The sequence below is a fragment of the Sus scrofa genome, unplaced genomic scaffold (assembly GCF_000003025.6).
Source record: "Sus scrofa isolate TJ Tabasco breed Duroc unplaced genomic scaffold, Sscrofa11.1 Contig1041, whole genome shotgun sequence".
NCBI lineage: Eukaryota > Metazoa > Chordata > Mammalia > Artiodactyla > Suidae > Sus > Sus scrofa.
Window position 1 is genome coordinate 28,788 of NW_018084798.1, and position 60,962 is coordinate 89,749.

The 60,962-nt window shown below is 35.7% G+C and overlaps 4 protein-coding genes and 1 pseudogene across 4 annotated transcripts; all 5 read right to left on the reverse strand.

The window, feature by feature from the left end:
* Positions 1-15,225: 15,225 nt before the first annotated feature.
* Positions 15,226-16,211, reverse strand: LOC100155088 (olfactory receptor 6C2-like). The gene has a single exon (XM_001928539.3). The coding sequence runs from the start codon at positions 16,207-16,209 to the stop codon at positions 15,226-15,228; it is 984 nt and encodes a 327-aa protein (XP_001928574.3). The 5' UTR covers positions 16,210-16,211.
* Positions 16,212-22,232: 6,021 nt separating this feature from the next.
* LOC100524494 (olfactory receptor 6C2-like) lies at positions 22,233-23,394 on the reverse strand. Its single transcript, XM_003126234.5, has one exon. The coding sequence runs from the start codon at positions 23,166-23,168 to the stop codon at positions 22,233-22,235; it is 936 nt and encodes a 311-aa protein (XP_003126282.3). The 5' UTR covers positions 23,169-23,394.
* A 12,440-nt stretch (positions 23,395-35,834) lies between these two features.
* Positions 35,835-38,625, reverse strand: LOC110257984 (olfactory receptor 6C2-like). Its single transcript, XM_021081003.1, has one exon. The coding sequence runs from the start codon at positions 38,515-38,517 to the stop codon at positions 37,534-37,536; it is 984 nt and encodes a 327-aa protein (XP_020936662.1). The 5' UTR covers positions 38,518-38,625; the 3' UTR covers positions 35,835-37,533.
* Positions 38,626-47,790: 9,165 nt separating this feature from the next.
* On the reverse strand, positions 47,791-49,153 carry LOC110257986 (annotated as a pseudogene).
* A 7,386-nt stretch (positions 49,154-56,539) lies between these two features.
* On the reverse strand, positions 56,540-57,473 carry LOC110257985 (olfactory receptor 6C2-like). Its single transcript, XM_021081004.1, has 2 exons — positions 57,029-57,473; positions 56,540-56,727 (listed from the first exon to the last, which is right to left on the reverse strand). Exons 1-2 carry the CDS (start codon positions 57,471-57,473, stop codon positions 56,540-56,542), a joined length of 633 nt encoding a protein of 210 aa, XP_020936663.1.
* Between the last annotated feature and the right edge of the window lie 3,489 nt (positions 57,474-60,962).

Consider the following 60,962-nt stretch of genomic DNA (forward strand, 5'->3'; position numbering starts at 1 on the left):
TGCAAACATACCCATGTATATCACATGTAGTAACTACAAATGCATGAACGTTAATTTAAAAACAGTTCGGTAATAGCATCCACAGATTGACATACTTATTCTATTTAGATATGTGTGAACCTACTTTTATCCCAATAATTATTTGTCTGCATCCCTTTAAATCTATTTAACTTCAGTCCACTGGATTAATGTAACTTCAGCATTTAACCCCAAATTTATCCCTGTTGTAAATATATGCTTTTTCCAAAGTTTCCCTATTGTAAAATATAACCCTATAGATGATTATGCGGATTCTAATTACCTTCAATCATTTTAGCTTCTTTTCTGTTTTTTAGAATTATAAACATTTTACAGGAAAAATCCTTTTGAAAATCGTTTTTTTGTATGTTGTCAGAAAAGTTGAAGTGAAATTTCTTGAAGATATTGATATTCATATTTAGAACTATAATCTACCAGTACAAATATTCATGTTTTCTTTGTCAATTTATCCATCACTGGACACTTATGTTGTTTCCATGTTTTGAGTATTATAAATAATGCAGCAATGAATGTATGGGTACTTATGAGTTTTCAAGTTATTGTTTTTGATTCCTTTCAATAAATAGGCCGAGGTAGAAGTGGTAGATCTCGTGTAGTTCTATCTTTAATGTTTTGAGGGGCCTCCCTACTGGTTTCCATGGTGGCTGTGCCATTTTACATTTCCACCCTAGGGCACAAGGGTTGCCCTTTCTCCACAGCATTTTCACCAACAGTTATCTCTTGTCTTTTTTAAAACAGCCACTCTGACAAGTGAGGTGATATCTCAATGTCTCAATGTGGTTTTTCTTTTCTTTTTTTTTTTAAGGGCGTATTCTCGGCATGTGGAGGTTCCTGGGCTAGGGGTGGAAACAGACCTACAGCTTTTGGCCCACACCACAGCCACAGCAACGCAGGATCCGAGCCACTTCTGCAACCTACACCACAGCTCACAGTAAAACCGGATCCTTAACCCACTGAGCGAGGCCAGGGATGGAACCCACAACCCCATGGAAAGTAGTTGGATTTATTTCCACTGTGCCACAATGGGAGCTCCTCAGTGTGGTTTTGATTTGCATTTCCCTGATGAATAGTGATGTTGAGCACATTTTCATGCACCTGTTGTCCAGCTATATGTCTTCTTTGGTAAAATGTCAATTTAGGTCCTTTCCCCTTTTTAATACAGATTACATTTTTTGTTTGTTTGTTTGTTTTTTGCTGTTGAGTTGTGTGAGTTCTTTATGTATTTTTGATATTCACCCCTATCAGATACATGGTTGATAAGTATTTCCTTCCATTTGGTAGGATGTCTTTTAATTTTGTTGGTGATTTTCTTTGCTGTAGAGAAGCTTTTCAGTTTGATGTAGTGCCACTTGTTTCTTTTTGCTTTTGGTGTCAAATCTAAAAAAGTCATTGCCAAGACCAATGCCTTAGAGCTTACCCACTATGCTTTCAAGTCTTTGATCCTTTTAGTTTTTGTTTGTTGTTTTGGCTGTGCCTGCTTCACGCAGAAGTTCCTGGGCCAGGGATAGAACCCCAACCACAGCAGTAACAATTCTGAAACTTTACTGCTAGGCCACTAAGGAACTTCTCAAGTCTTTAGTCCATTTTGAATTGATTTTTGTCCATAGTATAAGAAAGGGGTCCATTTTAATTCTTTTGCAATTGGAAATCTAGTTTTACTGAAGCAAATTCTTTGCCCAATGTATATTTTTGGATTTTTTGTGAAATTTAATTAACCATATCTGGGTGGGTTTATTTTTGGACTGTCCTAATCCATTGACCTATGGGTCTGTTTTCATACTAATGCCATATCATTTTGATTACTATATCTTTGTAATATAGATGAAAAAACAGAAAATGTGATGTCTCCTGTTTTGTTCTTTCTCAAGAGTGCTTTGGCTACTCATAATTTTTGTGGTGCTTACAAATTTTAGGATTGTTTGTTCTATTTCAGTGAAACATTCCTCTGGAACTTTTTTAGGGATTGTGCTGACAAGGTCAATTGCTTGTGGTAATATGGACTTTTCAAAAATATGAATTCTTGTCTGTGAGCATGACATATCTTTCCATTTCTTTGTACCTTCTTGAGTTTCTTTCAACAATGTCTAATAGCTTTCAGTGTCTATATCTTCATCTCCTTGGTTAAATTTATTGCTAAGTATTTAAAGTTTTTGGTACCATTGTAAATAGGGTGGTTTTCTCAATTTCTTTTTCAGATATTTCATTATATTGGATAGTAATACAACCGATCTTTGTATATTGGTTTTGTATCCTGCAAATTTACTGAGTTTGTTTATCATTTCTAAAAAACTTTACTGGAGTTTAGAGGGTTTTCTGTATGTAATAGCATGTCATGTACACATAGAGACCGTTTTCCTCCTCTGCTGCTGATTTGAAGCCTTTTATTTTTCTTGCCTAAGGTTTCTGTCTAGGACCTCCAGAAGTATGTTGAATGGGAAAGGTGAGAGTGCATGTCCTTGTTTTATTTCTGATCTTAGAGGAGACGTTTCAGGCTTTCAACATTGAGGATGATGTTAGCTGTGGACTTGTCATACATGGCCTTTACTTTATTGAGGTATGGTTCCTCTGTATGTAGTTTGTGGAGCGTTTTCATCATGAGAAAGTGTTGAATTATGTCGAATGGCCAAAGAAAGTGCTCAGTATGCATTTGTTAAGTGGATCAATGAATAAATCATTTGAAAGCTTTTGATTGTGAGAAACAAGGGTATTCATTATTTCTTCTTTCTCTGGAAAATGTGAAAAATTATCAACTTACTCCTCTCTCTTGTTATTTCTAATTTGGATATTTACTTCTGATTTATTTGTTGTGTTTCAATTTTTTGATATTCCTAGCTTGAAGGTGAAGCCAGGATTGAAATTTTAAAAAGCTATGAACATGCATGTTTACAGAAGAATCTTGAAAGAGGTTTGTGAGGAAGATGTCACTAGATCAGGATGAATGAGAGTGTTTGAATAAATGAATCTGATGGCAAAATTTGGTAAGTTCATTAGGTGTTTATTTAACTTCACATTCTTTTATTTCTTGGAAAATATCACGATTCTTTGGATTGAATTATGGAAGGCTTTTTTGACTTGCTTGTTCCTCAGTGTGTAAATGAAGGGGTTCAGCACTGCAGCAATGGAAGTAGTGAGCCCTGACACCCCCTTGTTAATGGCCACTGATTCCTTGGCTGAAGGTTTGATGTAGAGGAAGATGCAGCTCCGTAGGTGATGGAAACCACATCCTATGGGAAGAGTGGGTGGAAAAGGCTTTTTTCTTTTGCTGGGCAGAGGGGAATCTTAGAATGGTCTTGATGATAGAAATGCACTGCACACATAAGTGTCATAAGGAGGGTCCTCACAGCACAGATTACAACATCTGTTCCATGTACCAAGTATTTGAACAAGAGATTTTCAGGAGGGGATGCATCCAGATAAAATGATCAAAGGTATTAGAATCACAAAATTCCAGATTGAGGCCTAGGCTAAGCGGGGAGGATTATAATCGATAGACCAGCTACCCAACAACAAAAGACCAGTCTTCTGCAGAATGTACCACTCATGATGGTCCCATAATGCAGGGGTTTGCAGATGGCCATGTAGCGGTCATAGGACATGATGGCCAGGAGGAAAAAATTAGTTACACCGAAGAGGTGAGTCAAAAATACTTGGCTGGCACAGTCATTATAGGTAATGACTTGTCACCTGTTGCTATGTTATACAAGTATCTGGGAATACAAGCAGATGTGAATGAGATGTCCAAGAAGGAGAAATTTTGTAGGAAATAGTGCATGGCTGTTTGAAGGTGGGAATCCAGCAAGATGAGGGAGATGATAGTCAGGTTCCCAGTTATGCTTAGCAGGTAGGTGAGAAAGAGAAAGAGAAAAACGAGTGCCTGCAGTTGAGGGTCATCTGTCAGTCCCAGCAGAACGAATGCTGTTACTGTGCTGTTTCTCATTGCAGACTGCTGAGTTCTGTTAAGTCTGCATATGACGTTGAGACACTTCATTATGGATTCTTTTAACAGTCTGAAATCTATCATAGTCATCTTTTGCTTATTTACTGTTATTTCAAAAATATTTGTAACTCAAATACACTCTCTGTAAAGGACTACTTTTGACTCCAGTGGGTCTGTTATATCCTAGAAGCAAGGACATCTTTTGGCTTTTCAAGAATTCTGTTTGATGTACTTGCTTGACACTTTGCTCCTTATGAAAGCATTAAGATCTGTCAGACCATTTGGATTCACTGTGCACACTCTGCAGACGTTTGAAGTCTCTGTTCCAGCTCAATGATGAAAGAGATTTTTTTTTCTGTTGTGCATACACATCCCTCGAATATCTCTAAACTCTATCATATGTGCATGTAGACATACACACACACACGCACACGCACACGCGCACACACACGCACGCGCACACACACAACTTCTACAGCTCTGCATCTGGCACTACCTTCTACTAAGGTTTCTCTCTCTGTAACTAATCACTTCTAATTCACCATGATGTAGACTATTGAATGTTTTCATGCACAATATACTTGTACTTATGCACAGCATACATTGATATTTTCATGAAGTGCTCTGGTAAATAAACTTCAAAGATATTACAGCTGGTGTATTTCCCTGACCCTTTTATCATTCTGTTGGTATTCTTTCACCTTTTTCCACTTCTTTCCATACTAATATTCCCTCCATATATTCATTAATGCCTATGTTCTAAAATGTCAGCTTTCAGGTGGTCGTTTCTAAATCTGTACCTTTATTTTGTAATACTCTTTATTCTCAGATGCAACCTGACATGTCTCTTGGAACATTTCACATGGACTATGTCACAGATAAAACTCATGATCCTCTTATCTCTTCCTTCTGCTCTTCACATGTTCCTTTCAACAAAGTTAATCGATTACATTTGTTGATTACAATTCCATGGGACAGATATTTTCGTAAATACTTTGCACAGAACATCTGTTTTCTGTCTTTAACTCTCCTGAACAACTTCTATCCTTCCATCGGTTTTCAGTTTGATCTTTAAGGCCCCTGGAATATTTCCTGCAAGTCTGATGTCTGTGCTATCTCTAATTCTGGTTGCTGTGTTTCTGTAGAAAATAATGTTGCTACCATTTTAACATTTAAGAAGGAATACTTATTTGTGAGGATCATTAAATACATACCTTTTTTCATCGCACCACTAACGCAGCCTCAGATAGATTGTCAGCTGTCCAGTAAATGTTTCTAAGTGAATTTATGTATCACAGGTTTTCTGGACACTCATGAAATTTTCTTCCATTCTGTTTGAACTTCTAATTCAAAGCCCCCCCCCTTTTTTTTTACTTTTGGACGGAATCATCTGTTCTTTTTTTAAATTGCTTTCACCGCTTTTTTAAAAGAAAAACTGCCTTCTCTTGCTGTCTTCCAGTAAAATTGTGTTGATGTAGTTTTTAACCACTGAGCGAGTCTCTCTGAGATATTAAATTCAGAGAGCATGGACCTTTTTGATTTGGAATGTGTGTTAATAGCTTTCCCACAGATTGTTTTAAGGCATTGACAATTAAGTACATTAGTGGGAACTCAAATTTTTTATTTTACTATCATTCCTTTGGGTTTAAAATTTCCCTAAAAAATGATTTCTGCAAAATTTCCCCTGGACACCCCAATTTTTTATTTGTATGTGGACTCACTTTATTGTGTGAACTAATGTATTATTTTGTAGCAATATAGGGCCTGTTCAGTTCTGACTGCTTTAGATGGCAAATCCAGTTAAGGGCTCAGGGTTACAGTACCCAACATAAGTAAGAAGAAATGAATGAGGTTCATGGGTGGCCTGACCGAACACTCTAAGAGAAGTGGAAAGACATCAACAGCTACATCAGAACTAATTGAGACGGAGGGGAAGTGTTTCTGCTGCTCATTTCCTACCTTCCTCCAACCCTCTTTCTAATCTCTCAGGCAGCACAGGCATCGTGTTACTGAATGAAATTAGCTGTATCACTGCCATTGGCTATTACTCAACGCTCCAAAAAGTCTGTTTTCTGTTTCTCCTAAAGTATCACAAAGTATAAAGAAAAAAGCCTTGAATAGGATATGGTGAAATGCGAGTAACTGACTTTGGTCTGTTCTACTTTCAAAAGTTATGTTTGAAATGAAGAGAACCTAATAAGGATAGTTTCAGTCAATGCATCTTTCTTGCGGATAAATGAGGAATATACATATACTTACACAATTAAATGAATATATACCTTTTTTTTTTTCTTTTTAGGGCTCACCTGTAGCATATGGAATTTCTCAGGCTTGGGGTGGAATCAGAGCTGCAGCTGCCAGCCTATATCACAGCCACAGCAATGCAGGATCTGAGCCACATCTGACTACGCTGCAGCTTGTGGCAACACTGGGTCCTTAACCTACTGATTGGCCAGGGATTGAACCCACATCCTCATGAATACTGGTTGGGTTCTTAATCTGCTGAGCCACAATGGGAATACAGTATATATTTTTTGATGTAACATTGATGATATGGTTAATGTGTTTCTGGATAGTTATCAAATTTTAATTTTTCAAATGCCAGAGTATTCTTATGCATAAAATCTGCCAAAAGTATCACATTCTAAAAAATGAAAAAAAAATCTATGTTTGGCCGAATATAGAAGTTGATCCCTCACATTTCCACTTTTTAAAAGTTAGGTAAAGCATAGTAAAACTTCTATCACACAAAAGCAAATACAATTGAAATGACAAATATCACTTACTCTTACAAATGTCATAGTTTCTATTGGTTGTTTAAACACATGAAGTCTTACAACTCCTAAATTGAAAATGGTTGGGATGAAGATGAAGGTATTTTTTTTTTTTTTTTGCTTTTTTGCTTTTTCCTAGGGCCGCTTCCCATGGCATATGGAGATTCCCAAGCTAGAGGTCTAATCAAGCTGCCAGCCTACGCCACAGCAACACCAGATCTGAGCCGCGTCTATGACCTACACAACAGCTCACGGCAATGCCAGATCCTTAACTCACGGAGCAAGGCCAGGGATCGAACCCACATCCTCATGGTTCCTAGTCAGATTTGTTAACCACTGTGCCACGACGGGAACTCCAAGGTGAAGATTTTCATATGAACTTCTGGTTACTTTCATTTATGTATCCACTGTTGCATTCACCACAAATCAAAGATGCCTCTTAGAGATTCCTCTCAGAAGTATCCATCTTCAACCAATTACATGGAATTCCTTATTAGAACCTCCCTCAAAAAAAGAAAGAAATTTAACAATCTTAGATGAGGGCTGTGGCATTTCAGAAATCTTTTTCCTCTAGTTTCAGGAAAGTGGTTATGCTGACCTCTCAGGGCTGTGAACACATTTACTCTATCTAGGTTGACAGTTGTTTTATTTGATAAAAATGCAACCAAGAGAATTAACAAAAGATTTCTACTGACCCAAGAACAAAGCCACTAATGAATCTTTTGAGTAATAAAATTGTGGTAAAAAAATAATGGTAACTGTGGCTTCTATGGCTTCTTTGGAGACAGTGTCTTTGGAGACAGGAAGGTGAAATGGATAAAAGCCAGTAGGACAACAGAAGAGTCAGCTTATAAAACCCAAATTTAGCTCCTTCTTACTGTCCCATAACATTGAAAGATACATGCCCTATAGGAGAATCATAAAGAAACTATGTTTCTCATTTACTGATTTGTTACATAAATTACTTATTGTATTTGGGAAATTTTAATTAGACAAGAAATTTTTAAGAATGTGTTCAATCATATAACCCATACAGATTTTTCTTCAAATGTATCAATATATTTACAGCTACAATAAAAAAATAAACATTAACAATGGAATATGTATAACTGGATATATAAATCAGTGTTCTAAATTGACAGAACATTGTAAATCAACTATAATGGAAAAAATAAAAACCTTTCCAAAAAACAACAAAAAATCAATGTTGTTACGCCACTAACCATAATCTAATATACATATAATTATATATGAATCACTTATTCTTATTAATTTATGCACAGTATCTTAATGTTCCATCAGGTTTTAAAATCAATTTACTGTAAATTTTTGTCCTTTTAAATTTTCCATGCATTTATGGTCCACCAATTTATGACAAAGGAGCCAAGTATATACAATGTGGAAAGGACAGTCTCTTCAATAAATGGAGTTGGGAAAACTGGATAATCACACACAATAGAATAAAAATGGACCAGCGCTACTTTACACATTGTACAAATATTATCTCAAATGGATTAAAGACTTGAACATAAGACCTGAAACTGTAAAGCTCTCAGAAGAAAACACTGGCGATAAGCTCCTTGATATAACCCTTAGTGGTGATTTTTTTTGGATTTGAAACCAAAACCAAAGGCAACAAAAGCAAACATAAATAAGTGGGACCTCATCAAACCAAAAGGCTTTTGGACAGGAAACCATCAACAAAAGGGAAAAGGCAGCCTACTGAATGGGAGAAAATGTTTGCCAGTCATTTCACTGATAAGGAGCGAATAGCCAAAATATATAAAGAATCCAGAAAACTCCATACCCCAAAATCTCTAAACAAATCCAACTGAAAATGGACAGAGGATCTGAATAGACATTTTTCAAAAGAAAACGTACAGATGGCCCAGAGGACCCTAAAAAGATGCTCAGTATCACTAATCAACAGCAAATACAGATTAAAAATCACAATGAGACATCACCTTATGCCTTTTAGAATGGCTGTCATCAAAAAGGCAAAAGGTAACACATGCTGGTGAGGATAAGGAGAAAAGGCAACACTTGTGCTTTTGGCAGGAATGTGAATTTGTGCAGCCACTATGGAACAGAGTATGGAGATTTCTCAAGAATTTAGGGAGCTCCCTGGTGGCCCAGTGCTTAAGACTTGGAGCTTTTGCTGATGTGGGCCTGGGTTTAACCTCTGGTCTAGGAATGGAGATCCCACAGCAAGCTGAGAAAACCATGTCTAAAAAAAAGAAAAGAAAAGAAAAAAAAAAGAGAAGAAAAGAAAAGGACAAGTATTTTCTTTCTCTAGTTTCCCAGTGGCCTAATGCTTAAGGAGTCGGTGTTAACACTGCTGTGACTTGGGTTTGATCCCAGGGCCGGGAACTTCTATATGCCACAGGCATGGTCAAAAAAAAAAAAAAATCACTATAATATGATCCAGGAATTTCACTTAAGGGTATTTCTTTTTTTTTCTTTTTGTCTTTTTAGGGCTATACCCACAGCATATGGAAGTTTCCGGGCCAGGGGTCCAATCGGAGCTGTAGCCACTGGCCTCTACCACAGCCACAGCAACTCAGGATCCGAGCGGCATCTTTGACCTACACCACAGCTCATGGCAACACCAAATCCTTAACCCACTGAGAGAGACCAGGATTGAACCCGCATCTCTGTGGATGCTATCCGGGTTCGTTAACCACTGAGCCACAATGGGAACTCCACTTAAGGGTATTTCTATGAAGGAAACAAAACCACCAGTCATAAAGGTATCTGCACCCTCATGGTCATTGCAGCCTTATTTATAACAGCCAAAACATGGAAGCAACTTCTTTCTTTTTTAATGATTTTTATTTTTTTTCACTATAACTGGTTTATAGTGTTCTATCAATTTTTACTGTACAGCATGGTGACCCAGTTACACATGCATGTACACATTCTATTTTCGCACTTTATCATGCTCCATCATAAATGATCAGACAGAGTTTCCAGTGCTACACAGCAGACTCTCATTGCTAATCCATTACAGAGGCGATAGTCTGCATCTATTAACCCCAAGCACCCCATCCATCCCACTCCCTCCCCCTTGGCAACTCCAAGTCTATTCTCCAAGTCCATGATTTTCTTTTCTGTGGACAGGTTCATTTGTGCCGTATATTAGATTCCAGATATAAGTGATATCATATGGCATTTGTCTTTCTCTTTTGACTTACTTCACTTAATATGAGAGTCTCTAGTTCCATCCATGTTGCTGCAAATGGCATTATCTTGTTCTTTTTTATGGCTGAGTAGTATTTCATTGTGTATCTACACCGTACCTTCCTAATCCAATCATCTGTCAATGGACATTTGGGTTATTTCCATGTCTTGGCTCTTGTGAATAGTGCTGCAATAAACATGCAGGTGCATGTGTCTTTTTCAAGGAAAGTTTTGTCCAGATAGAAGCCCAAGAGTGGGATTCCTGGGTCATATGGAAGTTCTATGTACATATTTCTAAGGTCCCTCCATACTGATGTCCATAGTGGTTGTGCCAGCTTACATTTCCACCAAGAGTGCAAGAGGGCTCCCTTTTCTCCACACCGCCTCCAGCACTTGTGATTTGTGGACTTATTCATGATGGCCATTCTGACTGGAGTGAGGTGGTATCTCATGGTAGTTTTGATTTGCATTTCTCTAATAATCAGGGATGTTGAGCATTTTTTCATGTGCTTGTTGGCCATCTGTACATCTTCCTTGGAGGAATGTCTATTCATGTCTTTTGCCCATTTTTCCACTGGGTTGTTGGCTTTTTTGCTGTTGAGTTGTATAAGTTGTTTGTATATTTTAGAGATGAAGCCCTTGTCAGCTGCATCATTTGAAACTATTTTCTCCCATTCTGTATGTTGTCTTTTTGTTTTCTTTTTGGTTTCCTTTGCTGTGCAAAGCTTGTCAGTTTGATTAGGTCCCACTGGTTTATTTTTGCTTCAGTTTCTGTTGCTTTGGGAGAATGACCTGAGAACACATTTGTAAGGTTGATGTCAGAGAATGTTTTGCCTATGTTCTCTTCCAGGAGTTTGATGGTGTCTTGTCTTATATTTGTCTTTCAGCCATTTTGAGTTTATTTTCATGCCTGGGGTGAGGGTCTGTTCTAGTTTCATTGATTTGCATGCAGCTGTCTAGGTTTCCCAGCAATACTTGCTAAAAAGACTGCCTTTTTCCCATTTTATATTCTTTCCTCCTTTGTCAAAGACTAATTGAACATAGGTGTCTGGTTATCTATCATCTATGTATATATCTATAAATACATATGTAAGAACATTTAAATTCTACTTTATTGTAAAACTTCAATTATACACTACGGCATTATCAACTATAGTCCCCTTATTGTACCTTAGATCCTCAAACATCATTCATCTTTTACCTGAAAACTTGTCCTTTTCTTTAAAACTGAACTTTCCCTATTTCTCCCACCCAGTAAATTTTGGTAGCCGCTTTTCTCCTTTGTTTCTGAGTTTCACTTTATTTTTTAGATTTCACGTGTAAGTGATGCCATACTGTATTTATCTTTCTCTGTCTGACTTATCTCAGTTAGCATAATGCCCTCAAGTTCAATCCACATTGTCATAAAGAGGCAGGATTTCCTCCTTTCTGATGGCTGAATAACATTCCATTGTATATGTGCAGGTGCATTCCTTTTGGAGACTTTAGGAGGGAAACTCTTGGCTTATTTCAGTTTCTAGAGGCAGCATGTATTCTTTGGCTCCTGGTCTGTTCACTGTGTCAATGCAACCTCTTGTTTCCACTGTCACATCTCCTACGACTAATTTGGTTCTTATTCCTGTGATTAACCTGGGCCCACTCAAATAGTATAGGATAAACTTAAGACCCACCGCTTTGTCACATCTACCGAGTCCCTTTTCCATGTAAATAATCATAGGTCCAGGAGTTAGATATCTTTGGGGGGAGCATTAGTCCGCATTTTGCACATGTGTAGAATTGTCCAAGTGCTTCATCCTGTGCTGCAGGTCAATGGGAGATCCTGAAAGAGGGATGGTGCGGCATACAAAACACACAAGATGCTTTTACCTTTTAAAAATGGGGGACCAGGAGACACTCTGTTCCGCTGAACAAAGGCCCTTAGGCTTTAGCCCATAAGACTTTTATTAGGGAAAGTGATGTGTTTAGATTAGTGAGCAAGAGTAGGCATAGCAAATGTCAAAGCTATCTCTTAGTGAGATTTAGGGAGACTACCAGCAATAAAAAGTCGCAGGTGTATACATCTAGGATATAGTGCAGCTGCCTAAAAAACAACATAGTTACATATAAGCCCCTTATTTTATTTTGACAGGAGACCTTGCACTTTAGAACTCTATCGGGCTTTTGCCATCACAGGCATTCCTTGGCTTATCGTGCTTTTGCACAAACCAAGTTTGCTTTCTGCAGAGTTCAGCCGTTCAGTGGTCTCCAACATCCAAGAAAGAAGTAGTCAAGCTCTTCAGCTACTGACGACTAGAGCTTATTCTAGCCCATGTCTTAGTTGAGCAGGTGAGGACAATTTATAGAGTTTGGGACAGTTACTATTCTATCTCTAAATATTTTCTTTCAAAGAATTTTAATTTTTCAATAGAGAGACTCAATGGAACTCTGTAATTGGCCACTATATTTTTGAAGTTATGAAAATAAATTTATTACATATATGTATTATAGCAGTTGTTTCAAACAGACATGAATTTTGAGAAATCAGGTTGTGACTTATTCATCAGGTCAATTCAGGGTGATTTTTAAATCTGGCACAAGTGAACCCTTTAAAGGCACAAATGAACCTTTCCACAGAAAAGAAAATCATGGACTTGCAGAATGGGCTTGTGCTTGTCAAGGGGGAGGGGAAGGGAGTGGGGTGGTCAGGGAGCTTGGGGTTAATAGATGCAGACTATTGCCTTTGGAATGGATTAGCAATGAGATCCTGCTGTGTAACGCTGGGGACTATGTCTAGTCACTTATGATGGAGCATGATAAAGTGCGAAAATAGAATGTGTACATGTATGTGTAACTGGGTCACCATGCTGTAGAGTAGAAAAAAAATTGTATTGGGGAAATAACAATTAAAAAATAAAAATAAAAAAATTGGAATATCATTGATTTACAATATTGTGTTAGTTTCAGGTGTGCAGAAAGTGATTCAGTTACATACATGTATATTTTTTCAGATTATTTTCCATTATAGTTTATTACAAGATATTGAATATAATTCCCTGTGCTTTACAGTAAATCCTTGTGGCTGATCTATTTTATGGATATAGTTGTTTCTGTCCAGTAGGTCAATTTAATGTGCTGCTTATGGGAGGGAGAAGGATAGGCAACGTCAGAGGCCAGACACCAAGATTAGCTTTAGGAATCCACCCTTATTTTTTTTTTTTCCATTTAGGGTGGTTGAGTTTTCTGTTCCACAGTGTTACTTTCTCCTTTGCTCATAGTCTGTTGTGTTGCTTCTTTTATTCACTGTACATTCAGGAAGGTTTCGGCTATTTCATTGCTCAACTCAAGCCAGAGTGATCAGTGTAAATTTAGTCATCTGGTAATTGAATTTTTAAATAATTAACTCTGCTGAAATAGAACAGATCCTGCACTCATGGGATAGGTATCAGTTACAAAGATTATGTAATGCAGGAATTTCTGCAGAGTTATGTGAAAATCTGGGAAAATCACTTAGAATAAAAATATTGTGTGAAAATTACAATTAATGGTCTCGAATAAATGAAAGCTCATCTTATTTGGTTAAAATATTGGAACGAGCCAGTGACCTCAGAACCTCTATACCCTGTGTATTGATCAAAGGAGCCTAATTAAGGCAGAATATTTAAATGAGACCTGATTGAAGGGATATGTGTGGCTCAAGGTGGCCCAATTTTTAATACAAATTCATGCATATATTCAAACTCATTAGTCAGGACTAGTGGCACTTTTGAGCCCATTGCCTTGGTTTCATTGGATCTTTCCTGGGAACACTAAAATTATTATACCTATGTATTCAGTTCTATATACCAGTTCATATATAATTTCACTTTTTATTATACTCGTATTCAGTTCTATATACCACGTCATATATAATCTCCCTACCTTCTTATGGAGAGTATGCATATACTCTTGACCTTCATTTTTCTTCAAACCTTTCTGCTCTTCTTTGTTCTGTGTTAAAGTGTAAGCTTTATTTTGGTAAATATTATATAAATATAAACTATTTTCTAATATAATGAGTGGTTTTCTTTATAAATTAGGAATGTTTATATTAAGAGGGCCTGCTATATTTTACATAATTTTTCTCTTAAAAATCATTTAACAGTTTTTCAGTTTTCATGGAGCAATACCTTTATTTAGTATATGTAATTTTCCTCAAGTGTCCATTGAGGACACTTTTTTTTTTTTTTTTGGCCACACCTGTGGCATATAAAAGGTGCTGGGCCAGGGATCACATCTGAGCCAGAGTTGCAAACAACACCACAACTGTGGTAATGCTAGATCCTTAACCCGTGGCATCACAGCAGGAACTCCCATTGAGGACATTCTACAATTAAAATGGACATCACTACAGCATCACATATTGTTAAATAAAAGGGGAGCTTTGGAGTAAGATATAAGTGGATTTGCATCATGAAGTTACCTCTTATTGGCAGGAACTCTGCTAAGCTTTGATTTATTTACTGACTTGTGAAGTGAAGATAAAATAACTTTAACATTTATTTTACATATAATAAAAAGTTGTATGTTTCTAGTGATTAGCTGCTGCAATCATTGTCGTCATGATATAAAGATGAATATATAAAGCCATAAACAGTATTATTACTTCAAGATTTACTTCCATCTTTAATATTAAGCCCATTTCCCCTAAACCATCCTTCTCTGAAGTTTATTGTTTAAAGACAAAAACAGAATAACTTAGAATGGGGCCTGGAATCAAAAAGCCCTCAAATGCCAGAGTTGGAAGAGACGATAAGTATGATTACTAAATCTAAAGTATTAAGATGAACTCATTGCTTCTGTTTGCAGTTTTATTAAGTCTGGTTTAAATGCAAAATGATTCTTTTGTTTCAGGGAAATGTATTATTATATTTTAGTATTAACAAATATAGTTCCAGTGAAGCTTCCTTGTTATGCAGAAAAAGTATTAAAAGCTTAAAGATATAGTTTAGGGATGTCTGATATATTTATGAACACAATTCTTTTTTTTTTTTTGGTCTTTTTACCATTTCTAGGGCCGTTCCCGCGGCATATGGAGGTTCCCAGGCTAGGGGTCGAATCGGAGCTGTAGCCACCGGCCTACGCCAGAGCCACAGCAATGCAGGATCCGAGCCGCGTCTGCGACCTACACCACAGCTCACGGCAACGCCGGATCATTAACCCACTGAGCAAGGGCAGGGATCGAACCCGCCAACCTCATGGTTCCTAGTCGGACTCTTTAACCACTGTGCCACGACGGGAACTCCCATGAACACAATTCTTATACATTAGCAAGTTCTCTTATTTCTTTAGGAACAATGCAAATCTTTTGATTGTATCATTGAAAGCTTGTTTCACTTGCTTGTTTCTCAAGGTGTAAATGAAAGGATTCAGCATGGGAGCAATGGAAGTAGTGAGCAGTGTCACACCCTTATTAACAGCCACTGATTTCTTTGCCGAAGGTTTAACATAGGTGAAGATACAGCTTCCATAGCTGATGGAGACCACAATCATGTGGGAAGAACATGTAGAAAATGCCTTTTTCCTTTGCTGGGCAGAAGGGAATTGCAAAATGGTCTTGAGGATGTGTACGTAGGATAGAACGACACACACGAGTGTCATGATAAAGGTCAACACAGCACAGACTATGACCATCTGCTCTATGAGCCATGTTTCTGAGCATGAGATCTTTAGGAGGGGGGCTGCATCACAGACAAAATGGTCAATGACATTGGAGTCACAGAATTCCAGCTTTAGGCCCAGGCTGAGTGGGGGGATGATGATCAACAAGCCAGCCAGCCAGGAACCAAAGATGAGTCTTCTACAGACCGTGTGGTTCACGATGGTCACGTAATGCAGGGGTTTGCAGATGGCCACGTAGCGGTCATAGGACATGGCGGCCAGGAGGAAAAACTCAGTTACAGCAAAGAGATCAGTAAAAAATAGTTGAGTAGCGCAACTGTTATATGTGATGGTCTTATCACCTGTTGCTATGTTGTACAAGTATTTGGGAATACAAGCAGATGTAAATGCGATTTCCAAGAAGGAGATGTTTTGTAGGAAAAAGTACATGGCAGTTTTGAGGTGAGAGTCTGTGGAGGTGAGGGAGATGATGGTCAGGTTCCCAGTGACGCTCAGCATGTAGGTGAGAAACAGGAAGATGAAAACCAGAGTCTTCAGCTGTGGCTCATCTGTGAGTCCCAGCAGGATAAAAGTTGTTACTGTGTGGTTTCTCATCACTGAGTCCTGCCTTCTACTCAGTCTGCATTTATGATTCAGAGACATTTAATAGGAGAGTGATGTTAACATCCCATAGCAGTAATTAATCACTCAAAAAACTACAAAAAACCTTCTAATATGCAACTTAAAAATTTGGTTGTAAATATTATAATAATTATTATTAGGTTCCATTGAGGTATGTTTTAGTAATTTCAAGGTATATTTTTTTAAAAAATTAGGTTATTTTCATTGCTTTTTATTCACAAGTTGTGTTTCATTTTTACCTGCACATGGGATTGGAATTACTTATTTAGTTTTATTTTCCTGCTAACTGATGCAAAATCCTAAAATCAAATCTTAAGCTTCTTAAATGCTTCAATGTTTTTTCTTTGTAGTTTTGTTCTTCTTAAGGTGCAAATATAAGTAGGTAGTTTGGGGCTTACTATACAGGCTTTCTATATTCATTGTTTAAGATTTGAGTTCTAGCATTGTTATAATTTTTTAAACTTATGTTTTTTTCTCTTCATTCACCTCTTCCATTGTCTGTCCCTCATGACTTTTTCTCTAAAATTTGTAATCTTTGTTATTATTGTGCAGAAGACAGTTTTTGGAGAGAAATTAGTTGTTTAGAGTGTTAAGATACATTGGGTGTGATAAGATTTTATGACAATCACAATTGCTTATGACTTTAAACCTGTTGGGTTATGTTTTTTTTGTCTTAAATTTTTTTTTATTATAGTTGATTTACAATGTTCTGTCAATTTATGCTCTACAGCAAAGTTACCTGTTGGGTTAAGTTTCAAATATTCCAACATTTTGGTACCAATGTCAATAAGTAGCAAAAGTTCAGATTTGGCATACAAATTAGATCTCCAATCACTGTTTGCTTTTATTGTAATTCAGGTTTTCATCTGTGAAATGCAAATAGTAACAGTATTCCTTATATGCTATTAAAATTTAAACTTGTAAACATTTGAAGTATATTAATACTTATAGAAGTGCTCAATAACAAATAATAAACATATTATCACTACTTCAATGTCCCGGTTCACAGTGATTTTCCTTTTGTTATTCACCATGTAGTCATTCTTCGCCACATTATAAACACATTTTTATTCCCACCATTCTAATGAAACAATTTTTGACAGTTTATCAAAAACTTTTTTGGTATAAAATAGTAGCAGATTTCTATATGAAATGTGTACTTTTTACTAGAAGCTACACATAACATTTTCTCATAACTTTATACGCATTGTTTTCTTCCTACCTTCTTATTTCTTTTTCTGAGTGTTTATCTTCTTGATTGTCTCTTTTATGTTTACATTTCTCAGTGGCTTTTCCTAGTTCCATTCACTTAACCAGTACACTTGGAGGATATGTGCTTGAACTCCTAATTGCTTAATTTCCAAAAAATAATTGCTCTTTAGAATCTCAGGAATGTAGTTGGATGCTATTGAAACATAAAAACATCTACATTTCCCTCTTGTTTTATTGTCCTTGAGTTACTTACAGTCAGGCTAATAGATATGGCCAAGTATTGAACTAATCACTTTACATGGATTACCTATCTGGAGAAAATTTCCCTCTGATAATATTTCTTCACTTTTCTCTATTCAAAGCCCTCATTTCATGTGGGATGCAAACAATTGGTCATTGGTTTTTAGATTCAATATCTATTCCTGGAACCTCATGAAACTATATAAGGGTTGGGTGTCATTCAGAGCCATCAGTTCTTATTCCTGTTTTACTACAGTCCCAGACCTAGGATGGTTCCACTTGAGATTTTTCAACTTTATGATGGTGCATTCAGTCAAACCATACATCATATTTTGAATTTTGACCTTTTTCTACATGAATGGTATCTCTGCAATGCAGGGCAGTGGCAGCTGCAATGTTTAGCCACCTGATCAAGAAGGTAAACAACCAGTACACTTAGAACAATTCCGTACCCATATAAACATTCAGGTACTTTCACTTTCAGGACAGCCTTCAATAGATTACAGAAGATATTCAACACTTAATTATAAAATAGACATTGTGTTAGATGATTTTGCCCAAGTGTAGGCTAATGTAAGTGCTCTGAGTGTGTTTAAGGTAGGCTAGACCAAGCCATGAAGTTACATAGGTTAGGTATATTAAATGCATTTTCAACTTATGATATTTTTATTTATGATGGGTTTTATGCAACCCCACTTTAGGTTGAGAAAGATTTGTTCTACGCTGAGAAGTTACATTGTTTGGAGATTAAAGTACATTTTAACTAGAATAGCATGCATAAATTACTCGGCTCTATATGTATTCAATGCCTAAAAAAAGATTTACTGGCAAAAATATAGTCAAAATTTCCACCTGAGGAATAGTTGTTATGTTCAAGTGAAACAGTTATATGTTCCATTGATGCTGCTTTTGCTTTCCTGCTGCATCTCTCAGTGGGGTATTAAAACTAGAAGCCAGACTCTTTATTTCTCTAAATTTGTGGTGGTATATTGTCTACAGATTTTCCCCCTCAATTAACACAAACTAAATACTATAGTTGTGTCTCAAATATTTACAAAATTGAATCAATTCTTCCCCCAAAGCAAAGTTTCCTACAATTTGTGTAATAGCCTTGATTTCATTTATTATGTGAAAAGTTTGTTGTACTACTTTATAATATTCCCTCCATATTGAGTTGGGGCAGTGTCAGTTCTGATCATGTGGCTAAATTCCAGAGTTAAATCTTAGGAATGAGACTATCACACAGAACTAGCCTGGACTTGCTCGTTGTTTGCATGAGAGCTAGGATGCTCCATGGAATGTTGGGCCACACCTGACACTTACAGGAGATCGTCTTGAGATGCAGCGAGGGATCGTTTCTGCAGCTCACCTTCCTCACTGATTTTCTTCTTCCCAGTGTGCAAAGACCTTTGCTTATCTGTGGCAACTAAAGCAGCCCAACTGAGTTTTCAGTTATCATATATAGTTATAAAACCATTTTTCCTTCCAGTCACTAAGACTTTATTTCCATGAGGTCTCATCTTAATAATGCAGATGTTGAGTAATTAAGTTATCTGACTTCTTATTGGCTGAGTAATGTTCATATTATATTATATTTAAGAGAGTTAAAAATTTTGGTATCTAATGAGATTATCTTAGAACGTGAGCCAAGTTGTCAATTGACTTGTTGTTGTTGTTGATTTGGGGGGGTTATTGCTTCTATACTACCTTTACATGACATTCTGCTTATGGTGAATAAAAATGATCACACCAGTGAATACAAACTATCCAAGAATAGTACATTCTAAAAATAATGTTTCTAATACCCACGTTAAAATTTATATTTCTCAATTTTATACAGAGAAAACCCATTCTCAGAGAAAAATATCACTCAATCCCACCAAAGAGAACATAACTGAAGAGATAAGACCATATCATAGTCATACTTTAGCAGATAATCATAGCCTCCCTTGAAGAGTTGTTTAATAACACGTACGGCTACCACTTTGAAAATGAATGTCATGTTGAAAACTTGCATGAGAGTTTCTGCTCACTCCTCATTGAATCCATGCCCCCAGTTATGGAAGCCTTGAATGATTTGAGTTTCTATCTTCAATCTGTTGAGTAAACTTCCCCAAGATAGAGGTGCTGTTATAAACTGAAGGAAATCTTTTCTTTTCTTTTTGTTACTAAAAAGAAATATTAGTACAAAGGAATCTTGTTTTGGAAGAGTAGGTGTTGTGAAGTACCTTTGCTCTGAGAGAGGTTTTTCCAGGGTCAAGCTCAATATTTGTTTATTTGCCAAAGATGGAAAAAAATAACTTATGAACAAAAGAGTCCTTGGTGACCAGGTTAAAAAATCACTAAGGAATCATTTGTGTAATAAACTTTGGGGAAAAAAAAATCAGACAATACAGTAACTTGGGGACATAGCCATTGGAGACAGGCTTTAAAAGAGATTGGTCAGAAAACAGTAAGAATCTTATTTTTTTTTTAAAGTTCAATTTCTTTTAATTAATTGCTACCACACTAGATCTCTCTTTTCTCCTTTATCGATTTTAATAAAGTGAATAATTACATATTCCTAAGACACTTGATAAAATAAAGAAAAATGAGAAAATACCAGGCTAACGAACAAGGCTTTTTTAAAAAGTTAGCAAAAATGTTAGTACTTTGGAGCATATCCTTCCATATTTTTTCTTCTACAAATATGCCATTATGTATCACATGTGGTCCTTACAAATGTATGAATATTAATTCAAACATATATATATATATATATATATATATATATATATATATATAGTCTTTTTGCCTTTTCTAGGGCCTCTGCCACAGCATATGGAGTTCCCAGGCTAGGATTCTAATCAGAGCTGTAGCCACAAGCCTACACCAGAGCCACAGCAACACAGGATCCAAGCCACATTTGCTATGTACACCACAGCTCACGGCAATGCTCCTTAACCCACTGAGCAAGGCCAGGGATTGAACCCGCAACCTCATGGTTCCTAGTCAGATTCGTTAACCAGTGCACCACGACGGGAACGCCCAAAAAACATATATTGAGATACATAGCTTGTCATGTTAATTTAAATTTTGATATACCAGAATCTATTTTTAACCTAATAATATTGACCTGAATCATTTAAATTTCATTTCATTTCAGTCCATTGTATTAGTGTAATATCCAAGTTTAAATCAAACTTTGTTGTTGTAAATTTATACTCTTTATAATGTTTCACCCTTTAAAAATGTATTTCTATGGTTATCCACAAGTTTATTTTGTCCCATATGAATCATTTTACATTCTTTTTCATTTTCACAATTATAAAAATATTTATAAGAAGAATAATTATACAAACTATTTTGGGGAATATTGTCAGAATAATTGATAGATGTAAAATTTCTTCAGTAAATTAGGCATTTCTTTTTAGAATTACAATGTACAAGTCCCATAGGGAAAAGTAATAAAAATTTCCCTTCAGAATAAAAGTATGTGAGAACTTTTGGACATACACTCCTGTTATCATTAGCTGTTAAGATGTCCTTTACAGAGCGTGAGGATCATCAATTTGACCAAAGTGTGATCTGAATCAAGACTGAGTGGCAGGATTTTTGATGGTATAATTTGCATATAATTTTAGTTGTACAGTTTGATGAATTTTAGCAAATGCACACACCTCTGTAATCAGAACCACGTTAAAAACAGAACATTTCTGTCTCCCTCAAAAGTTTCTCTAACATGTTTTTTTTCATGTCATTCCCCATAGCTCCTATCTCTGGCAAACACTCATGTACTTTCTGTCATTATAGAGTCAGTTTACAAAAAGCCTACTGTGTTTTCTGGAGTTTTATACAGTTGAACCATACAGTATGTATGCTTTTGAGCCTGGCACCTTTCACTTAGCATAAAGTTCTTGGAAATTCCTCCTTGTTATTGCATGTATCTGTAACTCATATTAAAATTAAAGCTTTATTTTAAAGAGTGAATTTTTTAAGATACACAATTTGGTGGATTTTAGTATATTAATAGTTTTTTCTCATGATTTCAGCTATGTATTCAAAGGGATATTTGTTAAATTTTATTCAGTATTTCTATGTGTTCATTACAGTAATATGGATTTTCCTCTGTTGTCTTAGTATTGAGAAATGTTACATTTCTATGTATTTTAAGTTTTGTGCTTATTCACCCATTTTAAACATTTACATAAAATTTCCCTTATTACATGTGTTTTGATATCATTCAGGTATATACTTGAGAAGAGCTACAAAAATTTTTACCATAGATTTTCCCGACATTATGTGTTAAGCTAACATTATGTAGTTAATTCTTTCCAAAATAATTTTTTAAAAGAAATTGACATACAAACTATCAGATACTGATTTGAATAATGAAAATACAAAAATGGCTTCAGCAGGGCGCAATGGAATTTAGGGATAAGAAATGTTGAGAAAATTGATATGAAAAATTTAATTATTAAAAACTAACTTCAAAAAATTAAAAAAAGATTCAAACTTCGAAAAGATTCAAAAGATTACATACTTCAACAATAAAGTATTTGTGGCCACTTATTCTTATTTTTGAGATAGTATTTTAAAAATATCCTTTTCTTTTACTTAGTTGAGAGCAAGGCAATTCTTTTGATTGAGTCCTTAAAGGCTTTCTTCACTTGACTGTTTCTCAAAGTATAAATAAACGGATTCAAAGTAGGTGAAACAGAAAAAATGAGCAGTGAAACCGCTTTTTTAATAGTCACTTCTCCCTTTGCTGTAGGATTCATGTAGATGAAAATGCACGTTCCATAGGTGATGGAAACCACAATCATGTGGGAAGAGCAGGTCGAAAAGGCTTTTTTCCTTTGCTGGACAGAAGGGAACCTAAAAATTGTCTTGATGATGTAAGCATAGGACAGAACTACACAAGTGAGAGTCATATTCAGGGTCAGCACAGCACAGATTATAACTGTCTGTTCCATGGGCCATGTGTCTGAGCATGAGATTTTCACTAAGGGAAACGCATCACAGCCGAAATGATCAAGCCTGTTAGAGTCACAGAATTTCAGATTTAAACCCAGGCTAAGTGGTGGGATTAAAACACAGAGACCAGTCATCCAACAAGAGCTGATGAGAATCCCACAGACTCTGCTGCTCATGATGGTCACATAATGCAAGGGTTTGCAGATGGCCACGTAGCGGTCATAGGACATGGCGGCCAGGAGAAAAAACTCTGTTACTCCACAGAGGTCAGTGAAAAACACTTGAATGGCACAAGCATTATAGGCAATGACCTTGTCACCTGTTGCTATGCTATACAAATATCTAGAAACACAGGCAGTTGTGAAGGAGATCTCCAAGAAGGAGAAATTTTTTAAGAAAAAGTACATGGGTGTTTTCAGGTGGGAATCCACAAAGGTGAGTGTGATGATGGTCAGGTTTCCAGTTACACTCAGTGTGTAGGTGAGAAATAGAAAGATAAAAATCAGAACCTGTAGCTCGGGGTCGTCTGTGAGTCCCAGCAGAATGAATGTTGTTATTGTTGGGTTTCTCATCCCTGACTTCTGACTTCTCTTCAATCTGTAGATGATATTCAGAGAAATTTGCTCATAGATTACAGACCATTTTAACTGATTTAAAATTTAACATATTCAAGCTTTTATACTTCATCATAAATAAATGTATATATTTACATTTTATGTCTATCCTGTGCTTACGATTTTCCCATATACCTAAGCAGATTGTCAAGGAGTTATGATTTTATTAGTAGTTTTAATGTCTTTTTTACTCTTCAGAATTCTCTACTCAAGGAGATCTACTTCTATATACAGGAAGACAGTATTTTTAATTTGAGGTTGAATAGCTATTCAGAGTTGCCCTGAATATTTCTTACGTTAAGTTAGATACAGATTTTTTTAAAACGTATCTTATACATAGAAAACTCCCAGGCTACGACATTTATCTACACGAGGGAAATTCCTTCTCAAAATTGACATCTCATGATATAATCTGAAATACCTAAAAATGTAAATTATGACTGCCAAGGATTTTTTCTTTCAAGAGGAAAATATAAGCTAGATCTTACAAAGGGACTTACAGTCAAAGAGACAAACTTTATCGTACTTACTCTACTGTTCATAAATCAGAGCTTCTGTTGGTTGTTGAAACATTGCAAAATTAAGACCACACTATTAAACATCATATTGTAATAAAGGTCTCTGTGTCTTCACTTCCATTGGCAGGTCTGGGAATCCCTGACCTCCCCTTCGTTCACCGTCTCCAACAAAGTGGAGGCTTGCGTGCGATGGACTTAGTTCTATTCAAACTTTCCAAATATTTTCTTACTATCTCCATCATTGAAACCAAAATAGATTAAAGTAAGGGTGGAGGAACTCTCTCCATCGGTGGAGGAGATGAGATTTACATCATCAGGACAGAGAGAAATGCTTTTACAATGTCCAATGTGACTTTCCTTTTTAATTTGCAGAAAAAGCCGCTAAGTGAACAAAAGCACATAGTCCTTGTGACCTGCAATCAAGAGCGGTTCCTTAATTTTCTGAGTAATGAAGTTTGGGAAAAGCACAAGCACAGGTTTCAGTGGGGATTATGTCCTTGGAGACAGGAGGATGTTACAGCAGCACTTGATACAGGTCAGGAGGGCAACTGTGTCATTTCAGTTACATTGCTCATTAAAAAAAATAATTCTTTTTATATTAATAAAATTTTTTATTATATGAATGCTTTATTATCATTGGACAATTTAATTCAGATAAAAGTTTATAAAATTATACAAGGCTACTGCTTACTTTATAGATCTTATCCTTTAGACGTTTCTTTCTCTGAATACACGGACTGCATTATAAACATTATTCATGAACACATAAACGTTTGTAGCCATATCTTGTAATTGGATACAAAAGATGCTTTCATTTTTGCACAATATGAATTTGCCTACTGTCACTGAATTTTACGCTTGAATTTTGCCGAAACGGTAAATTTTGTTATGTATATTTCATGACAATAAAAACATACACTTTTATATATTTAAACATAATTTATCACATAGTTTCAATTTGTTTTTTCTAGTTATTCACCATTAGTAATGTTAACTTTTACTATTATAATTAAATTTTAATGTAAATTATTTTTATTTTTATACCTATACATATCTTATTCTTTTAAACATGTTATATATGTATTTTATATTTTTAAGTCTTTAAAAGTGTCAGTATTGATTTTTGGCATATATTTCATAGTTTTATATAGTCAAGTCTCTCAAGGGTTTTTGCTCTTTAATTTTTAACTATAGCATTGAGATATAATTGGCATACGGTGAACTGCATTATTTAAAGTGTACAATTTGATGTTTTGCATATGAATATGCCCAAGAAAATATTGCCACAACATCCATCATTTCCCAAAGTTTCCTGGGCCCCCTTTTAGTCCCTTCTTCCTGTGCATCCGTTACTGCTGCAGCTCACAGCCATTCACCCATCTGTTCTCTATCATTACAGATTAGTTTATTTTTCTAGAATATTATATGAGCAGAATCATATAGTATATATTAATTTTTCTCTTTTTCATTGAAAATTGTTTTTCACCTTTACTGAGCTACAAATTACAAAAATTATATATATTTAAGGAGTAAAATCAGATGTTTTCTTCTAAATAGACACTGCGGAATAAGCCATCACAATGAAGCTCATTAGCATTATTACCTCAGTCACAACTGCTTTGTTTTTAAAAACTGGTTTATTTTTATACTTAAGATGTCATATCATTTAGAATACACTGTTTGGTGTGTAAATAAAAAAACATTTTTCTTTGAGTTTTTGTTGGTGTGTGTGTGACTGAAGTAATCATTAAATAAACCATGGTTTTCCTAATAAACTGAAAATCCTTCTTCATATAACAAGCAACATAGTCTTTGTATAAAAACAAATGCTATTTATTATCTATACTTTCATGATCTCAAATGTTCTACTGAACATTTTATTTTTTCTTATGCCAATGCCATAGTAATTTGATTTCATTGATCTATAGTATGTTTTGATATTATGAAGTTAATTTTTGTTCACTAATATTTATGTTTTATTGATGTGTTGTACATTCATAAGATCAAATTCTTCCATAGCTGCTTAGAGACACTTTGTACCAATAGAAAAATTGAAGACTACTTCTAATTAAAGTTGTGTTAAATGTATATAGTAAGAGTGGACAAATTGATATTTTACAAGGTAACACTTTGAATCCAGAACAAGACCTACTCCTTGGCAGTCATATTGATTGCTTTAAGGAAAGGGCTCATTGCTGCTATGCTGTCACTGACTTTGGTATGCTTTTATCCTTTCTTCATCTGAGTTACTAAATGTTCTTATTAAGTTCGTAAGTCTCCCTTTAGATTTTGTTGACTCTAATTAAGTTCATGCCATTACTTTATGTACTTTCATTTTATGAAACAATGTTAGTGATGAAAATATGCACGCTATTCAGATGGCAGTCATTGAAAGACACAATTACTTTTCAAAGATGTAAAAACTTAAAATGTGGCTTTCATGATTTCTAACTACAGTAGTTTTATAAATTCATTCTGATAATCCCAATTATTTTATGATTTCTCTTATGGCATTTTCAAGATGGCAGTGAGATGCTGAATATCAGTGATGCAAGTGAGCATCCTCATTGGTGTCTTTTGTTTCTCATTTGTTTCTTGTTTTTAATTAAGTATAGGAAACAATAAAATTATGCAGATTTTATTTTTAGAAAATTTTATCTTATTTAATAGTTCATCGTATTCTCATTTTACTTTAAATTTATTAGGAGAGATTATTGATTGTTATCCAGTGATCATTTGATCAATTAATCAAAACCCATATATAATGTCCCTTCTTTATTTTGTTGTTACAACAAAATTAGGCTGTATTTCCTATATATGTATATGCATACGTATGTCTTTATCTGCATTCACATCTCCGTATCTATCTACCTATCTACCATCTATCATCTCCACTTTTGTATTATTGAAATAAATCATGATCATAGTATACTTTTTGGCATTTTTAAAAATATTCTATTTGAAATAGTATCAGTAAATTTGTTTAATCGTTCATCTTATCGTGTCATAACCAGATATTTGTCAAATATACGATGTTTTCATAAAATTCAGTAGGGAGAGGTTTTTTATTGTTTGTATATTTGAAATTATAATGAGATGATCTAGTGTTTTGGCATGGTTAGTTTTGAAGTAATCTGTTCCTTTTATCTCTTTAATGTAAATTTTATTTGCCTTCTTATATTTTTTTATGAAGATTGGTATATTTGTTTTCCACATCTTTTTTTTTTTTTTTTTTTTGTCTTTTTGCTATTTCTTGGGCCACTCCCGCAGCATATGGAGGTTCCCAGGCTAGGGGTCCAATCAGAGCTGTAGCCACCGGCCTACGCCAGAACCACAGCAACACGGGATCCGAGCCGCGTCTGCAACCTACACCATAGCTCACGGCAACGCCGGATCGTTAACCCACTAGCAGGCGCAGGGACTGAACCCGCCACCTCATGGTTCCTAGTCGGATTCGTTAACCACCGCGCCACGCTGGGAACTCCTGTTTTCCACATCTTGAATTATTTTTTAAAATTCTATTTTGCTAAAATTTTGTTCATTAACTCCCAGGGTCTTCACATATTTTTGTTGTTGTTGTTGAATTGTTATGGGTATATCCATAAAGTTATTCTAATTTGCACTGCATTAATATTTATATTTTCTTTAATATTTGTAACCTTATACGTTTTGCTCTCTCTGGTTTGTATTAATTTATGTTTCTGAGAAATTCATCCATTTTCTTGATATTTTTAAAAGAATCGACAGGTATTTATTTATCATTTAAATTTTGTTAACTTTTTATTCTTAGTAAGATCCATGTTCTACATATTTTGAATTAATTTTATGGGTTTAAAAATTTTATAATGAGCAGGAAGAAGTTGCTTCATTTTGTGTTCCTTTTGTTTTCTTATAACTATGAGTATATTTATAAATGAATATTTCTTTGCTTTTTTCTGAGTATAGCTTTTTTTATACTTTCTATGAACTGTTATGAAGTGTCTCTATCTCATTGCATATGTATTTTTTAACGTCCAAAGAGTTAATTTGAAGGTTCCGTATATAAGGTACTATATATAAAGAGTTAAATTTCTGTATTTAAATCTTTATTTATTTATTTATTTATTTATTTATTTTTTTTTTTTTGCTTTTTAGGGCTGCACCCACGGCATATGGAAGTTCCTAGGCTAGGGGTCTAATTGGAGCTACAACTGCCAGCCGATGCCACAGCCACAGCAACTCCAGATCCAAGCCACGTGTGCGACCTGCAGCACAGCCCATGGCAATGCTGGATCCTTAACCCACTGAGTGAGGCCAGGGATCGAACCCACAACCTCATGGTTCCTAGTCAGATTTGTTTCCACTGTGCCAGTACCAGAACTCCTAATTCTTAATATGTAGTATTAATAGATTATTTTTTATAGCATTTGGGCTGTAAAGTCTCTCTCTTGGATAGAAAGAGGATCATAATAGTAGTCCCCACGTCCTCATTTGTAGCTCATGATTCAGGAAGAGATGGAAAATTTCTTAGAGAAAATTGCTCTTTTTATGAGACAGGCCATTTTTTTCCCTATGTTTATACTGATGGGCTTTACTGGTGATTTTGAGTGCAAATCTTCCTATTTTTCCTTTTTCTAGCCATCTATCTGTTTACACTGCTAGGCAATGTGAGACTGATGTTAATTGTCATTGGGGATTCTCTGCCTCACAATCCTATGTACAGTTTTCTGAGTGTGTTGTCATTTTTGGATGTGTGCTGTTCCTCAGTTGTCACTCCAAAGCTGGTGATCAATTTCCTGTCGGAGAATAAAGACATTTCATATCTTGAAAAAAAAAAGTGGCCATTCTTTTTTTTTTAGTCTTAAGTCACATTTTTGAAGTGTTCATCAGTTTCATTTTTTTCCCACCACTTGGAACCTGACACTTCATCTCCCATCTCCATATGGACTTTTAAACCCAAGTCCCTAACCCATAATCCAACAGCTTCCCCTTTCCATCCTCATTTTTTTCTTTCCTGGAAATCCAAGGGCCATAAATGGGATTATCTATCTTAATTTCTGATTGCTTTGTATCTTTGATACCTTGTGATTTCTCACGTTTTAACCTTTGCTTAGCTGTATTCAAAAAAGCACTTGTGAGATTTTAGCAATTTTTTTTGTTTTTAATGTTTTTCTAGAGTATTAGAAATGTTATTACTCTCTTTCCGAATTGTATTTTCACACAATGCCTTTGTTCTTCCTATTTAGTATCTTATCCTACAATATGAATTGCTAGTTGAATTTTTGTAGAATTTTATGCGTATTTGATTATAGTAATCACTAGTATTATGCTTCCAGTTTTATGGAAGACTAAAGAATTGTTTTTGTTATTAACATAAAATTTAATTATAGGGGATTATGTTTATCTACAAATAAATATGAGAAACATACTTTTATTTTCCTTACTGAGACAAATCTCCTTCAAGAAATTGAGTAAAAACCTAAGGAAATAATTGAATTGATTAAGCTGCAATGTAAATAACATCTAAAGAGGATCAGAGAAATAAAACATCACTGAATACAGATTGTAAAGTGATAAAGAACATTATTAGTTTCAATAGAAAGGTTTAGCAGCCATTTATCATTTAAGTTTATTGATTGCTATTTTACTTTCTAAATAGTGACGCAATTCTTTTTATGGAGTCATTGAAGGCTTTCTTCACTTGCTTATTTCTCAGTGTATAAATAAATGGATTTAACATGGGTGAAATGGAAGAAATGAGTAGTGAAGCCACTTTATTAGTAGTCACTTCTTCCTTGGCTGTAGGATTCATATAGATGAACATGCATGTGCCATAAGTGATGGAAACCACAGTCATGTGGGAAGAACAGGTGGAAAAGGCCTTTCTTTGTTGGGCAGATGGAAATCCTAAAATTGTCTTCATGATATACATATAGGATAGAATCACACACATAAGAGTCAAAATGAGGGTCAGCACAGCACAGATGAAAACAGTTTGTTCCATGAACCAGGTGTCTGAACATGACATCTTGAGGAGAGGAGAAGCATCACAGAGAAAATGATCAACAACATTTGAGTCACAGAATTCCAGATTTAGCCCAGGCTGAGTGGGGAGATTATGACCAACAATCCTGCCACCCAAGAGCAAAAAAACAAGCCTCTGGCAGACTCTGCTGCTCATGGTGGCCACATAATGCAGGGGTTTGCAGATGGCCACGTAGCGGTCATAGGACATGGCGGCCAGGAGGAAAAACTCTGTTACTGCACCGAGGTCAGTAAAAACTACTTGGATGACAGAAGCATTATATGTGATGATATTGTCACCTGTTGCTATATTATGCAAATATCTAGGAACACATGCCATTGTGAATGAGATTTCTCAGAAGGAGAAATTTTTTAAGAAAAAGTACATGGGTGTTTTCAGGTGGGAATCCACAAAGGTGAGTGTGATGATGGTCAGGTTTCCAGTTACACTCAGGGTGTAGGTGAGACAGAGAAAGAAAAAAATCCAAACCTGCAGCTCAGGGTCATCTGTCAGTCCCAGCAGAATGAAGGTGGTTATTGCATAGTTTCTCATCACTGATGACTTCTGTCCAGCCTGCATGCCCAATAATTCAATAATTTTATTATTTAGAGTCTCTAACGTGTGTAAAATCTAATCTAATCAGCTCAGTGTTCAGTATACTTTAAATAACAACATGCATCTGTGTGGACATGTTCCGAATAGAGTGTCAATTCATGAATAGCAGCGTTGTTTGCCTCCCCACATTCTTCCATATTCAGAGCCACGTAGAAAAACTCACATCATTAAATTATGCTTCTGGTTAACAGTTTAGTCCTTGTCCAAATGCTGATACGTCCTGTGTAATTTGGACTTACTCTAAAGAATCCTGACCAGGACGTGGAATCTCTGCTCCAGCTTTCTACGACTTTTCTATTTTTGTTGTTGTGGATAAGTGTGTTTTCTCCTATGAACAAGGGTAAACATTACACAGAAGACTCTGTCTAAGCTTCCCTCCCTTGGCGTCCTTCCACATGTGTCTATCAATGTGCCAAGTGTTACGCAGAATACCGTACATTAAACAATTTTATCGTATTTTTACATCTCTTCTTGTTTAAGTTTGATATCTTGTATCTCTTTGCTTCGTGTTTCCTGTAAGTTATCCATCTTTGCCTCCAGTTTATTTCCAATGTCTTGCATCATCTTCAGCATCAACAGTCAAAAGTCTTTTTCCTGGAGGCTGAGAATCTCCTCCCCATCACTTAGCTGATTTTCTGGGGTTTTTCCTTTCTCCCTCATCTGAGTTATAGTTCTCTGTCTTTTCATTTTTGTAGGTTTTGGTGTGGTGACCTTTTTACAGATAATAGAGTTGTAGCCTCTCTTACTTCTGATGTCTGTCCCCCTGTGGCTGAAATCGGTATGGGGGGCTTGCTGTAGGCATCCTGATGGGAGGGGCTGAGGCCTGCCCCCTGGTGGGTGGAGCTGATTCTAATCCCTCTGTGGGTGGGGCTTAGTCTCCAGATGGGATTAGAGGCAGCTGGGTGCCTGAGGGGTCTTTAGCCTGTTTACTGAGGGGTAGGGCTGTGATCCCACCTGGATAGTTGTTTGCCCTGGGGCTTCTCAGCACTGACTGATGGGTGGGGCCAGATTTTCCCAAAATGGCCACCTCCAGAGAAAGGCACAGCTGCTGAATATTCCCAGAGTTTTGCCTTCAATCTCCTTCCCTCACAACAAGCCACGTTCACTCCTGTTTTCCCAGGATGTGCTCCAAGAAGTGCAGTCAGGATTGACCCAGATTCCTATGGAGACTTTGCTTTGCCCTGGGACCCAGTGCATGTGAAAGTCTGTGTGCGCCTTTTAAGAATGGGGTCTCCGTTTCCCCGTGGAGCTCCCGCACAAAAGCCCCACTGGCCTTCAATGCCAGATGCTCCGGGGGCTCTTTCTCCCTGTGCCAGATCCCCGCACATGAGAGTTTGATGTGGGGCTCAGAACTCTCACGCCTGTAGGTGAGTCCCTGTGAACCAGTTAGTTTCCAGTCTGTGGGGCTTCCCACCCGGGAGGTATGGGGTTGCTTATATTGTGTAATCACCCCTCCTACCTCTTGACGTGTCCTCCTCTTTTTCTTCTGGAGTAGGATATCTTTTTTAAGGTTTCCAGTCCATGTGGGTGAAGAATGCTCAGTCTTTAGTTGTGAATTTTGTTGTTTTTAGGAGGGAAGTTGAGCTCCAGTCCTATTCTGCCATCTTAATCCCATCTCCTTTATCTATTTTTAAAAGAAACGCTCTTATAAAGGAACTGTAATCTTACACATATGATTTTTCGAAGTTATCTTTGTGCCTGCTTGGATTGCTTGGACCTCTTAGTTCCTCTTCCCTTCTGACTAAACACCCCTCTCTTATCCTCTGATAAGTTTTGTGCAATTCTCATAAATACGTTACCCCGTGCATCCATTTTTGTGTCCTCATAAACAAGAAACAAGAAAACTTAGCACTCTGCTAGTTCTTAGCAGAGAACATGTTTGCTGGGATCACGTCCTTCTTACCCTGAGAGCAGCAACAATGAACATGGTTCCACAAGTGTTGTCAATGTCTAAAGAATATTTTCTGAATAAATTTACATACCCCAAATTTATCCAGTACACACAGACAAAAATATTTCTTCATATTTATACTTAAATTCTGATACTGAATTTTTTATTAATTTTTATGTAAATCTGAGTCTATGATTAGAACATTTTGTAGTTATTTTCTGTTTTCCATTTAATTGCTATTTCTGTGGCTACGTTTTATTCATAAGAAAGTAAATTTCCTTTTCATACCATCTTAACAACCTTTTCCTAATCTCAAGGCTCACATATTCTAGGACATAGAGAAAACAATAAGAAAATTAAAAATGTGCAATAAAATTTCTGATTTGGGGAGACATGCTTTAAGGTGACTCCTATTTATCCCTGCACTTGTGGGTTTTTTTTTTAATTTTTTATTTAAAAACTTTTTTTTTAATTATACTCGGTTTACAATGTTATATCAATTTCTGCTGTACAGCAAAGTGACCCAGTCATACATATATACATTCTTTTTCTCATATTATCTTCCATCATATTCTATCCTAAGTGACTGTGTATGGTTTCCTGTGCTATATAGTAGGAGCATTTTCTGTTTAAAGAAGAGCTGTTTTTGGAGTGCCCATCATGGCTCAGCAGAATCAAAGGTGACTGGTATCCATGAGGATGCAGGTTCGATCCCTGGCCTCACTCAGCGGGTTAAGGATTTAGCGTTGCCATGAGCTGTGGTGAAGGTCACAGATCTAGCCTGCATCTGGCATTGCTGTGGCTGTGGCATAGGCCAGTGGCTACAGCTGCCATTCGACCCCTAGCCTGGGAACTTCCATATGCCGAGGGTGTGACTCTGAAAAGACAAAAAAAGAAAGAAAAGAAGAGCTGTTTTTATTAATTATGACATACTCTGAAATAATCTTTACAACAAAGACAAAAGCCATAACAGCTTTCTCTTCCCTCCCTGGTTTTTCAGATAAGTAATTGCATTTTCATTTATACTATGTTTCCCTCTTCACTGTTATCTATTAATGCAGTGTTAATTCCAGAGGTCATGGGTTTTAAGATGCTGTTTATTATACCCAATGCTACTGCACAGTAATTTTCTCAGGCATTCAGAATTAATGACTGTGGTGGGGTAATTTAACGTTCTCAGTTTTCAGTGTGTCTCAATGCTTTATAATCCTGTGTCAATGAGCAGAAAATTTTCCCTTTGAAATTGTAGTTTATTTGTTCATGAAGACTTTCTCTTCATTGCTTTTTAACTGTATTTTATTCATACCGAAGTAGGAGAAGGGCCATATCTGATGGTTTGCCCAGTTCATAATGTTAAAGACACACTGGCAGTCAGTCACCAGGGTGGGGATGAAGTGCTGACCTATGGCTCACAGTTTGCCTGAAAACTAGGACCCTCCCAGAGAATTTTGGGACATATGCAATATATATATTAAATCAATTTCAGAAGCAGTAGAGAATGATGGTTGCAGTCTCCCTGCTTTTTGGGGTCATCCTTTCTCCTTCTCTCCGGCTGCATACGCATCACTACATAACCATACTCAACTTGGCATGCTACAGACATCACTCAATGTTCAAAAACTAGTTTTTCTTACAGGATATTATATACAGTATTATAAGGTACAATACAATAAAGTGACGCTGACATGTAAGAAACAGATTTTGGTTCATCTGTCTTTCAATAAATACTTGAAAGAAGGCAGGGATTGCTAATGAATGATGAAGAGAGAAGTACACACACACGTACACACACACATACCCACACGAGGGCATGTATACTTTCCAATGTGAGGTTGATGATATAGCTTATGTCATTTTTGGATATACACTATATAAGGATTCTCATTTATACATCTACCTATTTTTATTAAGACATCTAATATTTTTGAAGGCTTTGAAATACACAAATGATAGATTATATATCTGAATTTAATGTAGGCAGGTGAAATTTTTGTCTCAGAGAAAAATATGACTGAGGTTAAACAAAGGGAAACAATACTTAAGTTGGAAAACTTATTATATTTACTTTCCTGTCAGTCAATCATAACTTCCTTAAGTTGATCAAAATAGTAATTCCTAAAGCCACAGAGGTGAAAATGGTAGGTCTGATGAAGGTTTTCTTGTGAATTTCAGTATCTTTGCACAGAGGAAAATGTTTGAACAATACCAACCTTATCTTTTCTTTTTTCCTTTTTTTTTTGTTTAGTTTGCTGTCCCTGCAAATAAATGAATTTAAAAAGGTCCTTGGTGATTTACCCTCAGAAGTCACTAATGACTCTTTGGAGTAATTTTATTTGGCAAAAGCAAAATAACTGACAAAAAAAAAAGTGCTTTGGCTCCAGTGTCCTTGGGGACAAAGAGGATAACAAGTATCAGGTTATTTTGTTCATTTTCTTACTTTTCTTAATAGTTTTACTGAAGGAAAATCAACACACAGTAAACTGCACATATTTAGAGTGTACAATTTAAAAATTCTAACATATGTACACTCCTGTGAAAACATTAATACCATAAAAAGAGTGAAAACGCCCATCAGCCCCAAGGGTCCGTGGGCATCTCTGTTCTTCCCTGAGCCCTCTCCTTCCTGCCCTTCCCCACTCAGGCAGCCACTGATAAGTTGTCTGCCTCTGTGCACTAGTTTGTTTTCTTATAGAAGTTTAAGTGAATACAGTGATGCAATATTGTAATTTCCATTGCATTTCAATCTACATTTTATTTATAGTTACCATTACAATTGTATTTACATGTAATTTACATTTCAACAGACACAGTGAAGAAAAACCATTTCCCACAGGGTCTAATAATCCGGAAGGGTAAGAGGTCTTTTCAACACCCCCACTATCTCAATATCTCTTCATTTTGGCTTGGACTATAAATGAGTTTGATTAAATTTTTATATATTTTTGTATTTAAATTTAAACTTGATTTGCTCATAGGCAAATTACCTATTCCTATTCTTCACTTCCTTTTGAATTATTTGTACATCCTATTGTTTCTGTATGTAGAAGCTCTTTTTATAATGTAGATATTACTCGAGCCCATGCTCTTTTTGGATTTAGTGCATGGTGTATTTTGATTTACAACATGTTTTATTTTTTACTGTATTTATGGCTATTGTTCTTTATTGCTATATTCCTTTCCAAAAGGATAGCAGAATATACATGCTTTTCAAGTGCACACTGAACCTTTGTCAAGATAAACCATCTTCTGAGCCATACAATACATATCAATAAATGTAACACATTCAGTCCCACAAATAGTGAGATATGTGTATCAATTGTATCTTTTCAATTGATACAGGACTTGCCAAAAAGCTCTGCCTGCATAGAAAGAGCTTCCCAAAGTCTCAGATCTCATTTCACTCTGGTCCTTTTACTAACAACTTGATACAGTGAGTGTTGCTTTAAGCAGCAGCATGGCTCAAATATTCAGATTCCCATTTTTTATATCAATTTATATATATGTAGCAGTTCAACTCTTTCGAAGGAAAATTAGAGCTACTTCAGTGGTCACAACATCTATATGTTCATTCAATAGCTCTTTTAGTTTTCCACAGATTAATTTCACTTTTCATTATCAGCCTTCTATTAAGAAGATGCATTGCATTTCATAGGTTAAGCTTACTGTGAACACTTCTGTTATTTGTGTTACTTATAGGGGTTTTAATACATGTAGAGTTTGCTTGAGGAGTTTCTTGAAGATATCTTGTTGAAAGTGTTTGTCTGGTGAAGACTTCCTTAAGTCGGAAACAAAATTTGGGGTCAAATATACAGAATTTGAATTTTGGGTCTAGTAAGCAGCTTGGTTAATCTGAAGCCTTTCAATATAACATGAGCCACAGAGGTAACTTGGGATTTTCTAGTAGCCATATTATGAAATAAAAATGAATTGATTTTAGTGTTATATTTTAGAAAATCCAACATATCAAAAGAGGATTATTTCCACCTGCTACTGCTATAGAATTCTTTTTGCGATAGGTCACAATCAAATTCCTGGAAAGGTTATGGACATCTGTTCTACTTGTGTTTCTCAAGGTATAAACTGAAAAAGTTAATCAGTGGAAAAGTCAACCAAATAGAAGTAAGAAGCCTTGAATGGGGTTTCTTAAGCCCTAGGACAACAGCAGAGCCCAAGAAGAAGAAGAAAGACTTCCTCTTCTTGCCTGGCCAGAGCTCAGCCAATGAGAGACTGTCAGGACTCAGCCAGTGAAAAACCATGCACACTTTGTGTACTGTAGTCCTCCCAGCTTCCTTTCCCCTCTTTAGAATTGTCCTCCTCTTCTTGTTGTGTGAGGATGTGTATGTGGCTCACCATGGTTGCAGACTACAAATAAAAATTCCTTGTTTTTTTTTGTTTTTTTGTTTTTTTGTTTTTTTTTGTTTTTTTGTTTTTGTTTTTTTGCTGGAGAAATAATTGGCAGTCTACGTAAGTCAACAGAATGAAGTTCAGTATAGGAAGTAGTAAGCACTGTCACATCCTTTGAGTTGCAGACATTTTTGTGCCAAATCTAGATGCATCCAGGTTTTTCACTTACTTTCACTTTTTGCAGTTTTACTATCTTCTAATTATTTTAGCTTGTTGCCAACAAATCCATAGAGTCATAGTGAAAATGTAGAAGCAAACACAGATGTAGCTATCTATCCCTTTCCTCACAAATTTACTTCGAGGAGCTATTAACACTTTAAATTCACATGTTTTCTGTTTAAATTGATCTGTTAGTCTGTCATTTTTAGATATTCAATATCGTAGGGGACTATAGTTAGAATTCAGCTTCTACATTAAGATACGATAATTTGAAATAGTTTCCCTTTTTAACTGAAAAATACTATTTTTGTTATTGTTCTTTGCGATGTTTATATTTTATTGAATGCCCTGGTCTTGGATCCCTTCAAAGCAATAAGACATTAATGGATTTTCCAGTCTACTTTCCAGTACCAGTTTTTTTTTTTTTTCTGCTTGGCATCCAAAAACACTCTTAAAATCTGGAAAAGAAAAAGGCAATCAGCACAATTACCCTCTTTGAAATATGCAATGAACTTGTGGCTTTTGTTTCTTTTGTTTTTAGCAGTTTTGTCAAGGCTTGCTAAGGTGTAAGTTCATTCTTTTGTTTCTTAGAAATGTATTTTCTCTTCTTTTTAAGAGAGGAAACTGAGACTTCCATCCTAGGATGGGAATGATTTGAAAACTCAAAGGCACACACTGAGGAACTAATGATCTTTTTATGAAAAACTGATTCTTCTACATGAATGAATTCCATTAGTCCTTTTTGAATAATGCAGTTCTTTTGATTGCATCATTGAAAGCTTGTTTCACTTGCTTGTTTCTCAAGGTGTAAATGAAAGGACTTAGCATGGGAGCAATGGATGTAGTGAGCAGTGTCACACCCTTATTAACAGCCAGTGAGTCCTTTGGTGAAGGTTTAACATAGATGAAGATACAGCTTCCATAGCTGATGGAGACCACGATCATGTGGGAAGAACATGTAGAAAATGCCTTTTTCCTTTGCTGGGCAGAAGAGAATTGCAAAATGGTCTTGAGGATGTACACGTAGGATAGAACCACACACACAAGTGTCATGATAAAGGCCAACACAGCACAGACTGTGACCGTCTCCTCTATGAGCCACGTTTCTGAGCATGAGATCTTTAGGAGGGGGGCTAAATCACAAAAAAAATAGTCAATGACATTGGAGTCACAGAATTCCAGCTTTAGGCCCAGGCTAAATGGAGGGATGATGATCAACAAGCCAGCCAGCCAGGAACCAATGATGAGTCTCCTACAGACCGTGTGGTTCACGATGGTCACGTAATGCAGGGGTTTGCAGATGGCCACGTAGCGGTCATAGGACATGGCGGCCAGGAGGAAAAACTCAGTTACAGCAAAGAGATCAGTAAAAAATAGTTGAGTAGCACAACTGTTGTATGTGATGGTCTTATCACCTGTTGATATGTTGTACAAGTATTTGGGAATACAAGCAGATGTAAATGCGATTTCCAAGAAGGAGAAGTTTTGTAGGAAAAAGTACATGGCAGTTTGGAGGTGAGAGTCTGTGGAGGTGAGGGAGATGATGGTCAGGTTCCCAGTGACGCTCAGCATGTAGGTGAGAAACAGGAAGATGAAAACCAGAGTCTTCAGCTGTGGCTCATCTGTGAGTCCCAGCAGGATAAAAGTTGTTACTGTGTGGTTTCTCATCATTGAGTCCTTCCTTCTACTCAGTCTGCATTTATGATTCAGAGACATTTGATACGCATAGAGTGGTTATCAATGAAGCAAAAAATATGAACTCACTTGCATTTAAAAACTATCTTTACAAATATCCTCAGATTCCTAGGTTCTACAACTGTGCATTTTTGGTCATTTTAGGGGAGACTTAAGAAAAGTCAAGATTGCTTTATCTATACCATAGTCCAAAATATTATGGGTGCTTCCTTCTCATCGCATTTTATATTTTATTTCCATTTTCTGTCTTATTTGATCTATATCTTGGATTTGACTTTCCCTCCCATTTAGATTTGACTGCTAATGTTCTGTGAGAGCAAGAGGTCACTGACTAAAATGTAAAGCTGAATCCCAAACTTTCCTTGTCACCTTCATGTGTTTCCTTGAAGTCTTGTTACTGAAAAAGTACAAGTGTTTCATGAATAGTTGAGTGTCACTATACAGGCAGTCTGCATCCAATAGTGAGGATACGGAGCCCTAGTATTACAATTTAAAAAGTTTGTGTTTCCTTTAAAGACCCCCTTCTTTCTTCCTCCCCCAGCCCCCTGACTCTCTCTCATAATTTTCTCTTTAAAATTACACTAGTTTGTATTGTGGTGCAGAAGACAAGAAGGGTTTTGAAAACAAATATATTGTATAGAATGACAATATGTGTTGCGTATAAAATATACAGGGAGGTACAAAAATCATGACAAATTTTCTCAGTTTTCAATCTGTCTTGTTAAGATTGAAAAACATTCCAAAATAGTATTATTTTATTAATTGTAAACTCAAGCACATTCTTCGAGCATGGCTAGTTTTCCCTGTGACTCAGTTGTGTCATTGACAAAATGGAAAAAATAACAGTATATACCTTCGTATATGATTATGATGTTGAAAAATTAAGTTAATTTATAAGATACTTCTGAAAGTGACTGGCTAATAATGAGCAATGAATATATTTTACCTATTTCTCTGATCTTGTCCACATGATTTTCCTTTTACTTACCAGACATTCAATTATTAATAGAGCATAATAATTTTTTGTTCCCACGAATCTAACGAAACAGTTTATACTAAGGATCGTCACTTTCTTTTTTTTTTTTTTTTTTTTTTTTTTTTTTTTTTATTTTTATTAAATTTTATTTTCCCACTGTACAGCAAGGGGGTCTGGTTATCCTTACATGTATACATTACAATTACAGTTTTTCCCCCACCATTTCTTCTGTTGCAACATGAGTATCTAGACATAGTTCTCAATGCTATTCAGCGGGATCTCCTTGTAAATCTATTCTACGTTGTGACTGATAAGCCCAAGCTCCCGATCCCTCCCACTCCCTCCCCCTCCCATCAGGCAACCACAAGTCTCTTCTCCAAGTCCATGATTAATTTTCTTTTCTGAGGAGATGTTCATTTGTGCTGGATATTAGATTCCAGTTATAAGTGATGTCATATGGTATTTGTCTTTGTCTTTCTGGCTCATTTCACTCAGTATGAGATTCTCTAGTTCCATCCATGTTGCTGCAAATGGCATGATGTCATCCTTTTTTATGGCTGAGTAGTATTCCATCGTGTATATATACCACATCTTCCGAATCCAATCCTCTGTCGATGGACATTTGGATTGTTTCCATGTCCTGGCTATTGTGAATAGTGCTGCAATGAACATGCGGGTGCATGTGTCTCTTTTAAGTAGAGCTTTGTCCGGATAGATGCCCAAGAGTGGGATTGCAGGGTCATATGGAAGTTCTATGTATAGATTTCTAAGGTATCTCCAAACTGTTCTCCATAGTGGCTGTACCAGTTTACATTCCCACCAACAGTGCAGGAGGGTTCCCTTTTCTCCACAGCCCCTCCAGCACTTGTTATTTGTGGATTTATTAATGATGGCCATTCTGACTGGTGTGAGGTGGTATCTCATGGTAGTTTTGATTTGCATTTCTCTTATAATCAGCGATGTTGAGCATTTTTTCATGTGTTTGTTGGCCATCTGTATATCTTCCTTGGAGAAATGTCTATTCAGGTCTTTTGCCCATTTTTCCATTGATTGATTGGTTTTTTTGCTGTTGAGTTGTATAAGTTGCTTGTATATTCTAGAGATTAAGCCCTTGTCAGTTGCATCATTTGAAACTATTTTCTCCCATTCTGTAAGTTGTCTTTTTGTTTTCTTTTTGGTTTCCTTTGCTGTGCAAAAGCGTCACTTTCTTTTTCTTGTTAAAGTTGAGGAAGTTCTAAGTAAACGTTCACCACACAATATCCATAGCACTCTCTCATAACTAACCTTAATAGCAGATAAGTGTTTTTCCCCATCATCTTTTTGCTTTCTTTTTTTTTTTTTTTGTCTTTTGTTGTTTTGTTGTTGTTGTTGTTGTTGTTGTTGTTGCTATTTCTTGGGCCGCTCCCGCGACATATGGAGGTTCCCAGGCTAGGGGTTGAATCGGAGCTGTAGCCACGGGCCTACGCCAGAGCCACAGCAACGCGGGATCCGAGCCGCGTCTGCAACCTACACCACAGCTCATGGCAACGCCGGATCGTTAACACACTGAGCAAGGGCAGGGACCGAACCCCACAACCTCATGGTTCCTAGTCGGATTTGTTAACCACTGCGCCACGACGGGAACTCCCTTTTTGCTTTCTAATTTCTAAATGTTTTTTTGTTTTGCTGAACTCTATGTTGATAGTTCTAAGCATTTCTTTAGACTTTAAAAAACTTCTTACTGACTAAATCTGTCATATACCAGTATTTAAATTTAAGGTGCATGGCATGTTACTTTAATACATTTATAATCGTAATGTGATTATTGATGTAGCAATATTTATCACACTACACAATTATAGTCTAATATTATTGTCCATATCATTATATGGTGCATTAGATATCTATGACTTATTGACCTCTTGTTACAAGATTTTACCCTTAAATTTTACTTTTTTTTTTTTTTTTTTTTTGTCTTTTTGCTATTTCTTGGGCCGCTCCTGCGGTATATGGAGGTTCCCAGGCTAGGGGTCTAATTGGAGCTGTAGCTGCCAGCCTACGCCAGAGCCACAGCAACGCAGGATCCGAGCCGCGTCTGCAACCTACACCACAGTTCACCGCAACGCCGGATCGTTAACCCACTAAGCAAGGGCAGGGACCGAACCCCACAACCTCATGGTTCCTAGTCGGATTCGTTAACCACTGCGCCACGACGGGAACTCCAAATTTTACTTCTTAACATACGTACTCTCTTTGGGTATTTTCTGTCTATTGCCCAAACTCCAAAATAATTGATCTTCAGTTGTATACACAAATGTACTCCAAACACAAGGCCAAAATGAAATGCTTGATTTTATTTTCCTTTTTCTTCCTTTTTTTAAAAAATGATCAAACTAGTGTTTTATATTCATTGGATATTTACTATATGCTAGATAATGAAATAAACACTTCACATGGATGATCTAACTGGAAGCATCTTCCCTCTGGGGCTCCATGTCTTCCCATTCCATCTCTGTCCAACATCTCCATCTCTGTCCAACACCTGCTGGAAAAGCAGGTACTCAGCCACTGGATTTTAGTTTTTAGCTTTCAGGAATTGCAGAGGTGTATTAATTCATTATAGCGTACAAATTATGTTACTTTTAGATGATCTAGTATTAATTGTTGCTTAAAGTAATCTTATCAATGCCTATACACTATCCATGATTAAAGCAGTTTAAAATGATGTTTAATGAATACCCATATTAGAACTTCCAATGCTAAATTTTGTAGTCAGGAGACTAATTCATTAGAGGCAAATATGATCCAAGTTTTTTAAAAAAAGTCAGAATTTGTAATACTTACACTCTGGTAGTTAATCATAGCCTCTCTCTATTAGTTCTTTACAACTATTCTTGTAGCTACACCTTGAAAATTAATATGATGTTGAATAGTAGCATGAGAATTTCGGGTTTTCTGCAGATTGAATCTGGTCATTCCTACAGTAACAGCAGCTTAGGAATGCAAAATTTCCTTGAAATCTTTATCTGTGGTCAAATACAGCAATTTTCTTGCAATAGATGCAGTGCCATCACAAGCCTAGGAAATAGCTTTCTTTCTTTCTTTCTTTTTCTTTTTTTTAAACTTTCAATAATTGAAAAGAAAATAGGTTCAGAAGAACTCCTAGTAGTTTTGGAAGAGTTGGTGTTCTGAACCATTCTGCTCAGAGAGAGGGTTTTCCAATTCCAAGCTTGATATTTATTTCATTTGCCACTTCTGCACCAAAATTAGTAAACAATAGAGTCATTGGTGACCCAGGTTCAAAAATTGCTAATGAAGCATCTGTATAATCATCTTGTATCATCTGACCTTTGGGTAAAGGAAAGAAAACAACCCTAACATAGTAACAGTGGGGAAATGGCCTTTAGAGATAGGAAAAGCAACAAAATTACTTCAGACTGGTTGGATAACTGACTCTAATTAAACCAAAACCTAGTCCAGTTTCTTTTAGCCCATTCTTCTGAGAGGTAGTTAAAGATGTGAAATCTCTCCCTTTCTGCTTTTTCTATTTGTAATAAAATGAATTAATTACATGATAAGATGTTTCATTAGTTGTATACCAACAAAAAATTAAACTGAAAGAGATTAAGATCGACTTAAAAATTGACAGAACATTGTAAACAAACTATATTTTAATTTAAAAAAGACTTCAGATAGAGGTCACAAGTGGTAATATTTTGGAGCATCTCCTTCCATACTTTTCCTTCTGCAAATATCTCCATGTATATCACATATAATAATTACAAACGCATGAGCATTAATTCAAAAATACTTCTGTACTAGCATCCACAGATTGACACATTTATTCTACACTTAGATATGTGTGAACCTACTTTTATCTCCATAATTATTTGTCTGCATCCCTTTCAATCTATCAAATTTCAGTCCATTGGATTAATGTAACATCAACATTTATCCCTAGATTTATCATTGCTGTAAATATATGCTGTTTCCAAAGTTTCACTGTTGTAAAATATAACCCTATGGATAATTATGCTATTTCTAGTTACCTTAACTCATTTTAGCTTCTTTTATGCTTTTTAGAATTACAAAAGTATTACAACAAGAATCCTTTTGAAAATAGTTTTGTATATTAAAAGAGATGAAGTGAAATTTCATCAAGATATTGATAGTCATATTTACAACTCCAATCTACTAGTACAATTGATCAGGTTTTCTTTATCCATCAATGGACACTTAGGTTGTTTCCATGTCAACTATTATAAATAATGCATCAATGAGCGTGTGGGTGATTATATCTTATTGAGGTACAGTTTTTGATTCCTTTCAATAAATAGGCAGAGGTAGAATTGGATCTTTTATAGTTCTAGTTTTCGTTTTTTGAGGGACCTCCCTACTGGTTTCCATGGTGGCTGTGCCATTTTACATTTCCACCCTAGTGCCCAAGGGTTGCCCTTTCTCCGCATTCTCACCAACAGTTCTTATCTTTGTCTTTCTTAAAACGGCCACTCTGACAAGTGAGGTGATGTCTCAGTGTGGTTTTGATTTGCATTTCTCCAGTGATTAGTGATGTTGAGCACATGTTCATATACCTGCTGGCCATCTGTGTGTCTTCTTTGGAAAAACGTGTTTAGGTCTTCTACCCTTTTTAAAATCAGATTGAATTTTTGGTTGGTTTGTTTGTTTTTTGCTCTTGAGTTATAGGAGTTATTTATGTATTTTAGATATTCATCCCTACCAGATATATGACTTACAACTATTTTCTTCCATTTGGAAGGTTGTCTTTTACTTTTGTTTGTGATTTACTTTGTTGTGGAGAAGCTTTTCAGTTTGATGCAGTCCCACTTGTTTGTTTATTTATTTATTTTTCCCCTTTGGTGAATTCTTTTTTTTTATTACTTAGTGAATTTTATTACAGTTATAGGTGTACCACAGTCATAATGGACATGCTGAAAAATTTGGTTGTGATGATTGTTGTTTATTTTTGCTTTTGGTGTCAAACCTAAAAAACCACATCATTGCCAAGACCAATGACAGAGATGCTTTCAAATCTTTAATCCTTTTAGTTTTTGTATGTTTTTGTTTTGGCTGTGCCTGCCACACACAGAAGTTCCTGGGCCAGGGATAGAACCTTCACCACAGCAGTAACAACTCTGAATCCTTACCTGCTAGACCACTAGGCAACTCCCCATGTCTTTAATCCATTTTGAATTGACTTTTGTCCATAGTATAAGATAGGGGTTTGTTTTAATTCTTCTGCAATTGGAAATCCAGTTGTACTGAAGAGAATTCTTTGCCCATTGTATATTTTTGGATCCTTTGTGAAATGTAATCAACCATATCTGGGTGAGTTAACTCTGAACTGTCCTATTCCATTGATCTATATGTCTGTTTTCATACTAATGCCATATCATTTTGATTATTGTATCTTTGTAATGTAGATTAAAAACAGAAAGTGTGGTGTCTCCCATTTTGTTCTTTCTCAAGATTGATTTGGGTACTCATAGTCTTTTATGGTACTTAGCAAATTTTAGGATTGTTTGTTCTATTTCAGTGAAAAATTCCCCTGTGCTTTTTTAAGGGATTGTTTTGACAATGTCAATTGCTTTGTGAAATATGGGTATTTTAGCAATACTAGTTTTTATTGGTGAGCATGAAATATCTTTCCATTTATTTGTGTCTTCAGTTTCTTTCATCAGTGTCTAATAGTTTTCAGTGTATGGAACTTCATCTCCTTGGTTAAATTTATTGCTAAGTATTTAAGTTTCTTGATACCATTGTATATAAGATTGTTTTCTTAATTTCTTTTTCAGATAGTTCATTATTGTTAGATCAGGGAAGATACATGCACCCCTATGTTCATTGCATCACTATTCATCATAGCCAAGACACCAAAACAACCTACATGTCCATTGACAGATGAATGGATTAAGGAGATGTGGTATATATACAAAATGGAATACTACTCAGCCATAAAAAAGAAGAAAAGAAGATAATGCCATCGGCAGCAACATGGATGCAACTAAAGGTTCTCATACTAAGTGAGGTAAGTCAGAAAGAGAAAGACAAATACCATATGATATCACTTATATGTGGAGTCTAAAATATGGCACAGGTGAACCTATGCACAGAACAGAAACAGACTCACAGACATGGAGGTCAGACTTGTGGTTACCCAGGGAGAGTGGGAAGGAGTGGGATAGACTGGGAGTTTGGGGTTAGAAGATGCAAACTCTTACAATCAGAACAGGTAAACAATGAGGTCCTTCTGTAAAGCACAGGGAACTATATTTCCCATCACTTGTGATAGAATGTGATGGAAAATAATATGAGAAAAAGAATGACTGGGTCACTTTGCTGTAAAGAGGAAATTGACAGATCATTATAAGTCACTTATACTTTAATAAAAAAATTAAACAAAAAACACCACACAATACCTTTTGACCTCAGCTTTTCCAGTGTTTCAAAAAATTTGTGATGGCCTGCCTTCATTGCACTGCTTTCCAGATATTAGTTAATTTGTTAAGCAGTTAATCCTTTCTAGCAACTAGTTAAATTGACATAAATTACTTAAGTTCTCAAAAATTACATTTGTGATGTTTTTCAGTTCTGTATATCTATAACTTAAATGCTTATAACAGAAGTTGGATTATAAAACTTAATTTGTGTTAGATGTTGGCATGGACTATGAAATACACTTGGGAGTGTTTTTCCCTTGACACAGCTCTAATAAGCATCAGACAATACTTTTCAGAAAAAAACGTACTCTTTCTGTGAAAATGGGAATGATTTTCCAATCCAAAGTTCATTGAATGTGTAGCTCTTGTGTCACCAAGTGCTCCCAATGCACTAATCCTGAGACTTCAAACCTAAGTGTCTGTGATCCATAGCACAATCTGTGCTCCGCTAACAACTGTCTCTGCTCTCCTGAGCACCTCTTCCTTCCATCATTATTGCTCTACTTTTCATTGAATCTTTATTTCTGAAATCTTCAATTTACAACTTTGCAATGGTTATTTCAGCTATGTACTCAAAGGGATATTTAAAAAAATTTATTCAGCATTTCTGTGTGTTCATAACAGTAATAAAGATTTTCTTGGAGATCCCGTCGTGGCGCAGTGGTTAACGAATCCGACTAGGAACCATGAGGTTGCGGGTTCGGTCCCTGCCCTTGCTCAGTGGGTTAAGGATCCGGCGTTGCCGTGAGCTGCGGTGTAGGTTGCAGACACGGCTCGGATCCCGCGTTGCTGTGGCTCTGGCGTAGGCCGGTGGCTACAGCTCCGATTGGACCCCTAGCCTGGGAACCTCCATATGCCGCGGGAGCTGCCCAAGAAATAGCAACGACAACAACAACAACAACAACAACAACAACAAAAAGACAAAAGACAAAAAAAAAAAAAAAAAAAAAAAAGAAGATAGGAATAAATTACTTTAAAAAAAAAAAAGATTTTCTTCTCTTTTCTCAGTATTGAGAAATGCTGTTATCTTTTCTGTGTATTTAAATTATATGCCTGTTCACCCATTTTAAACATTTACATAAAATTCCTCTTATTACATGTGTTTAGATATAATTTGTGTGAATATTTGAGAAGACTGACACAAATTTTTACCCTCTATTTTAACTGAGTTATGATTTTATTATGTGTTTAATATTATGAATTTAATTTTTTTTTTGGTCTTTTTGCTATTTCTTAGGCCGCTCCCGCGGCATATGGAGGTTCCCAGGCTAGGGGTCGAATCGGAGCTGTAGCCACTGGCCAACACCAGAGCCACAGTAATGCGGATCTGAGCTGTGTCTGCAACCTACACCACAGCTCACGGCAACGCCGGATCGTCAACCCACTGAGCAAGGGCAGGGACCGAACCCGCAACCTCATGGTTCCTAGTCAGATTCGTTAACCACTGCGCCACAAAGCGAACTCCTGAATTTAATTTCTTTCCAAAATATTTTGGAAAAGAAATTGACATATAAAAGATAAGATAATGATTTGAATAGTGAACACACAAAAATAGCTCTAGCAAGGCTCAGTGGAATCTAGGGATAAGAAATATTGAGAAAATTGATATGACAAGTGTAATTATTAAAAAATAACTTCAGGAGTTCCCGTCGTGGCACAGTGGTTACCAAAACTGACTAGTAACCATGAGGTTGCCGGTTTGATCCCTGGCCTTGCTCACTGGGTTCAGGATCTGGTGTTGCAGAGAGCTGTGGTGTAGGTTGCAGACATGGTTCAGATCCAGTGTTGCTGTGGCTCTGGCAAAGGTCGGCGGTTAAATCTTGAATTAGACCCTAGCCTGGGAACCTCCATATGCCGTGGGTGCAGCACTGAAAAAGACAAAAAAACAAAGCAAACAAACAAAAAACCCAAAAAACCCCTAAACTTCAAAAGATTAAAAAATATCTAAACTTGAAAAATATTCAAAAGATTACAAACTTCAAAAATGCAATGTGAGTGGCCATTTATTCTTGACTCGAGATAGTATTTTAAAAACATTATTTTCTTCTACATAGTTGAAACCAAGGCAATTCTTTTGATTGAGTCCTTAAAGGCTTTCTTAACTTGATTTTTTCTCAAAGTATAAATGAATGAATGGGTTCAATGCAGGTGAAATAGAAAAAATGAGCAGTGAAACGACTTTAGACTTTATTAGTGGTCACTTCTTCCTTTGCTATAGGATTCATGTAGATGAAAATGCACGTTCCATAGGTGATGGAAACCACAATCATGTGGGAAGAGCAGGTCGAAAAGGCTTTTTTCCTTTGCTGGACAGAAGGGAACCTAAAAATTGTCTTGATGATGTAAGCATAGGACAGAACTACACAAGTGAGAGTCATATTCAGGGTCAGCACAGCACAGATTATAACCGTCTGTTCCATGAGCCATGTGTCTGAGCATGAGATTTTCACTAAGGGAAACGCATCACAGCCGAAATGATCAAGCCTGTTAGAGTCACAAAATTTTAAATTCAAACCCAGGCTAAGTGGTGGGATTAAAACACAGAGACCAGCCATCCAACAAGAGCTGATGAGAATCCCACAGACTCTGCTGCTCATGATGGTCACATAATGCAGGGGTTTGCAGATGGCCACGTAGCGGTCATAGGACATGGCGGCCAGGAGAAAAAACTCTGTTATTCCACAGAGGTCAGTGAAACACACTTGAATGAAACAAGCATTATAGGTGATGACCTTGTCACCTGTTGCTATATTATACAAGTATCTGGGAATACAGGCCGTTGTGAATGAGATTTCTCAGAAGGAGAAATTTATTAAGAAAAAGTACATGGGTGTTTTCAGGTGGGAATCCACAAAGGTGAGTGTGATGATGGTCAGGTTCCCAGTTACACTCAGGGTGTAGGTGAGACAGAGAAAGAAAAAAATCCGAACCTGCAGCTCAGGGTCATCTGTCAGTCCCAGCAGAATGAAGGTGGTTATTGCATAGTTTCTCATCACTGATGACTTCTGTCCAGCCTGCATGCCCAATAATTCAGAGATTATTATTTAGAGTCTCTAACGTGTGTAAAATCTAATCTAATTAGCTAAGTGTTCAGTATACTTTCATGTTGTATTTTAAATCACAACATGCATCTGTGTGGACATGTTCCGAATAGAGTGTCAATTCACGAACAGCAATGTTGTTTGCCTCCCCACATTCTTCCATATTCAGAGCCATGTAGAGAAACCCACATCATTAAATTATGTTTCTGGTTAACAGTTTAGTCCTTGTCCAAATGTGATACATCCTGTGTAATTTGGACTTACTCTAAAGAATCCTGACCAGGACATGGAATCTCTGCTCCAGCATTCTAAGACTTTTCTATTTTTGTTGTTGTTGTGGATACGTGTGTTTTCTCCTATGAACAAGGGTAAACATTACACAGAAGACTCTGTCTAAGCTTCCCTCCCTTGGCGTCCTTCCACATGTCTCTATCAAAGTGCCAAGTGTTATGCAGGATAAAGTACATTAAACACAATTTTATTGTATTTTTTAAAAAATGCTCTTATAAAGGAACTGTAAACTTACACATATGATTTTTCTAAGTTATCTTTGTGCCTGCTTGGATTGCTTGAATCTCTTAGTTCCTCTTCCCTTCTGACTAAACACCCCTCTCTGTTTAATCCACAATTCCTACCATTTTATATAACATCTTTCACTTCAGGAAGACTAAGTTTCTGTTTCCAGTAATGATTTTTTTTCTGACTTAACATTATTGACTTGAATACCAAGCACATCTTCTTATATATTGAACTGACTCACAAACACCTGCTTGTACAAACCACTCATGTCCGTTTCAATGTCACTAAAACAGAAGCTGTGATCATCCACGTGGTTGGGTTGGGTGCTCTCCTCCCTCTTCCCGTATTAACCATATATTCTGTGCTGGTTATTATAGTATTAAATATCCGCTCTGTGCCAATTATTATAGTAAGTATTAACCATGTATTAACTATGTATTCTGTGCCAGTTATTATAGTATTAACCAAACATTCTGTGCCAATTATTATAGTAAGTGCTTATCTTGTATACTTTGTCCTGTATTTTGCAACTTAACTGAGTAAACCTAATCATCTCTTCACTGTTACCTATTAATGCAATGTTAATTCCAGAGGTCATGGGTTTTCTGATGCTAAGTTTATGCCCAATGCTACTGCACAGTAATTTTCTAGGTTATTAAGATTTAATTACTGTGGTGGGGTAATTGAATGTTCTCAATTTTCAGTGCGTCTCAATGCTTATAATCCTATGTCAATAAGAAAAAGTTTTCCCTTTGCAATTGTAGTTTATTTGTTTATGAAGACTTTCTCTTCATTGCTTTTTAACTGTATTTTATTCATACTGAAGTAGAAGGGCCATATCTGGTGGTTTGCCCAGTTCATAATGTTAAACACACACTGGCAGTTACCAGTGTGGGGATGAAGTGCTGACCTACCACTCATAGTTTTCCGGAAAACTAGGACCCTCCCAGAGAATTTTGGGACATATGCCATATATATACATATATGTATTAGATTAATTTCAGAAGTAGTAGAGAATGGTAATTTTTGGGGTGACATATGCCATATATATATATATATATATATACATATTAGATTAATTTCAGAAGTAGTAGAGAATGGTAATTGCATTCTATCAACCTTTGGGTGTCATCCTTTCTCTTTATCTCTCAGGTTACATATGCATCACTATGTAACTTCACTTAGCATGCTGTGGACATTACTCAGTGTTCAAAAACTATTTTTTTCTTACAAGATATTATATAGTATTATAAAATATTATTCAATAATCTCATTGACACTAACATGTAACCAATAGATTCTGGTTCATCTATCTTTCAATAAACATTTGGAAGGAGGCAGGGATTGCTAATGAGAGATGAAGGGAGAAGTACCCACACTCACACATTCCTACGCAGAGCTTGTATATTTTTCACTTTGAGGTTGTGGTATGGCTTATGTCATTTCTGGGTATACATTGTATTAGGATTCTCATTTATATATCCACCTATTTATAGTAAGACATCTCCACATATTTTTGAAGTCTTTATACCATATAAAAATGATAGCTTGTGTATCTAAATTTAATGCAGGCAGGTGAACTATTTTTCCTCAGAGAAAAATATGACCAAAGTTAAACAAAGGGAAATATTACTAATGTTGAAAAACTTATTATACTTACTACTTACTTTTCTGTCAATCATAACTTCCTTAAGGTGATTAAAATAGTAATTCCTAAGCCACATATATGAAATGGTTGGTTTTATGAAGGTTTTCATGTGAACTTCTGCTCATACATCAGTTTTCACCTTGAGGATTTTTGAATGTGTAGAAAGCTCCCTGAGATTGCTGTCTCCAGGAGATAAATAAATTAAAAAAAAGGATTGACTCTCTCAGGAGAGGCCTAAAAAATATTTTTGTGTATAGATTAACATTTAAAAAGTAAACATAGTGGGAGTTCCCGTCGTGGCTGAGTGGTTAACAAATCCGACTAGGAAGCATGTGGTTGCGGGTTCTATCCCTGGGCTTGCTCAGTGGGTTAAGGATCCGGTGTTTCCGTGAGCTGTGGTGTAGGTGGCAGATGTGGCTTGGATCCCATGTTGCTGTGGCTCTGGTGTAGCCCGGTGGCTGCAGCTCCGATTAGACCCTTAGCCTGGGAACCTCCATGTGCCATGGGTGCAGCCCCAGAAAAGACTAAATAAATAAATAAAAAATAAATAAAAAGGTTAAAACATAGTGATCCCAGTGGCAGAAACTCTCTCCTCTTTTGAAAGAGTTGGTATTTCAATATCTTTGGACAGAGAAAAAGGTTTGAACAGTACCAACCTTATCTTTTCTTTTTTTTTTTTTAGTTTGCTGTCCCTGCAAATAAATGAATTTTAAAATGGTCCTTGGTGATTTACCCTCAGAAGTCACTAATGACTCTTTGGAGTAATTTTATTTGACAAAAGCAAAATAATTAACAAAAAAAGTGCTTTGGCTTCAGTGTCCTTGGGGACAAAGAGGATAACAAGTATCAGGTTATTTTGTTCATTTTCTTACTTTTCTTAATAGTTTCACTGAAGGAAAATCAACACACAATAAACTGCACATATTTAGAGTGTACAATTTAAAAATTTTGACATATGTACATGCCTGTGAAAACATTAATACCATAAAAAGAGTGAAAATGTCCATCAGCCCCAAGGGTCCATGGGCATCTCTGTTCTTCCCTGTGCCCTCTCCTTCCTGCCCTTCCCCACTCGGGCAACCACTGATAAGTTGTCTGTCTCTGTGCACGAGTTTGTTTTCTTATAGAAGTTTAAGTGAATACAGCGATGCAATATTGTAACTTCCATTGCATTTCAATCTACATTTAGATCTACATTTCATTTACAGTTACCATTACAATTGTATTTACATTTCAAAAGACACAGTGAAGAAAAGCCATTTCCCTCAGGTTCTAATAATCAGGAAAGCTAAGAGGTCTTTTCAACACCCCCACTATCTCAATATCTCTTCATTTTTGCTTGGACTACAAATGAGTTTGTCTAAATTTATATATATTTATGCATTTATCTTTAAATTTGATTTGCTCATAGGCAAATTACCTATTCCTATTCTTCACTTCTTTTTGAATTATTTGTATATCCTGTTGTTTCTCTGTGTCAGAGCTCTTTTTTATAACTTAGATATTACTCGAACCCATGCTTTTTTTGGATTTAGTGTATGGTGTGTTTTGATTTATATAATGTTTTATATTTACTTTTTATTTTCATTTTTTACTATATTTATGGCTATTGTTCTTTATTGCTATATTCCTTTCCAAAAGTATTGTACTAATTGACGGTCCCATCAAGTATTTCATTCCAATGTTGAAAATTATTGTACTAAAAGCTGTAATTTTGCTGTTTTAGTAGATCTAAAATGCTATTTTAAAGATTTTTCTCTTGCATTTCCTTGATTACTCTCAAGGGTAAACAGTTTTTTCCATGTATTTGTTTAATAACTGTATTTCCTCTTGGTATGAAGATCATTTTCCTTTTTCCCCCATTTTATTGAAATAGATCAATATATAACATTGTGTACAGGAAGTGTTTTAAAATACATATATTCCAAAGTATAGCACTCTTTCCTTTATTTTATTTTGTTTTTTATTTTTATTTTTGCCTTTTAGGGCCACACTTGTGGTATATGGATATTCCCAGGCTAGGGGTTGAATGGGAGCCACAGCCACCAGCCTAGCCAGAGCCACAGCAACGCTGGATCTGAGTGTCGCTGCAACCTAGCCACAGCCCATGGCACGCAGGATCCCTAACCCACTGAGAGAGGCCAGGGATCCAATCCGCATCCTCATGGGGACTAGGGTTCCTTAAGCGCTGAGCCACAAAGGGAACTTCTGTCCTTTGTTTTAGTGGTTTTTTTTTTTTTTTCTTTCTTTTCCATTGAGAAATGTTTAACCATGCATCATGTATTTTCTTCCAGGAAATACATACACACTGTATATGTGTGTATACATGATCCATCTACCGATCTATGGATAGATAGATAGATAATATCAGTCATTTAATCTATTGTACGTGTTTTGAAAAATAGATCTAACATATCTACTTACAGAAGTTGTAGTCACAACATTCATTAAATAATTCTTTTCACACTGAATTTAAATTCCGTCTTTGTAATTGAACATACTACCTTACCTGACTTGTAGAAATCTTTTACTGTCTGTTTTTTTTTTAGGATGCCCCATGACATATGGAATTCCCACGCCAGGGATAAGATCCCAGCCATAGTTGAGAACTAACCTAGATTCTTACCCACAGTGCTGGGCCAGAGATGGAGTCTGGTCCTAGCACTCCCAAGACACTGCTGATCCCATTGTGCCACAGCGGGAACTCCTTTTTCTGCATTTTTTTGTTCTGTGCATTAGGTATTCCTAGACCAAAACATATTTTAAATTTATTTCATTGGATCTTATTTGTACATTTGTGGGATACTTGTGAGTTTTATTCTTCTAGGTGCATCTAGAAATAATTACATGCGATTAATAGCATAACTGTTGGAATTTTAATGAGAATTGCATCAAATTTTATGTTAGTTTTAGGTGAATTATAATACTTTTGGTCTATTGCTTTGCATCTAAGAATAAGATAACTTTTAAAATTATATATTTTCATGATTTTATATCTTTAAATGGATTATGTCTTTTACTTCATTCAGAAAAATGTGTTTTACTTCTTAGTGAAGTCCCTTTGTTATTGTTATGATTGAAATTAGTTACTTATTTTGCTTTTCAGATATTTATTGGTATACAGAAGTAGACCACATTTAAAAAATATATATATTCTTTACTTATCCAACTTAAATTCTTTTCTAAATTCTATTATTTGTCTATTAGTTGCTTGCATTTATACCCCTTTCAGTGTTAGCAGAAATGTATGTATATCTTTATATGAAATTAAAATATTAATCCATAGACATGATTTCTTTTACTGATACACACATAAAAGATGCTGCCAATTATCTTACCATGTAAATGCTAAACTGTCACACATTATAAACACCTTTTATATTAAGAGTTAGCCATGCTTAAAATATGCATATTCAAATTGCTAAAAGTTATTTTTATATTTCTGTCCAGTATTTATAATGACTTTTATTTTCTTGTGACTTTTAAGATCATACAAAACAATGTTAATTACCAAGGATGAGACCAGACATCCATATCTGATTCCTGATTTACATTTATAATCTATTGGTTTTTTATTCTTTAAAATATTTTTATGAATAGTTTTTTTAACATGTTCCTATTTTACCTGTGATGTTTCCTGACTATTAAATTTTACCAAAGGTTTTCAAGCATCTATTTATCCATTCTTATGATGTCTAACTTTGAAAATTGTTATGATAAAGTATATGGATAGATTTTACCGAGATATAGCTTTTCAGAGTAGATTAAAATCTAGTTGGTCATAATTTGTTTTTTTCTTTTAATATCTTCCTAAAATGTACTTACATATATTTTATATAGAAAAATTCTATTTTACACTTAAATGCAATTGTGTGTTTTCTTTTTCTATGATATGGAATGGATGAATTTAAGCTGAAACTATTTGGAGTATTTTTAAAATTAAGGAGAAAAATTTTTAAAAAACAAATTTATCCTCTTTCCACATTAAAGGCAGAAATTTATTCACCTTCCCAGTAAATTATATCAGTATTGCTATATTCAAATTTGTAATTTTTTTTCATGTTTTACCAAGAATTTTTTATTGCTTCCAATTTTCCTGTCTTTTGTTGTCAAATTGAGTGCAGCAAATATTTATATCTATTTGATTCTCTTATGTACTGATATTTATATCTTGTTTCTAATTCTTAATCTTTAATATGTTGCTTTCTGTCTTTCTCCTGATATTTGGAAGGCAAGATTATTTTTTCCACAGTTTTAGCAGAACCAGTGTCTGATTTATTCACTTTAAATTTTACAGTTAACTGCTTTTGCTTTTTATCTTAAACTTTCATTGTTCACTTTGTTTCATTTTGTTATTTTTAGAATTGTTTAGGATGAGTATGAGTCCCTTCATTTTTAATCTACTCTCAAGTAAAAATTTATATACACAAATGTACTTTATACTACAATTTTTATAAATATGTGTGCTTTAAGTACAGATTTTTAGTGTGTTATGGCTTGTTAGATATGCTGTAATTTCAGCCTCAAATTTTTATTTGATTTTTAATTGGTATTGTGCACTTAATTTTAAAGGATTTATTTTAAATATTTATATTTTGAATTTTATGTCTGATTTGTAGACTTTAAAAACTCCACTTGCAGGCGTCTACAATCAGGATTAAGTTATGTTAGGGAATCTGTTTCTCTTCTTTTCTTTTTTTAAGCTGGTGGACAAAAATACTCAAACTTATCTGAATTTGTGGTTGGGTGGATTGTATTATAAATCTCTATTCCATTGAATGTGTATCAGTTCATTAATCATAGTTTTACTTTATTGTGCCTTTCTAAATTTTTTCATCATGTGACTATTGAGATCTTATATTCCATTTCTTTGTGGTATTTAAATTCATTCTGTTGTGTACATTTTAAAGCATCTTTTTTCACTCTACTCCATGTATGCCATACCTAGTGTCAGGCTTAAGCTGTTTTGTTTTCAATGTACTTTTTTCTCTCTCACCTACAGATTTCTGTTATTTGCTATAAAATAGCAAAACACTGAAAATGATCGTTATTAAATTGTACTGACAATTTCTCAGACATTTGCTCTGGTTAGAATTTTTACAGTATTTTAATCAATCGTATTTTTCTTAGTTCTGGAATTATATTCTTACAAAAACTTGTGCTTTTTATTACTGTGTTACACCTCATTTATAACTTTTAACTCAAATTTTATTACAAACATATCCATGTGAATGGAATTGTTAATAGATATGGAAGAGAAGAGTCAAATGGTAATAGTTCCCCATCAGTAAAGTTAAAGAAGTTGCAAAATGTTAATAAAACTGGAAAAGAGATTATCAAAAACTCTAGTATGATTAGAATTTTACCAGAAATTTGAAGGAATATTCATGCTTTCATCATGATGAATCAAGTACCTTTTTTCTTACTTTTTGAAGAAGAACGTAATCCTTTTGATCAAGTCATTCAAGGCTTTCTTCACTTGCTCGTTTCTCAGGGTATAAATAAAAGGGTTCAGCGTTGGTGAAATAGAAGAAATGAGCAGGGAAACTCCTTTATTAAGAGCCACCTCTTTCTTGGCTGAAGGTTTGATGTAGATGAATATACAGCTGCCTAAGTGATGGAAACCACAATCATGTGGAAGAACAGGTCAAAAAGGCTTTTTTCCTTTGCTGAGAGGAAGAGAATCTTAGAATTGTCATGATGATATAAATGTAGGATAGAACTACACACACAAGGGTCATGATGAATGTCAGCACAGCACACACTAAAATCATTCTTTCTATGAACTGTGTGTCTGAGCACGATATCTTTAGCAGAGGAGTGGCATCACAGAAAATATGGTCGATGACGTTAGAGTCACAGAATTCCAGATTGAGGCCCAGGCCTAGTGGGGGGATTATGATGCACAAACCAGCCATCCAACAGCTGATGATTAACCTATTGCAGACTCTGTTATTCATGATGGTTACATAGTGCAAGGGTTTGCAGATGGCTACATAGCAGTCAAAGGACATGGTGGCCAGAAGAAAAAATTCCGTTATCCCAAAGAGGTAAGTAAAAAATATTTGAGCAGCACAAGCAGCATAAGTAATGATTTTGTCACCTGTTGCTATGTTGTACAAAAATCTGGGAATACAAGCCGTTGTGAATGAGATTTCCAAGAAAGAGAAATTTTGGAGAAAAAAGTACATGGCTGTCCTAAGACGGCAATCTATGAAGGTGAGGGAGATGATGGTCAGATTCCCAGCTGCACTCAACATGTAGGTAAAGAAAAGGAAGATGAAAATCAGAACTTTCATTCGTGGGTCATCAGTCAGTCCCAGAAGGATGAATGTTGTTATTGTGTGGTTTCTCATCATGGATTCTTGCTTTCTGCCCAATCTGCAGAAAGAATTCAGAGACACTTGAAAAGAGTGCGATGAAGACAAAACGAGGATTCAGCAATGGCTAGAAATGCCCCCCCCAAAAAAAACCTCAAAAAACAAAAAAACAAAAAACTGGCTTGACTGTCTTGAAGTGAACATCTTGTCTCGAGTAGTATCTTCATTGTGGATATAAGTATTAACTATATCTTCATTCTTGCCTTGTCTTCCAACGAGATAGTTTTGTCTTTGCCCATAATACTTTTGGCTTAGTATTTCTAGCCATGAGTTATGTAAGCTAGTGGTCAAATACCTTGTGATTCTGAGAGAATTTTCTAAAGGTTTTTCCTTGGCTTTCACCAATTAATTACAGAGACACCACCTTCAATTATTTCAGCCTTCATTCGGTGCCTCCTGGGCTTGGATTTCTCTATGTCACTGAACATTAGGAAAGTCTCCCACAGAATGGAAATTATTTATGTCATTATGTATTTTATAGTCTTCCTTTAAAATATACTCTTCCTACTGACATGTAGCAGGCTCAACTTTCACACACATACAAATCGTGTCCCCAGTTAAGCTCCAGGATTTCCAGATACTACTATGAAGAAGGAAATGGTTTTGGTTTTTCTTTGCTTGAGGACTGAAAGCTTCCCTCAAATTAGGGGCAACCCAGGGTACAACCATAGGCAAGTGAATCTGGGATGTTGTGAAAACACTCCACAGCTCAACTCTTCTCCTTGTCCTAGTCATGGCACTTAGGGCATCACTGTGACCCTGAACTCAGACTTTCACACTGCAGTGTGTTTTCAGTGTTCCGGAAGTAACATGGCTTATTTTTCAAAATTAATGGTTCTCATGAACTCAGTTCTCCTTGATATTACACATAAGGATGTTAAACTTAGGATGCGGTGCATTCATTCTGTTTATTTTGACTTCCCCAAGAACCAGAATTTGTAGTGAAGGGAGGGATGCCAAATGAGATGATAAATGATGAGTCTGTATGACCTTGTTTTACATGGAGTGATGACCTCATTTGTGTGTACGTGTCCATGTCTATTTGTATTTTTTGTTTTGTTAAGTTGTGACTGAAAATAAGGTAGGCATTTACTGTCTTGATATTTCTCAACTATACTGTACTAACTAATGCTTTAAAATCAACCTGTCCATGGTTTTTATCTATTCAAAGGTAATTATTTTTTGAATGACATTAACATAATATTCAATTCCATTACAAATGTCAAAATTTGCATTAGCAGCTTTGATTTGGTAAAGATGGATATTATGCATTTTTAACATAGAATTTATGACTGTTTCTTACAAAGGACAATGAAAATAAAGACGTCCATTACTTACTTTTGGCCAGTCAGTCATAACTTCAAGTGGTGGTTTAGCAATATTACTTCTTAAAGATAACCTTTATTTGTGCATTTATGGTCTCTATTGCTCATAATCTCACTCTATATCATGTCAGTTTGGAATGTGTAATTCTATTTTCATCACCTAATTCTATAAAATTTTCCTCATACACAGTGGCTATTACAAGTCTAAGAAATACTTTGAAACAGCTCTGAGACTGAAATTACCAAGAATTCTCTCAGGTTTTGGAGATCTTGGTATTCTGACTTCCTGGGCAGAGAGAGGTTGATACATTAATAAGGTTGGTGTTTGCTTACCTAGCATACTTACAACTTAAGAACCAACGAAAGGGTGCTTGGAGATCCAGGTCATAAAATCGCCATGGAATCTTTGTGTCATAATGTTGGCAAAAACCTAAAACATGCAGTCTGAGGAGTAGGAGCCACAAGGAAAGCAGAAGGAACAGCTTAGGGATTGGAGCACAGACAATAATGAGATAAGGCACAATTCTAAATAATTTTACTTGTATTGTATCATCAAATCACTCTGAAGATCAAGAGCCAGATTTTCTTTTGCATTACCTTTTATGTGAATAATTAAAACTATTCCAAAAATTAATCAGAAAAAATCTGCATGATATCATATCTAGAGATAACTAATATTAACACTTTGGAAAAATATTTTCAGATATAGATCAACAACTTATCAAAATATTTACATTTTGATACTATAAAAGGTACCCTACATTTTGATACATTTTGAAACTATAAAACTTTTGTGAGGATGCTGGTTTGATTCCTGGCCTTGCTCAGTGGATTAAAGATTAAAAATGGGCATAACACCTAAATAGACATTTCTCCAAAGAAGACATATGGATGGCCAAGAGGCATATGAAAAAAGTGATCTGTATTACTAATTATTAGAGAAATGAAACCAAAACTGCAATGAGGTACCACCTCACACCATCAGAATGGCACCATTAACAGGTCAACAAATAACAAATGCTTAAGAGGTGTGGAGAAAAACGTACCTCCTCCAATGTTGGTGGGATGTAAATGTTACAAACCATTATGGAAACAGTATGGAGATACTTCAGGAAACTAAATATAGAGCTAACATATAATCAGCAATTCCACTGCTGGCTATTTCCCAACAAAACTTCATTAAAAGGATACATGCACCCTATGTCATAGCAGATTATACAATACCAAACAGGAAAACTAAATGTCCATCAAGATGAATGAAAAGATGAACATATAACAATGAAATATACTCAGCAAAAAAAATAATCAATGCAGACATGGAGATTGGACCTTAACTAATGAAGAAGCCAGAAAGAAAATAGGAAAACATGTATACCTTGTTTGTGGATCTAAATTGGAACAGATGATCCTATTAACCACAATAGAATGATCATGAAGAAGAGCAGACTGGGGTTCCCAAGGGGAAAGGGGAGGGAGTGGGCGGATGGGCATTTTAGGGTTTTTGGGATGCAAACTGTTATATTTGGAATGGATGGGATCCTACTGTACAGCACAGGGAATGTGTGTGATTGGGTCACTTTTTGTACAACAGAATTGATGAAAGGTTGTAATCAAAATAATAATAAAATATCCTCAGAACAAGTGATATGAAAATCTCAATAAAGCAGGTCTAGGACAGATAATCTCAGATTCCTCATTAGAATGATCAAGCTAGAAGTAGGGGAAAAATATCTTAAAAGCTGAATCACTGAAAGGGACCAGGCTGTAATTAAACAGTCCGGGTTAGATGTGGTGCTGCTGGAGACACTGAAATATGTCATTTAAGGATTAATAAAAAGTAATATTGCTAGCACGGAAATTTTCAGCGCCTTTATGGATGATCTCGTGTTCTACAGTCTATTATGCTACCACCCACAATTGTTGTCCACTTTGCAGACCAAGAAATCAATACTATAGTTGTACAACTCACTTAATGTCATGTAACCAGTAATTAATATTAGTTAAAATAGACCTATTCTAGTGGTTGTTTTAGCATTTAGTTTTTCAATAATTGTAAAATGATTGATTTCAATTATTATGTTTGTAACAAACTCGATTGAATGAATCCTGTTATCACCCAGATAGGCATAAATAGTGAGAA

Excerpts from the sequence above, each read along its gene's own strand:
- LOC110257984 (XM_021081003.1), bottom strand. The coding sequence starts at position 38,517 with ATGTCTCTGAATCATAAATGCAGACTGAGTAGAAGGAAGGACTCAATG.
- LOC100155088 (XM_001928539.3), bottom strand. The coding sequence starts at position 16,209 with ATGTCTCTGAATCATAAATGCAGACTGAGTAGAAGGCAGGACTCAGTG.
- LOC100524494 (XM_003126234.5), bottom strand. The coding sequence starts at position 23,168 with ATGAGAAACCCAACAATAACAACATTCATTCTGCTGGGACTCACAGAC.
- LOC110257985 (XM_021081004.1), bottom strand. The coding sequence starts at position 57,473 with ATGAGAAACCACACAATAACAACATTCATCCTTCTGGGACTGACTGAT. Across the intron at positions 56,728-57,028 it reads CATCAGCTGTTGGATGGCTG|GCAGCTGTATATTCATCTAC; the intron begins GTTTGTGCATCA and ends TCCATCACTTAG.